Source organism: Neoarius graeffei, chromosome 9, assembly GCF_027579695.1.
Source record: "Neoarius graeffei isolate fNeoGra1 chromosome 9, fNeoGra1.pri, whole genome shotgun sequence".
NCBI lineage: Eukaryota > Metazoa > Chordata > Actinopteri > Siluriformes > Ariidae > Neoarius > Neoarius graeffei.
The window spans coordinates 43,852,852-43,924,940 of NC_083577.1; the positions used below are offsets into that span (position 1 = coordinate 43,852,852).

The window sequence follows — 72,089 nt, forward strand, 5'->3', positions numbered from 1 at the left end:
GTCCCTGAGGTTCTCAATACGGGCCGAAGGCGGCGATCCGTAGACGACGATTTTTTCCCGCCTCGTGAACATCAATTAGAAAGCAAATGGAATAAATTTTGGCAATCGTTGGTCCCACAATACGGTCTAACACAGGTATGGAACCAACTAGAAGTAACTCACTATCGTCTTGCTACCTTTGTTAATGCTACTAACGCCGCTATGGAAGGCATCCGCGTCGAACTAACGGCGCTGCGCTTAATGACAACCCAGAATCGAATGGCTTTAGACATACTTCTCGCTAAAGAGGGCGGTGTTTGTGCAATGATAGGCGACTCTTGCTGTACCTTCGTTCCTAATAAGGACGACGAAAGCTTCGGGGAGATTGCAAAACAATTAGGAAAGATGTGACAGGTAGCTCACGATTTACATATGGACGAGCAAGCTAGCTCGCCCTGGGGATGGGGGTGGTTGCACGTTTTGTTCGGAGGTCTGGCTCCTTATATCTCTATGATCATTCCTGTTGTGTTTATTGGCCTTCTGGTGTGCCTGTGTGGCCCGTTTCTTTTCCGTTGTTGCTTGGATCGTATATATAATATGATGATCTCGCACACAGGTTATGTCCCTGTGTCGGCCACGACTGGGGTGTGAATAATACTCTGGGCTTGCGTCAGAGTATTAAAGAGGGGATTGTAAGAATATAATCCTGAATACTCCTAAACCTACTCTTGTAAATGCGCGGCCCAAGGGTGACTGTCATTTAGTGTAGCAGTTTAGGGTTTACTTTAGGCCAGCTACAATACGTGCTGCTCTGTACATTTTGCACTTCCACATGTTCTGTTCCCATTTCATATCCTGATTTTGTATATGTTTTCGTGTGAAACATCCTGTTAAAACTGTGCATAACTCTTGTGACCTTGACTGTGTGCAAAGCACATTCTGTAATTTTCCACTGCTGACACTCCCTGCGAGGAGTGTATATAAACGCCCCGACGCAGCTGCGCGTTGGGCACGGCTGAGAATAAACCAGATTGATTTAACTCGTATGGTTTGCTCTCCTTTGTCCCAGGAGTACTCCTTTGGTAACGCATCTGAACAGCACACAGTGCAATCCTAACACACCTTTTTTTTTTTTCTCAGGCTAGGGATAGAAAGTTGCATACATAAAAAGAACACCCACTGATTCTGATCATTCACACCCAGTGTCAGGAAAGGCAAGGACTGCCCCTGGTTGTGAGGGCACACTCTAAAGCTGCCACCATTTGGGCTGAAGTAGCTGGAGCTTTCATATCCATGTCCCAAGCCTCCTTTCCTCCTTGAGGAGCTGTTAGTCAGCCGATGTCAGGGTAAAAGAGTGAAGGCCCGTCTCTTGTTAACAGGAGCACCAGGATTTGGGCCCATTCTTTGGCCCAGTTCTCCAACAGTGCAGTCTGCTCGAGAACAAAGACATTTTTTTATATGCAAAGTTTTGGATGAGCATTGTCGTATTTGTTCATGTACATACAGTATCTGGCTAAAGGTTTGTGGACACCTGACAGTCACACCCAAACAGGGCACATTGTAGCTCAGTTTTCTCTTTTGCTGGAGGCACATCTTTAATTGCTCTTATCTTTTCAGGGTCTGCGTGTATCCCTGCTGCAGATAGCTTGTCTCCCAGGTAAGTTATTTCACACACCCCAAACTGACATTTTTGTTCATTCAGCTTCAGTCCTGACTCTTTTGCCTTTGCCAACACTTTTCTTAGCCTCTCATCATGCTCAGACTTTGAATTTCCCCAAATGATAATGTCATCCAAAAACACACCTAACTCCCTCCATGCCATCAAACAGCTGCTGGATATTTCTGTGGAAAATCTCTGAAGGAGAGGCTATACCAAAGGGCATGCGGAGGAAACAGTGCCTACCAAAAGGCATGTTAAATGTGCACAATTTTGCACGCTCCTCATCTAGCTCAAGCCGGTGGAAGCCTGAAGATGTATCGAGTTTAGAGAAAAACTGTGCACCTGCCATTGCACTTGTAATGTCTAACTTCGTTGGTAGGTTAAAGTGCTCTCCCTTAATCCACTGATTCAGATCTTTTGGATCTAAGCATAGCCTTAAAGCACCATTTTTCTTCTCTATGGTAACAAGAGAATTAACCCATTCTGTAGGTTCTTCTACTTTTTTATTATGCCTTTGTCTATCAGAGACTGCAGTTCTTTTCTCAGTCTTTCCCTTATTGCTACTGGTACTCTCCTAGCTGCATGTATTACAGGCTCAGCACCTTTTAACTGTATTTTATACTTATTTGTTAAGCGACCAATCCCATGAAAGATATCTTTGTACTCTCTCATGATCTCTGCTGTGGAGCTTTTGTTTATGTGCTCCCCTGCACTGCTTCTGGGGGTCACTAGAGTGCTATCTATGACATGGACCCTTTTGATAAGCCCCAGCCTTTCACTTGCTTTCAGACCTAACAAGGGCTGTCTATCCTCCTCTACTAGGACAAACAGTGCACTAAAAGAGCGCCCCTCACTTGACAGAGTAGCCCTAAACACACCCTTTGATGGTATTGGCACATCGTTATATGCACTTAAGTTCATTTTCTTAGGTCTCACTTTGGGCTTTACCTTCAGTGTCTTGAAGTATTTCATGGGTAGGATATTAACATTTGCCCCTGAATCAATCTTCATTGGGACTGTTACATTATCCACTTCCAAGTTGGCTATCCATTCATCTTCATTGCCATCGTTGTCCATGAATGATACTGCCTCTACATACAGTACATTATCATCATCACTGTCGCTTGCCTCTTTTGTCTGTCTCACTACATGCACTTTTTTCTTTGTGAAACATGTCCTAGCAAAATGATTTTTATCTCCACATTTCCGATACTCTTTGCCATATGCTGGGCACTTGCTTGGAGCATGTGTACTTCCACACCTTTCACAGTCTTTACCATATTGTTTTGATTGCCTTTGTTCATGTTTTTGTTTCATTTTCTGTGACTGTGATTTTTCATATTTCTCCTTGTACTTTTGCACTGCATCAACAGATTTATCATCGTTTCACTGTCATTGTCAAAGGACTTTGGTTGCAGCTTTGTGCTTTCAGAAGCCCAGCAAATCCAAACTGCCTTTTCTAGAGTAAGGTCTGTTTCGTTTAATAAGAGTAGCCTTACTCTCTTGTCCTGCACACCCACAACAATTTGGTCTCTTATCATAGAATTGCATTAATAGGATCAACCCTGTAATCATTTTGTTTAACAGGAGCATTATCACTAAAATCACTATCATGTTTGAGGACTGTAGTACAAGAAGGGGTATCAGAAAAAAGTATCGGGCATTTCTTAACAAGACTTAAGTCACCCTGAGCTGACTGACAAGTAAACAAGTCTGGACTGAATATTTGACAGTTATTCAAAGTTCGGTAAATGAGCACAGGGAAAGCTAGTTCTACCCAAGCTGAGACTATCCATCTCAGGAGAATATTCAGATGGCGGCACTCTCATAGACTGCAGCTACATAAGAGACAACAGGAACTGAAGAGCAGACATTGGTGGTGCACTGAGAGATATAAGGCCTGAGCATATTCACAAGGCATACACAACTTACTTTCCTGATCAGAGGTTTTCATAACAATCCATGCCACTGAATCTGGACTCAATAACATAGCAGGGAACTAACATGGAGAGCTAAATCTGGAAATGACAGTAAAACCAAATAATCATTAACTGCTTGGATGCATGCACCACAGATTTTAAGCACTTAAAGCAATTGTGAGAGCTCATCAGCTGGCTGCACTTGTGCGCATTATTATAACTAGGGCTTGTACTATTGATATCGATCATGTTTAAATGCTGTACCGGTACCCTTTAACTAGTGATGGGCAGATGGAGTGTCCTGAAGCACCTGTGTCGGGAAAAGTCTCAACATGTAGCTATGTCATGTAACAACAACATCTAGTGGATAATAGCGGTAATAGTTTTTTTTTTTTTTTAAACCTAATATATGGATAAAAGCCCTACACGAGGAATTGACAAACTAATGAATGCGGCCATTGATGAAAGTGCTGAAATAAGGTTGTATGTTTCTCTTAGTTTAATTTTTAACTGAAAATATGGATATCTAACATGTTGATATTGTGCATATTAGAGGATAAAGAAATATTTCCATGTACACACACTGGTATGGGAATTTGGTGTTCTTTACAAATAATACTTCCTCCCTGTACTGGATGATATGATTTTAAAATATTCCCAAATAAGGGAACTGTTCTTTTCCTGGTCCGTTCCATTTCTTTACCATGACTACAGATGACAAAGGCAAATCTCACACTATTCTCTTGGCACTGATGCGTGAAGTCAGAAGAAACATTGCCTCCTTATATACCGCACTGATATCTCTGTCTCGTGACTGACAATCTGACAGTATTGGTCACGTCGTTCTCCTTAAACTGATACATGCTTCGACATGGGGCCTCGGCAGAAGTGCTCAACCCACCAGGGCATCAGTATCAGATGGACCATCATTAGCATTAACTTACTATGCAGAGGACTGAAAAGCCATTGTTCCTGGTAATACGTATTGTTTTTAAACCCTATTTCTTTTCAAAAAGAAAATCTTTCTTTGTTCAGAGGGTGAGACGTGTGTGGGTGAGGGTGCACATGGGGGCTGGTGTGTGTGTTCAGCGCCACTGAATAAAAAGGGAGAATTTATTTATTGGGGAGTCTCTGTTTTTAATTAATCGTTCATTAAATTTTGAGTTAGATGAAACCTGTGCCATTTTCAATAGTGGTCCACATGTAAAGTTTGGAATTGTTCTGGGGTTTCTGGGCCGTGTGTGGGAAATTCTATTTAAAGCCAGTTAGTGGTAAATGTAGGCCGCTGAGTCTGGTGATCATTTTGTAAATTGCGAATAAATTAGCAGAACAGTGTTATCCTGTAGGCCCCTGCTAGGCATTGTCTGGGAGTCAGGCCCATCTATGAGAGAGACACAGGAGGTCTTTAGACCAGAATTCTTGAGGGCCTATTTGGACACCAAGATGGGTGGTGGTGGGATTTCCTGCAAGTAAGCCTGTGTCAGTTTTATAATCTGAGGGGTCCAGATTGTCCATTGATGGATTGATATTTCACATGGCTAGATTGGATCCTACAATGTAAACATTTAGCTAAACTCTTTGTTCAAAGTAATTTAGACAATCAATACTCTTATTATTCATTGTGTATCCACTTTTTTTTTTAAATATCTTCAAATCTTGTCAAAATGTTCCCTTAGTAATGAATTTGAGATGGCAAGTGTAATGTGCCAAGTGAAATCATTGTTTCAACAATACTGAAGACTTTTCACCAACAGTGCAATAACTGCACCATCAATGTGGATATCACAAAAGGTGACAGTTACAACCTACTTTCATTGGGAATAAGGGTCAATTATTGTGGGATAAAGTAATCAAATCATTGAGCATTAATAAACTTAAAGGATCACTCATGTCAATGGAGACAATTATCTATCATATTTATCTATTTTATACAGCTGGGACTGCCATTCTTTTGCCTGTAGCAAACTCTCCTCGGTGAGATGGCTCAATATGTGGACTTTTGCTTTCAGATCAAGAGTGCACTGAATCTGATTTTTACTAGTAGAAGGTCCCTCCTCCTAGTTTTCTTTAATGACGTCGAAGATGCCATGAGGCTTGTGTCCATACAGTAATTCAAATGGGGAGAACCCCACAGAGGCTTGCAGGCCTTCTCGAACTGCAAATAAAAGGGATTCAAGCCATTTATCCCAATTCTGCATATCCCCATGATCAAACTTATAAGTCATGTTTTTAAAATGTTTGATTAAACCATTCAACCAGTCAGTCTGTCTACGAATAGCAAACACTGGTATGAATTGATTTATTCCCCAATAATTCATACAGTTCGTGAAGAGTGTGTGAAAAAAATGTAGTGCTTTGATCAGTCAATATCTCTTTCGGGATCCAGACTCTGGAGATAACACAGAAGAGTGCCTCCGCAACACTGCATGCAGAAATATTGTGTAGAGGCACTGTTTCCGGGTAGTGTGTTGCATAATGTATTAGGACTAATACAAAACCATGCTCTCACGCAGTCCTGTCTAATGGCCCAATGAGATCCATGCCAGTTCTTTCAAAGGATATCTCAATCAGAGGAAAAGGACATAATGACACTTTCAGGGTGGCTGGCAGATTCACCAGCTGACACTTGCAAAATGCTGCACCCCACCCGTGAACATGGCCACGAATGCCTGGCCAACAGAAACGGCCCATGAGACAGTTCAGTGTTTCATCCTGTCCTAATGTAGATGGTCCTGGGACCGGCTCCCCAACAAATGCCATGAACCATCAACAAGCACTTCCCTCACTTATGACAAACACTGGCCAGTTTGTCCCAAGAATTAGTGGATGGGTGAAGCAAGAACTAACCAATGCCACTATACTATGCTTTTCTTCCTGGAATTTAATTAGAATGGGCACCAGTGGATAATCAGTTTTGGGGGAAACCATGACCTAATGGTTAGAGAAGTGACTTTGGGACCAAAAAGTCACCAGGTCGATTCCCTGGACCAGAAGGAGTGGCTGAAGTGCCCTTGAGCAAGGCACCTAAACCCCAAGTGCTCCCCTGGCTACTATGTTGTATGTCACTCTGCATAAGAGCATCTGCTAAATGCCAGGAATGTAATGTGATGTAATGTAATCATAAACATCCCCATGCACACACCTCACTTTCACCAGTCGTGCATTTTCTCATGCCTTGCACTGAATTAGGCTATGATGGACCATGGTGGGGTTACTGACCAAGGCCTGATGTGTTCTCCCTTGAATACTCGCAGCAATACAGTATGTTTCTGGTCAATTGGGGAGGCCTGAGCCATGTCAGAAATCCAGATAATTTTCCCCAGGTCTGTGAGGGGACACTGATCCGAGAACTTACTGGCTTTCCCATCACACCTACAGACCTGCCTGGCCTTTACCCTGGTCTTGATGAGTATGGGGCAGGACAGAGGTTTGGGATCTGGTGGTTTTGGGGAAATTGGCCACTGTTTCCATGATGCAGGGACAGGGGAGGGCAGCAAAAAGCAGGAGAAGAATGAGAGAGAGAGAGAGAGAGGGAGCAGGGGCTAGCCTGCCCCAGAAACACCTCCAGCCGGATCACTTCTAGCTATTTCAGATGGTGGCACTGGACCCACTCTGCCATCCCTTCTAGCAGCTGAATGACGAACTGCTCCAGCACCACTCAGTTGATGATGTCATCAGCATCTTGCTCCAGCAGCCTCCTTCAGCAGGTGTCACAGAACTGTTGTGCTCACCGAGTGTCAGTGTGCAGAAACACTGATGATGCTGTTCCAGTGTGTGGCTGACCTGTTGCAAGATAGCCCACTTGAAGTCTGGGTACTCCACCATTTTGGTAATGGGGAGCTGTTGGGTGGCTTGCTGGGCTTCCACCAACATGAGCAGCGGTCATGTCAAAACCTCTCTCTTGCATGTGCTCTCTCTGTAAACTACAAGTCGTGGCACAGTCAATTTTTTTTTCTGCAAAAGAATGAAAGTGATACCACCTGCCAAAGGAAGGTACTGAAGGAGAAGGATTGAAATACCCTTTGCAAGGCTGCAAGGTACAGTAATACACAAAACTTAGACTTTGAATACTTAACATAGTTACATTACACCCTTTAATTTAGCTTTAATATTCTAATCGTTGTAAGTTTGTGACCATGGTGATATTTTGCAGGCTTTTTTCATTTTTAAATGTTTTCTTACAATTAATAAAATGAGGGAAAAGGAAAATAAACAACAACAAAAATCTAAATAAATGCATCCTCTCTTCTGTGCTTAGGCTTCAAGTCTTCTCGGTCTTGTGTGTGGTGTTAGAAAGAGAGAGAGAGAGAGAGAGAGAGAGAGAGAGAGATCTTCTTGAACCTATAGCTTATCAATAAGTTCTTCTTGAACCGAAGCTTTTCACAATAAATATGATTGCCAGTATTTTCAGCTGACTCCTGGAGTCTCGTAATTTCCTTCTCTAATGTTTCCATGGAATGAGTTATGTCTCTTGTGACACTGAAAGTATATTCTTGACATAATTGTATTATCTGCACTTTAGCTAAATCTGACCATTGCTGCAAAGACTGGAAAGAAGATTTTGTGGTCTTAATATCATGCCAAAAATATCTGAAAACATCCATAAAATGCTTATCAGAAAGTAAATTTGTATTAAAGTGCCAATAAGCACTTTTTTTTTGGCTTAATAGACCTTAAGGATTGAGAACAAAGGACTAAACTATGGTCTGAAAAACCAACTGGAATGATGGAACAGCCTCTAGAAAGGCTAAGCTGGTGTTTAAAACCATAAAATCTGTCCAGTCTTGCCAAAGACAAAAGATTGTTAGAAGAATGAACCCATGTGTACTGCATTTTTGTGCCAGGAAAATTCCTCCAAATATCAACGAGTTCATTTAAATTCCATAATCTGTGTGAGGGCATGTGAGGAATCATGTAGAGTCTATAAACCATACTTTCAGTACAGAAGTTTAAAAAAATAGCTGGCACATAAACACAAACACAAAAAAATACATTAAAAATGGCAGGGTTGTCCCGATCCGATATTAGGATCGGATCGGCCGCCGATATCAGCAAAAAATGCGCATCGGGATCGGATCGGCAGGCGCGGAAAAATTCCGATCCAGACTCCCGATCCATTTTTTTAAAAAAAAAGTCCGCTCCGGGTTTTCCAGCGCACCGATTTAGATAATCCATTCCAGTTTTTTGCTCTGGTTTCCCCAAAATCCGGTCCGCATTTTCCAGCACACCTTCAGCACCAGCATTAGCGTCTTACAATTTACCTCAGTGGCATCTTCTACATTATCACGGCGATGTAAATTTAGCAGTAGTTTCACGGTAAAGATGTCTGCTGTGTGGGATCATTTTACCCTAAAGGACGACAAAGACGAAGAGGTGGAGTGCAACATATGCCACAATAAAGTCAGGCGTGGTGGTAAAGCTGTAAGAAGTTTTAATACAACCAACTTAATAAAGCATTTAGCAAAATACCACCATAAAGAACACGAAGAGTATCTTAAAAAAACTGCAGACAAAAAGAAAGGTCCTACACAACTAACACTAGCAGATTGGGGAGTAGAAGGCATTTTTGTTTTTAAATAGTTTACAGTATTATTTGCACTGATTTTTAAAGCCTTGGTTTACACTTGTTCAAGAGAAGAGTACTGATGCTGAGTTAATAGACTATATTATAGATACAGATAAGGTTGTTTATGTGCTTTGCTTTTTTGATACAGTTTACAGTCTTATTTGCACTTTTTACTGACCACTGATGCCATTTCTGTTTTTTTATTTATAATGCTGTCTATTTTGTTTTTATCCCTGAATAAACAGGTCAGTTTCTTGTTATCAACCATTGTGTATTATTCAAACTCACCTAATTCAGCTGGCTAGCTGTTCTCAAGAGTACTAAAACCCTTTTCAACATGAGTCTGACAACTAGGTAAGGAAGGTAAATAACTTTGAACTTTAATACATGCTCGGATAGGCCGGTATCGTATCGGCCAGTATCGGTATCGGATCGGAAGTGAAAAAAAATATCGGTATCGGATCGGAAGTGCAAAAACCTGGATCGGGACATCTCTAAAAAATGGGTGGACTCTTAAAAGGCTTTAATAATTTCCTCAACCTGAAAAGACACTGGAATAAAATTTCTAGAAAATAATATGGCAACCCCACCACTATTTGATGTATTGTGACTCAACAACAAAAGACCATCAAATTCACTTGCCCAGTCTACTGCATTAGTCACGTCAGAATGTATTTCTTGAACAACTAGATAGAACTCGATGCCAACGGCATCGATGGGGATGCCTCCACCTGATAGACTACACGCCTTATTAAGTTGTGATTTGGGGATGGACATTTGACCTCACAGTAATCTTGACCTGGTGAAATTCTTTGTATCAGCCTTGGAGATATTGTGTTCACAAAGTTCTCGGACAGACATTTGACCTCACAGTGACCTTGACCTTAGACCTTTTGATTTCAAAATCTAATCAGTATCTTTGTCCCCAAATGCACAAATGGTGAAAGTGTGGTGAAATTCCTTTCATCTGCCTTGGAGATATTGTGTTCACAAGGTTTTCAGACAGACATTTGACCTCACAGTGACCTTGACCTTTTGATTTCAAAATCTAATCAGTATCTTTGTCCCCAAATGCACAAATGGTGAAAGTGTGGTGAAATTCCTTTCATCTGCCTTGGAGATATTGTGTTCACAAGGTTTTCAGACAGACATTTGACCTCACAGTGACCTTGACCTTTTGATTTCAAAATCTAATCAGTATCTTTGTCCCCAAATGCACAAATGGTGAAAGTGTGGTGAAATTCCTTTCATCTGCCTTGGAGATATTGTGTTCACAAAGTTCTCGGACAGACATTTGACCTCACAGTGACCTTGACCTTAGACCTTTTGATTTCAAAATCTAATCAGTATCTTTGTCCCCAAATGCACAAATGGTGAAAGTGTGGTGAAATTCCTTTCATCTGCCTTGGAGATATTGTGTTCACAAGGTTTTCAGACAGACATTTGACCTCACAGTGACCTTGACCTTTTGATTTCAAAATCTAATCAGTATCTTTGTCCCCAAATGCACAAATGGTGAAAGTGTGGTGAAATTCCTTTCATCTGCCTTGGAGATATTGTGTTCACAAAGTTCTCGGACAGACATTTGACCTCACAGTGATCTTGACCTTAGACCTTTTGATTTCAAAATCTAATCAGTATCTTTGTCCCCAAATGCACAAATGGTGAAAGTGTGGTGAAATTCCTTTCATCTGCCTTGGAGATATTGTGTTCACAAGGTTTTCAGACAGACATTTGACCTCACAGTGACCTTGACCTTAGACCTTTTGATCTCAAAATCTAATCAGTTCATGTTTGTCCCAAAGCGCACAAATGGTGAAAGTTTGGTGAAATTCCTTTCATTAGCCTTTGAGATATCGCGTTCACAAGGTTTCGGGAAGGACGCACGGACAGACGGACAACCCGAAAACAATGCCTCCTGCACCTTACGGTGGCGGAGGCATAAAAAACATCAAACTTCTTCTGTCTGATTAACTCAAACAGGTCAGCTCTCTTATTCCTTTTGCTGACTCCATTTAAATTTAAAGAAGCCACACACATTTCACCCATAATGAAAAAATATAAGAAAAAGAGCTGTATATAGACTGCCATCATGAAACACAGGAAATTAAGCGTCATCTTTATCACCACTGCTGTTCTGTAAATCATGAAGCTTGGTTAAAGTATTCTACAAATGGTAAATTTCATGTGCACTAAAACAACCCTCACTCATAAATGACTTTGTTGTTGCGATGAACTGTCCCCCATCAGGGAAATAGTCATCAATATGAACAATTCTAGCATGCTTAGTTTCTTTCAAGAACAACTTAAATCCCCAGTGGTGTAAGTGCAACAGGTGAATCCACTGTGCCGCAGGTTACAGGTCACACTGCAGTCAGAGAAATCACTCGCACTTTCAGCATCAGTTGCACTGAGATCAGGGAGCGCGTCTGAATTTTTAATTGTTCTATTTGTCCGAACCACTCATTTTCTCTTCAGAGGTGTTTTTAAAAAGTTTTCCTCCATTTCCTTTACATTTTTGCCTTGGAAAGCCTGATCACTATTATGAACTGAAAGGTTAATCAACAGAATGACTTCCATTTCCCTTTGAGAGTATGCTGTGCGCATTTTGGCTGTTGCTTCTTGCTGGAGGTTTTTCTCCCCCCTTCTTTCTTCCTTTCATTTTTCTTGTATGATTTGATGTTTGTTCTTTGTTTGATTGTTTTGTCCGTCGGCTGTGGCATAGCTCCAGACCTAATTTTGGGTGTCCGTTTCCTCAGGCCTTGGTCTGCCATGGGTGATGCGTGTTCTGTTCACAATGGATTGCAGGGAGTTCGTTGTTCTTTGTGAATAAATGTGTGGGATTTACCCCCATGCACCTTTTGGTGGTACTGTGGGCAGCTATGCCACTGGAGTAACATCCTGATCTCTTTTGGTGGACTTTTTTACTTATTTTTTATGCCTCCGCCACCATTATGTTTTCGGGTTGTCCGTCTGTCTGTGCGTGCATGCGTGCGTGCCGGAACCTTGTGAACGCGATATCTCAAAGGCTAATGAAAGGAATTTCACCAAACTTTCACCATTTGTGCGCTTTGGGACAAACATGAACTGATTAGATTTTGAGATCAAAAGGTCTAAGGTCAAGGTCACTGTGAGGTCAAATGTCTGTCCGCGTGCATCCGTCCCGAAACCTTGTGAACGCGATATCTCAAAGGCTAAGGAAAGGAATTTCACCAAACTTTCACCATTTCTGCATTTGGGGACAAAGATAAACTGATTAGATTTTGAGATCAAAAGGTCTCAGGTCAAGGTCACTGCGAGGTCAAATGTCTGTCCAAAAACCCTTGTGAACACAATATCTCCAAGGCTAATACAAGTAATTTCACCAGGTCAAGATTATTGTGAGGTCAAATGTCCATCCCCAAATCACAACTTAAGGCGTGTCGTCTACTGGGCGGAGGCATCCCCATCGACGCTGTTGGCATCGAGTTCTATCTAGTTTCCTTTTTGTTTTTGTAATTGTAAAGCGACCTTGGGTGTGAGCAAAGTGCGATATAAGTTAAACATTATTATTATTATTATTTTGTTGCTACTCTTTTGGGAATTAGCTGTAAGCTCAGGTTCAGCCTTGTCTCCCGCACCAGAACTTGTTCTCTCATTTTGCAGCTTTGTTACACTTACTTCTGATGTTCTCTGAGGTGTAATTATTTCGGATGTTTCTTCAGTACTGGGTGAAGCAGTTGCTATGTCACCAGCACTAGACACAGCGCCCCCAGCAGACTGCTCCTCCCTGAATTACTGCTGGACCTAATCGACAGTATCATTTTGTCCAGTTACATTTTCTAATATCTCCTGTTTTTCGGGACAAGCCCGTATAATATGCCTCATCTGACCACACCCAAAGCACCTCATCACACTTGTAATTGAATGAACACTTTATCTCATCTCATTATCTCTAGCCGCTTTATCCTGTTCTACAGGGTCGCAGGCAAGCTGGAGCCTATCCCAGCTGACTACGGGTGACAGGCGGGGTACACCCTGGACAAGTCGCCAGGTCATCACAGGGCCGACACATAGACACAGACAACCATTCACACTCACATTCACACCTATGGTCAATTTAGAGTCACCAGTTAACCTAACCTGCATGTCTTTGGACTGTGGGGGAAACCGGAGCACCCGGAGGAAACTCACGCGGACACGGGGAGAACATGCAAAGTCCACACAGAAAGGCCCTCGCCGGCCACGGGGCTCGAACCCAGATCTTCTTGCTGTGAGGCGACAGCGCTAACCACTACACCACCGTGCCACCCCTATTGAATGAACAACATAATTAAAAAGTTATCCACATTCAGGTTAAGCATAAGATCCAGATAATCTTGAGTGTCTTTCAGGATAATGTACACAAGTCACCGAAAAGACACTACATTCTTTAGAAGAAGTGATTTACTTGTGATCGGAATATTTTTGACTGGAGAAATTAATTCACTGTACTGTAACATGATAGGGTTTGTTCCAAAACCTCATCTGTGATAAATGGTGGTACATTTGACAGAGTAACATGCTTTGTCAGGGTGGAAAGAGGAAGGACAGGGAAAAAACAACCGCCAATCACAACCCCATTTTCAACTAACTCCTTCGTCATTTCGGCCTTCTTCAAAAACAAAACAATGGCATTGTTCACGTGGGCCATCGATAAAATATCATGGCTTACAATTTCCCTAAACAGCCAAACTATAATCGTCAACACTAGCATTTGATGCTATTTTAACAGCGTGACACTGTGGAAGTTGTTCCAACGACTCCCTGCCTGGGACAGCCATAGTCCCAGAATAATCAGACCCTCCAGGATTTCACGATGTTGCGATTTGCAACTTCAACGCAAATTCAACCAATTCCCGCGAATTCAGGGCGGTGTTGCAATTATATCCAATCACCGCAACTTTCCCGCAAATTTGACCAATCGTTGGCGTCGTCTTGAGGTGACGTCGACAAACTACCTTCCACCTTACTTCCAGTGTTGCCAGATTGGGCGGTTTCAAGTGCATTTTGGCGGGTTTTGAACATATTTTGGGCTGGAAAACATCAGCAGTATCTGGCAACACTGCTGACTTCCGTGTATACGTTCAAGAGAAGCAGCATGTGCGAGTCAGTGTTTATGTAGGCTTAAATTCTGTTACTGAAAGTGTGTTATGTTTACAGTGAAGGACTGTGTGCACTTTATTTTTTTACTTAATACAAGAAATTAATGGATGACAACATTTTTGCCAAAATGGTATTTTATTTTCCATTGTTTAGGCAGCTTCAGCATCATACTGTGAGATTCTGTTCAAATTGTTTTTTTTTCTTCTATGAAGCCTGAGCCATTTATTTTATTAGTTTATAATTATTGTTTAATTTAGTCTTCAGGAGAGACTGCCTTCACACAGTACTAGTATTAATAGGTTTTTTTTATTTTCTTACATGAAAGCTGAGGCATTTATATTATATTTTAAGGTAACTTCATGTTGTGCTGTGAGGTTCTATGCACTTTAACTTTTGAACCAACAGGTGCATTTGGATAAGTAAAGCCTATTTTTCTGCATTTTTGTAGTCCTGGTAATCTTTTATATTGGTAAAGTTGTTTATAGGACCATTTCTCAGTGTCTGGTTTTTTTTAATCAATAGTTTTTCAGTAATAATTTAATATTTAACATACTCAATTTTAATCACAAAAAGAGAATCACAATTTCTCGCAACTTTCACTTCCTCCCGCAATGTAATCGCAACAAAAACCTAAAAAACACCGCAATTTTCATCGCAATTTTTTTGGAAAACCCCCCGCAACATCAGACATTTTAGCCCGCAACAATCTCAAAGGCCTGCGAAATCCTGGGGGGACTGAATAATGCTGGGAGTTGATGCCCTGGGAAACTACTCCAACTATCCCAGCCTTAGTGCTAACTTCACTAAAACAAATAAAGCAAATATTCAAAACTAAGAATGGAGCATTTAATCTTAAAAGTGCATATCCTGGACCAATTTAATTTTTTTTTTTTTTAAATATGAGAGTAGGTCCCTTTACACACTCATCCAGAAGGATAATTTTGCACAAGGCCATCTGTCTACAGCAGAAAAAAAAAAGTGTCTGGAAAAATCCCAAGAGAGTCTGGAGCCAGATTCGTGACGTCATCTGCGGAACCACCAGCAGGCTGCGAGAGCTTGCACGGTTTCAGTGCACAGCCTGTGTAGACCAAGTTTAGCAGCTAGCGAGTTTGCATTGAAATATGGAATTGTCAGCTTCAGCTTCTAAACCCATGGATTCATGTATCAGTGCTCATCCATCTATTGTTACATAAATCATATTTTTTCGAATTACTATTATGTATTTATATATTTCTTCATTTAGAAGAGTACTGGCTACTGTAGGAGAAAGATTTCATAAGCTACACACATGGAATCGGCTAAGCAGGGTTGTATATACATTTAATGTGTTTGACAGGTTCCAAGATATCAAGCCCTGGCACTCATGTCCCTTGATACATGTGAAGTAAAATGTAAAGAAAATGTGACCTTGGGCGCTGTGTGAGATGGCTGCCTCTCCAGTAGCTCTGTAGTTTTTAGCTCTTTAAACCTCTTTTTTTTTCCCCACCTTTTTACTTTTCTGCTTTTCTTACTAAGACTGTGTTTTTCTTCATATCCCATGGATATTTTTAACTTTAACATGCAACCAGGAGCCAGCTTTCTCGCTTATTCGAGAGAGGAGTTGCTGGCCCTGAAAACAATGGGACGAGCCGGGATACGACACCCCATCCCGGCCGAGCTGAGGAGGAAACCCAGGGGCTGCAAAGCCGGGGCTAAGCTAAAGGCTAGGCTAGCAGGCAACCGGCGGTGCTACAAACCATCAATTCCCTCCGTTATCATGGGGAATGTGAACTCACTGCCGAATAAGGTTGACGAGCTATCCGCACTGAACAACCAGCGGATTTACCGGGAGAGCAGCTTATTTATTTTTACGGAGACATGGCAACACACCTTGTACCGCATGCTAACGTGGACCTGCGGGGATTCACTGCTGTGAGAGCCAACAGAGACACTAAAGCATACGGGAAAGGCAAAGGTAGGGGACCCATCATTTACGTGAACAACCGCTGGTGTAACCTGGGACATACCTCCATAAAGACAGTCTTATGTTGCCCGGACTTGGAGCTGCTAGCATCACCATCTGTGTTTACATCCCTCCGAGGGCAGATGCAGCCGCTGCATGTGAGGGGATTCACTCTGTCACAGCAAGGCTGCAGACACAGCACCCTGAGGCATTTATCATCATTTCTGGGGACTTTAAACACACTACTTTGGACTCTAATTTGGGTGCTTTTTGCCAGGCTGTGGACTGTATCTTTTTAATTTCCCTGAGGGAACCCTCCCAAAGGGATCAATAAAGTTCTATCTAATCTAATCTAATCTAGCGTATTATCGCCCAGCGCTTTCATGTTGTTTACTTTTGTGTGCATCAATAAATAACATTATCCGTGTACCACACAAACACAGGAACACCTAATTTAGAGTATAGTCTCTCTTATTTCTTACCTTGGCAACAGTTAACTTGTGAATCGCCGATTTTCTTGGTCTTTTTCTCGGCTCTGCTTTGGTCCTCGGCTTCCGGGTGCCTCGCACGAAGCGCTCCCATTTCTCTCATTGTCCGGTCTTTTGGGAAACGATGAGCACTAATCCCATCAAGATTGGTGTTGCTACACCCTCCTACGATACATCTGTTAACCATTTTAATAATTATGTGATAACGTTGAAGAAATGTGCAGAAAACCACCAGGTCGTTTTCTCATAAACAAACCAGCGCTGATGTAGGATTCAGAAGGAGGCATCCCGCACGTGACGTCACGAAAATCAATGTTTGCCGGGAAATCGAAATGCCATGTTTTTTCGGAGGCGGACCAATTCGCCTCAAATGGCTTGATTTCAACTGAATTTTTCTGACACTGCGCAAGGTAAAAAAAAATTGCACAAAATGCAAAACGTGACAGATATTTGACCAAAGTTTAATATAAAATAGGAGAATTACATTGATCTTGCTCCTGAATTTACCCAGAAAAGTTAGAAAAAAGGACACTCTGACCTGGTGCAGCAGCCAATCACAGTTCCACACTCACAATGCTCCGGCTCCGCCCACTTACTCAGCACAGGCATGTGTGCGCACGCACACATACAGAGAAAGAGAGGGAGAAAGGAGGAGTGTGTTTTTCCAAGAATTATCCTCGTTTTATCCACATTAAAAGTGATTAAAATGAGAATTTTTTCCAAGCAACAATTAAATGTACCCAACAAATTAGAGCTGGGTGATATGGCCTAAAAAAATCTTTGATTTTTTTCACAAAAAATCCGATTTTCGATTTTAATCGATTTTTCCCCCTACTAAAAATCAAACTACAGATGATAAAGAAATGGTTCAAAACAAGTTTTACCTTTATTTTGTTTTCACTTAAATTTCCCCTTTGGGGTTAAAGTGCAACCAGAAACCAAAAAGAAGCCAAAAAAACAAGCTTGTAGATAACAGACCATGCCATTGTAAACAGTGAGAACATATAGTAACTTTTTTATAAAGCTTTCTCCAACATAGCTTAGTTTCAAACTGGCACTGACACAATGCCCCCTCAAAAAAAAAAGTTATTTACCAGCTGGTAGGTCTGTATCATGAAATACCGTGACCGAGGTCTTGAAAGTACTGGGCCGAGGCCAAGGTATTTCACCATACGGACCGACCTTAAGCTGGTAAATAATATATTTATTTTTTTCTTTACCTTAAGACAGTTACCTGTTTACGCCACAGGGTGTCATTGTTCACATGTAGGTTTTTTTTTTTTTTTTGGAATTTGCTCCGTGTGGGACGCCATGGTTTTTTTTTTTAGTGTTTATTTGCCTTTGCACTGAAAGGTAAATGTGTTCACGGCGCCCCGCATTATATTCAAGTATTATGTTAAACTATGCCTTTTTGATGCTTTGTTCATGCTTACTGGGCAGGCACATGTCCGACTAAAGTCCGCTGTTGGTGGGAGTGTTATTAACCTTTTTTTTTTTTGCTGTTTGACGTCTTGGTGGGATGTGGATAGGAGTGTGGCGAGTATGCTAGTGTGGGCTGTGTGGGAAGGAGCGTTAGGGATTTTTTTTTTTGGTTGATTGTGAGCTTCATGTGGGAATGTATGTTTTGTGTTGGGGGTTTATTTCTTGCAGAGGTGTTTATTTTCCTTTTGTGATACGTGTTATTTCTCTTTTGATGCTGATTATTGTTTGAGTAGGAGATTTATTTATTTATGAGAGTGTTTACCTGCCTTTGCCCTGAAAGGTGCCATGAAGTTGAGTGTTACGGTGAGAATAAAGAAAGGGCAAGGTCTCAGCCACAATCCGAACTCCTGCGTCTGGTGTCTCCTCCTCTCCGCACGACACTCCACTACAACTACATTCAAAAGCAAATCACAACGCAGTCCAGGGGAGGTGCGGAGGGTCTGGCAGCGGACGTGCCGAGGCAGTGGGTTACATCTTTGGTGCAAGTGACCCGGATTGTGACACTCTGAGACCGAAGACTGAGGACGACTGAGACTGGCAGTGCTCTACAACCCAAACGACACTGGACGCCCGGTCTGCATTATCATCAGTGAGTGAGCTGTGCACCCAGCTTCAGCTCAATCAACATCCCGATAAACTGTGTTTGAAGAAACCGGCTTGTCATAAGGGACAGTTGCTTTCCTGCTATATTTCTGCTTTTGGAGACTGCAGTGGAAGAATGTCCACCTTCAACAGTGTATCCTTCCAAATATCGAGTGGGACATTAAAGTACTTGCAGTGTCTTAATTTTTTATTTTTGTGTGAAAAAAAGTAGTCATAGTAAGACAAAGCTGGTGTGTGATTCTTTGATAGAAATTTCATTTACTAACGATATTCAGACTGGTATTACTATTCTTGAAGTTTAAGAAAGTTGTGTACAGACAAATGGTGGTTAATTCATGTTTGTTGTAAGTTATGGTTAAAACTTGATAATTGTGTTGCACGTATTTCATGATACTATCATATGACATATAATAATTTCACATACACAGTCTCACAGGCGGCACGGTGGTGTAGTGGTTAGCGCTGTCGCCTCACAGCAAGAAGGTCCGGGTTCGAGCCCCATGGGCGGCGAAGGGCCTTTCTGTGCGGAGTTTGCATGTTCTCCCCGTGTCCGCGTGGGTTTCCTCCAGGTGCTCCGGTTTCCCCCACAGTCCAAAGACATGCAGGTTAGGTTAACTGGTGCCTCTAAATTGACCGTAGGTGTGAACGTGAGTGTGAATGGTTGTCTGTGTCTATGTGTCGGCCCTGTGATGACCTGGCGACTTGTCCAGGGTGTGCCCCACCTTTCGCCCGTAGTCAGCTGGGATAGGCTCCAGCTTGCCTGCGACCCTATAGAAGGATAAAGCGGCTAAAGATAATGAGACAGTCTCACATGCAACATTAACATACTGAAGTAACCTCGCAGTATACATATTCAGGCCCAGCTCGTGTGTATTGAGAAACAAAAGAAAATTGTGGAGTGGTTACACAGATTCCCCATTAAGGCTGGAGGCACCCTCTGCTGCAGCCTCCAACATTCAGTCCTCCCATGGCCCTGCAACAAGCCCCTATCATGGCATAGATGGAACTCAAATCCACCCTTTGAGCGATGGGGCAAAGGCGGACCCTGGCATGGTGAGCCCACAGCACTACGTAAAAGACCCCCACGGGCACCCTCCAGGGCCTGAAGTAGGCACACAGCTAATCCCACCACCCCCAGTGCTGTCATCTTATTGGATTAATCTTGCCAAAGCACCCACCTTTCAAGGCTTTGGAGCTACAATGCAGACCCCCTTACCCAGGTTTGATGTCACGCCAGCCACAGGACCGAGACGTCAGATAAACAGGTCAGATTACAGCTTGCCAAGTGCCATGTCTCCAATGGATGTTCCTGTACCCCAGCCAGCCGTGCAGACTGTTACGGGCTCTGCTATCCCACCTCAAGCTAATCCCTATGGGTCCCAAGCCTCCCTACCTCTTCCCAGCCCCCCACATCCCATCCAACCAGAAGTGCAGGTTGTGCCACAGCCCTCCATGAAGCACCCAGCTGCCTTTCACTACCCCACCCAGCCCATTAAGCCTAGCTCTCAAAGTTACACTGGCCAGGGCTCTACCTTAACTTTTGAAACCACTTGTCCTGTCGGGCAAGTTGAAAGGAAATTTACTTGTCCGAATGTGAAGTTGACTTGTCCGAAGAAACATTTGAGAAAAAAACAAAACAAAACACAAAAACTATTTGTAACCCAACAATCTTTATGGCATTTGTTTCCGAATTCACAACATATACATAATATCTATGAATCAAAAGTAATCAATACTTGATATACTGAGGCAAAAGTTCAAAAATATAGTAAAACAGACTGATTGATACCATAATTCACCAATTATGATGAAGTTCAGAAGCAATATATTCCAATAGAGTAGAAATTATGAACATAAAATTTTAAGAACAAAATAACTATACTATGAGATCCAGAAACACTAACCATTATATACACACACAGATCAGTACTCTGCAGTTCAGTAACAAATATCACAAAGTAACATCATAAAATTTATGACTTAATGAGATATCACTAGTTTGGACAAGAGAAACAAATAACAACAATGCTACAAATAAACACAACTGATAACAAAATTGATTAATACTGTAAATCACTATTATACACTGAAATCTAGTTATCAAATGACAAGATAATATATCTTATGAAAACCTCCACACCTCTATTGACTCACAGATGAATGGATACAAATAAAGTTTCTATTCATCTTCATCTATCAACCCTTGAGTTCTGCTCCATCAATTGGACTCCATCAATCATTAATTTATTTATGAGAAATTGAAAACCAGAAAATTAAAATTATATATATTTTCATTTTTAAATTATTAATTTTGAATATATATCCTCCACTGTGTTGTCTAATTATTCAGTGTGGCTCCTGTATGGTATTTAAATGGTCAAAAAAAGATAATTTCAAATAATCCATAATTATATCTAAATTATAGAGCCTTATGTTTCAAATCCCTAAACTCCCATTCCCAATTAGTTAATTAATACAGCCGTAACCTAATTAGCAGCCATTTGACAGCTTGGTATTTCATAGATAACTTTCCCCACTCCTACTTCACTCCCTGTCAATCCACATTCCCCGCCAGCACACACTTGGCTATATAACGAACACCATTAACAACAATTCAAAGATTTGGAAATTACCACATACTCAACGTAAATATACAGTTGAATAATGATCCCGCCAACAGAAATGTCAACAAATCCACGTGTATGACAATTAAAACCAATCATAAACGACCGTTTACTTTTCAGCTCAAATACACGAAGCAGTATTGGCCGGTTTCGCAAGTGGAATATTGCGCACATTGCTCTTTCCGAATAGAAACATCCAGCGATTCATCAAAACAATATGTCGAATGAGATGCTTCAGAAATCATGTGAATCTCATCTCATCATCTCTAGCCGCTTTATCCTTCTACAGGGTCGCAGGCAAGCTGGAGCCTATCCCAGCTGACTATGGGCAAAAGGCGGGGTACACCCTGGACAAGTTGCCAGGTCATCACAGGGCTGACACATAGACACAGACAACCATTCACACTCACATTCACACCTATGGTCAATTTAGAGTCACCAGTTAACCTAACCTGCATGTCTTTGGACTGTGGGGGAAACCGGAGCACCCGGAGGAAACCCACGTGGACATTGCGGACTGTGGAAGAAAATCAAAGAGGAGGCAGGCCTTTTCCTGATCGTGACAGTAAACTCACCCGGCAGTTTCTGAGAGGACTTAATGAGGAGGAGGTGTATGCAAGGATTGTGCCAATAAAACCCAGGCTCTTAAGCTTCAGAGAGCTGCAAGTTGAACTATGAAATCTAGCAAGAGAGACTAAAAAGTTACAGTCACAACACAAATCAAAGAAAACATATGTACAAGTGCATGTTGCCTCTGAGAGCAGTGCAAATGTGAAGACAGAGAGAACAAAACCTGCCTCAGAGTTATCAGAGCTGACAGAGATGGTCCAAAAGTTAACCCGAGCCAACAGGAACACATGGCTAAGTTGTCTCACCTTGAAGCAAGAATCACTGCTCCAGTCCCCATCCCTCCCCCAAGACCCCAACCACCTCCAGTGAACCCCATCCCCAGGGCGAGTGTCACATGCTACCGGTGTGGGAAGCAGGGACACATGGCCCATGTCTGCAGAGAAGTCGTCCCCAATCCCAACCCAGCATGGGCTCAGCAACCTCAACCAGTGAGCCCTGCAGAGGTGAACATGCCTCAGTCACCTCGGCCTTTAAACGCCTAGAGCCCATGGCAGCCGGGGAAACCATGGGTGAGCAGCAAGGTCCCCTACTGCAAGAAAAAGAGACCAGTGATGGAGTAAAGGGCCCCCCCTTAGTGGGTCCCAGGAATGAGGGGGAGGTGGAAGTCAATGGAATAAAGTGCAGGGCCCTCATCGACTCTGGCTCCCAAGTAACAACTATTACTTACACATACTGGCGTAACCACCCCATCCTTCGAGAGCAAAAGCTACAGTCCTCTAAAGTACCCATAGCAGGCGTTGGAGGCCAAAATGTGCCCTACCATGGTGTCCTGTGCATTGAACTGAAGGTACTGGTAAAAGAGTGCAAGACCGTACCAGCTTTTGTCGTTCCAGATTCTGAATATCGCTCCACAGTCCCTCTGCTTGTAGGGACCAATGTCACTTGTGCTGTCAAAAGCCATCTCCAAGCAACCCATGGCCAGCAGTTTCTCCACCAAGTCAAAGAAAGCCATCCAGAGTGGTACACATCTCTACTGGAAGTTAGACACCAAACAGAGTGAAAGGGATGACATGGTGGGCAACTGTTGTGTATACCGGCCGTAAGATCTGTATCCCTGGAGGAAAAGAGATGGACTTAATGTGCAAGATTAAAGCAGGCCCACAAAGAAAGATTTACACAGTCCTGATTGAAGGCCACCCCTCCCTGCAGCTCCCTCAGAACCTTTTGGTTGCCAAAGTGCTTGCTGATGTGAAAAAAGGCTGTGCCCCTGCCAGAGTAATGAACCTGTCCCAGCGTGCTATTACAATCAAACCACATACACACCTGGCCAATGGTTACCTGGTGGACAAATGTTGTGGAGTTTCCTGATAAAAAGCAGGGAGACAGTGAAAATGAAGGGGACAATGAGGCCTATCTGAGCTTCGATCAGGTGGAAGCGGGCTGTGCGGTGGATCTTAGTGAAGCGGCGGTGGAGAATGAACACCAACGCTCCCTCCTTAAAGAGCTGGTGGAGAGGAATGCAGGTGTGTTCTCACAACATCCCACAGATTATGGCCACACAAAGACTGTGCAGCATGAAATCCCCCTGGTTGACTCTAAGCCCTTTTGGCTTCCATATCGCAAGATCCCCCCCCTTCCCAGTGGCAGGATGTCAGACGATTGTTGAGGGAGATGGTGGATGCAGGAGTCATTCGGCCTAGTAAGAGCCCATATGCATCACCTGTAGTGATCATAACTAAGAAAGATGGGTCACTAAGGCTGTGCATCGATTATAGGAAGCTCAACTCTTACAGTACCAGAGACGCATTCCCTCTGCCATGGATAGAGAAGGCCCTGGGTCAAGCAAAGTACTTCTCCACCCTTGACCTCACATCTGGATATTGGCATGTGGAAGTAGCAGAGCAGGACAGGCACAAGACGGCGTTCGGTACTCCCATGGGGCTGTTTGAGGCCAACAGAATGCTGTTCAGGCTACAGAACACTCCGGCCACCTTTCAGAGACTCATGACCTGCTGCTTTGGTGATTTCAACTTCACTCATCTCCTGATTTATCTTGATGACCTCATTTTCTCCTCCAAAACCTTTGATGAGCATCTAGAGAGGTTGCAGCTGGTGTTTGATCGGCTTCGGGAGCATGGCTTGAAGTTAAAGCCCTCCAAGTGCTGGCTGGTGAGAAAAGAAGTGCAGTATTTGGGTCACTTGGTGTTTGCGGAGGGCATCAGAACGGACCCAGAGAAAATCAGCAGGGTCAAGGAGTGGGCGCGGACTACCAACTGGAGAGAAGTGTTGCAGTTTTTGGGATTTGCGGGATACTACAGGCGGTATGTGCAGGGCTACTCCACAGAGACTCGGATTGTTTTGCAGGTCAAGGGGTCCACAGGGCCCCTCCTGGGAAAAAACAAGGGCCCATTTCTACAATGGGGGCCCCAGTGATTATCCTTCAGTTGAAGCGAACCTAGTGAGCGAAGCAAGCCCAATGAACAGCTGGGGCAGCCCAGGGGCTTTTTTTCTTCTCAATTCTGTTTTTTTTTTGGTATTAGAAGCCATATGAAGCAATGTAGATGACAAAAATCAATGCTTCAACCAAATATATTGAGATATTGTTTAATCAGTGGCAATATTTTGGAATTCAACCACAGGCCACTATATATCACATCTATATTGTCTCCTCCTTGTAAGTTATAGCACAAGAATGGGTTTGTTTTTTGCATGCTGTGACGGTCTAATTCTGCTTGTCTCTAATCATCTCTACTTCTAATTTCAGAGAATCAGATGGGATGCTGAATCTTCAATCTTGGGTTCAAATTCAGGCTATGAAGTTTGAAAATTAATAATGTCTGATACTAATGATACAACAGTTGATTAAATCATCAGAATCAGGATGTGTGTAATAGTGGTTGCTGTTGTAGTAGTTGGTGTTGCAGTAGTAGTTGTTGTAAATCTCGTATGACTAATTACCTTGGGTATCAGGGGTATCAGTTTTTTTCAGGTGAATGTACTCTTTCTGCCAAAGAATGACAAAATGTAGATGTATTTTTCTTTTTTTTCTTATCCATGTTTTCTTGTCTCTTTCGAATATTCGTGCATAGACCGTAAGACGCCACCTAGCGAAAGACTTGGATCAGGTTTTACTCGATTGGGACGCTACAAACGGGGCGGCGTAAATACACGAACGGGTCCGACGTATATTCAATATGGCAGCGGTCAAAACAAATTCATCCGATGCTGAAATCTGTTGAATATCCAGATAATTATGTTGGAAGTTGCATATTTGTGCAAGATTTTCAATATTGAGACCATGAAGTCAAGTAATACGCCACGAAAAGTTCCAAATAGGGTATAAAATGCTCGCGTCCATATTGGCCTTGCCCCTCTCGACAATGCGTTCATTATTCGAAATAGTGCATCTTAGACGCGGGCGCACCAACAATCTGAGTCTCTGACTTCACCTTAGCTGCCCCCTTGTACCGCCTCACTTCTGGTGACCCCAGGAAGAAGAAAATAGGTGGAAAGAAAAGTGCAGGTCCTGACCCACCTTTCTTGTGGACTAATGAGTGTGAAGAGGCATTCCAGTCCCTAAAAGTAAAGCTGATGACTGCTCCTGTACTGGGCTACCCAGACTACAACCTCCCGTTCCTCCTTCAGAATGACGCTTCTGAGAGGGGGCTTGGCGCTGTTTTGGCACAGGTGCAGGATGGGGCTGAGAGGGTCATAGCCTACGCCAGCAGAGGCTTGAGTCCAGCAGAGACGAGGTATCCTGCACACAAAGTTGAGTTCCTTGCTCTAAAGTGAGCGGTGACAGATAAGTTCTATGACCATCTCTACGGACGCAAGTCCTCTGTTCAAACAGATAGCAACCCCCTTAAGTATGTGATGACCACAGCAAAGCTGGATGCTTCAGGCCAGCAGTGGGTGTCGCGGCTGTCTGCATTCGACTTCAACATCCAATACAGACGGGGTCAGAGTAACTCAAACGCCGATGCGCTCTCTCATTTGTCCAACCAGGAAGTTACCCAGATCCTACAAACATGCCCTCAGTGGGTGACCAGTGAGCAGTGGGAGACACAAAGCATGCCACAACCAGAAAGCCCTCCAGGTGAAGGTGCTGCTGCCTCCACAGAGCCTGTACCAGCCAACTCCCAGAATCAAATGATCCCTATGGGGATGTGGGGACAGAGTCACTCCCAGCCATGACAAGGCAGGAGATTTGTGCAGCGCAGAAGGAAGACCCTGTCATTGGCCCAGTCTTGCACTTCAGGAGCCGGAACCAAAAGCCATGCCGCAGCGAGAGGGTCGTAGATGGTGGGCAAGTGTGCCTTCTCTTAAAGGAGTGGAAGAGGTTAACGGTAAAGGATGGAATCATATACCGCTGCATTCAAGACTGTCAGAGGGGGACAGTGGAGCAGCTTCTACTGCCAGAGAGTCTCCGCACATCAGTCAAAACTGCTCTTCATGATTACTCGGGGCACTTGGGATTTGAGGACATTGCAGACGGTAAGAGAGATTTTACTGGCCAAGAATGTTCCAGGAAATCAAGGCATGGTGTGAGCAGTGTGAGAGGTGCTGTCTCAAAGACTCCTACTGCAGGCTTCAGAGCTCCCCTAGAGAAATCTAAATGTGGTATTGAAAATGTGCTAATTGTGACAGACCACTTCTCCCGCTACGCACAAGCCAACCCCAGCAAAGACCAAAAAGCCCACACAGTGGCTAAGGTGGTATGGAGAAACTTCTTCTGCAGGTTTGGTCTCCCAGCAAAATTGCATGCAGACCAAGGGCGCAATTTTGAAAGTGCTGTTGTGAGAGAGCTGTGCAAGTGTACTGGCATCACTAAGGCCCACACCATACCACCCCCAGGGTAACGGGACCACCGAAAGGTTCAACAGGACCCTGTTAAACATGCTGGGGACGTTAGAGCCTCACTTGAAGCCCCACTGGCATGAGCATTTGGATGCCATGACACATGCATACAACTGCACACGGCATGAGTCGACTGGGTTTACACCACATTACCTGATGTTCGGTAGACATCCCCGACTGCCAGTGGACCTGATCTTTAGGCTCCCCACCAAGAATGATCCATGCGGGTACAGTGATTATGTCCAAACTCTCCACGACTGTCTGTCACAGGCTTACGCCGAGGCTAACCAGATGCTAAGGAGCAGCAGAAGAAGTACTATGACAAAAAAGCAAAAAGAGTCGTCTTCAGTCCAGGGGATAGTGTCTCGATCAAAATTTGTCATGTGGAAGGGTGGCAGAAACTGGGAGACAGGTGGGAGTCTCGTCCATACATTGTGGTGAAAAAGCAACCTGACATACCCGTGTATGTGGTGCAACCAGAAGATGGAGGGACAGAAAGAGTGATTCACTGCAACCTCCTGACACAATGTATGTTTCTCCCAGTTGAGCAGGTTGGAGGAGCAGTAAGAGAGGAAGCTGAGCTGAATTTGGATGAGAGAAATGCAGGCACTGAGTCGGATACAGCTGAGGACTGGATGATAGAGGATGCAGAGGAAAATGTAGAGAGAACACAAACTGAGAGAACAAGCAGGCACAATGAACACACGAGCACAGAGGACTGGGTACTGGAGGATACAAAGGAAAATGTGGAGAGGACATTTCCTGAGACAACAAACAGACAGGATGAACACACAAGCACAGTGGACATGGAGGCTGGACAAATGAGTGATGGAGGGGAGACAAATGGAGCTGCGGTTGGTGACAACACACCTCAGGGTCCCAGTTCCCCTAGGAGAAACCCACCAAGGAATCGACGTCTCCCAAAGAAACTATGCTATGAGTCACAAGTCATAAAGTCGGAGAGTGACCAGGAGAAGATAAGAAGAGGATGGAAGTTGTGGCAGAGGGTTAAAGCAAGACGAGCTGCAGGTCATGTGTAATGCAGAAGTTGTAGTACACACCTGAGTGGCAGTTACATACACACAGTCAGGACACAACCCAATCGTTTATTCACCACACATTTATCATCTTTATTGAAGTTTTCAGTGTTTGAGCTCCACATATGCTAAGTGGGTGGTCTTAGTTGTGTTTATATTTACATGTTTGGTTTGGTCTGATGGCTGGGACACCATCAGTTAACAAAGGGGCGGATGTAAGACAGTTACCTGTTTATGCCACAGGGTGTCACTGTGGCACTGTTCACGTCTTTTTTTTTTGGAATTTGCTCCGTGTGGGACGCCATGTTTTTTTTTGTTTTAATGTTTACCTGCCTTTGCTCTGAAAGGTAAGCGTGGGCACGGCACCCCACGTCATATTCAAGTATTATGTTAAAAACTATGCCTTTTTGTTGCTTTGTTCATGCTTATTGGTCAGGCACATGTCCGACTAAAATCCGCTGTTGGTGGGAGTGTTATTAGCGTTTTTTTTTTTTTTTTGGCTGTTTGACGTCTTGGTAGGATGTGGATAGGAGTGTGGCGAGCATGCTAGTGTGGGCTGTGTGAGAAGGAGCATTAGGGTTGTTTTTTTGGTTGATTGTGAGCTTCATGTGGGAATGTATGTTTTGTGTTGGGGGTTTATTTCTTGCAGAGATGTTTATTTTCATTTTGTGATGTGTTATTTCTCTTTTGATGCTGATTATTGTTTGAGTAGGAGATTTATTTGAGTGTGTTTACCTGCCTTTGCCCTGAAAGGTGCCATGAAGTTGAGTGTTACGGTGAGAATAAAGAAAGGGCAAGGTCTCAGCCATAATCCGAACTCCTGCGTCTGGTGTCTCCTTCTCTCCGCACGACACTCCACTACAACTACATTCAAAAGCAAAATCACAACGCAGAGTCCAGGGGAGGTGCAGAGGGTCTGGCAGCGGACGTGCCGAGGCAATGGGTTACATTACCAAGTTCTAACAGAAAACGAGAGGGCCCGAAGCCGCCATTTTGAATCCTCATTCACGGCTGTAATGCAAATTGCTTCCTCCTCGGTATACAAGTGCACTTCCATGGCAGGAAAAAAAAACTACATTTTGCTGCCTATGTAGTCCCCTATTAATACAAATAGGAGCCATTCAGGATTCAGCCACGTTTTTCCTCGGTGTTAGCAAATTACAGGTTTTAGCTTTCTCCTGAAATGTTTTCTTTTATTTCTTCTTCCTCAGGGTAGTAAAACTCGCTTTCGCTGTGAAGACTGTCGTTATCACTATTAATGCTATTCTCCTGAGAAATGCTGGCAAAAATTTATAAGATGTTTGATAATCTTGTAAAAAAAATAAATAAATAAATAAATAAATTGTTTTTTTTGTTGTTGTGAACAGGCAAGGCAAGTTTATTTATATAGCACATTTCATACACAATGGCAGTTCAATGTGCTTTACAGAAGCAAAAACAGAAACAGTAAACAATAGAGAAATAAAATTACATAAAATAATTTTATTTTTAATCTAAATTAATTAAAAGAATTAAAAGAAAATAAGAATTAAACAATAGTAGAAATAAAATAATAAAATGCCAAAAAGAAAAAAGAAACCAGTGGAATAAAATAGAATAAAATTAATGTAAATTTAAAACATACAGAGAAAGTAAAGATTATAAACAATGTAAAAAATATTAATTATTTAACAGAAAGCATCTGAGAACAGCTTGGTCTTTAACCTAGATTTGAAGCTGCCAACAGCAGGAGCATTTTTAATGTCCTCTGGCAGTTGGTTCCATAGATGTACTGCATAGTAGCTAAAAGCTGCTTCACCACACTTTGTTTTAACAACTGGTTTTAATAGTAAATTTTTCTGTTGCGATCTGGTAGAGCTGATTGGGTTAGGCCGCTGCAACATATCAGAGAGGTAATTGGGCCCTGTACCATTTAGATATTTATACACCAGCAGCAATACTTTAAAGTCAATTCTGTAGCTTACTGGAAGCCAGTAAGCGAGTCGCCAGAGGTCCGTAACCGGGGTCCGTACCATAGGATACAGACCTGCTTGCCAGCCAATCAGAGCGCACGATTTGGACCGCGAAAAAAATATAAATAATAATAAAATTGTGTCCTTTTCAATAAAACTGACAAAATAGGGGGAAAAAAATCCCACCTTTTACACTGTATGTATGGGCACCATGTCTTTTGCAATAAACATCACAATAGCATTAGGATTGCTTTCCACCGGGCCCCATTCTTATCATCAGGCACACAGTTCGAAAATGTGTCTGGGACGGTTGCTTGCTGTGGATGGTGCGCTCGTGCTGCGGCTGTTTTCATTCCGCTGGGAACAGCACTTCTCCCGCTCCGCTGCAGGTTTCTGTTTAAGGTGTTGGAATAAATTCGTCGTGCTGCTTCCTTTGGAAGCAACCGTTTTCAAACACACCTTACAACGAGGACTTGTTTGGTCTTTGTCCGACGCCGCAAAACCGAACCAATTCCAGATCATGGAGAAAGTTACCACTTTCTTGGGCACAAGTTGCGGCTTTCCCCCAATCACTGCCATGTTGTTTGTCTGTGTCTATGGCAAGCGGGCGGGAGGAGGGCGATAGTGTCAATGCCCGATCCGTCCCTGCTGTCCGATCCGTTCTGCACATGCGCAGAGGGGAGCGTTGGTGGCGAATGTTAAAACTCAGAGAAAACCTATTTTCATAAAAACACATCGTCCTTAATTGTAAATTCGAATTAATCGATAAAATTGATTTATCGCCCAACTCTACAACAAATCAAGCAAAATGTTAATTACTACCCTAATGGGTTTTAGGAAACTTGCTGATAAACCAGGAAAATGCCTAGACTCTAGGAAGCCCATACCATATTCAGGTGCATCAATAGAGATTGCTCTTTTACAAAAAAATTAATAAAAGAATAAAAAATAAACCAGAATGTATGATTTTCTACAAATATAGATTTTTTGAATGTATTCATTTATGTAGTCATAAATTAATACATTCAGATCACACACTTGTTAAACACAGGACCAAAATTTTACACATTTGCTGAAATTAATTGTTTTTACTTCAACTGGATCATAATGTTATGAGAATTTCATTCATTCATCTCATCTCTAGCTGCTTTATCCTTCTACAGGGTCGCAGGCAAGCTGGAGCCTATCCCAGCTGACTACGGGCGAAAGGCGGGGTACACCCTGGACAAGTTGCCAGGTCATCACAGGGCTGACACAGACAACCATTCACACTCACATTCACACCTACGGTCAATTTAGAGTCGTTATGAGAATTTATCCTACAAATTACTTTCAAAAGTCAATGTTAATTTATTGCCATTAGTTTCACAAAAAAAAAAATCAAAATCACACTATATTTTCCCAACTGGACAGATATAGGTGAGGATCAGATCAATCATGTTTTTGATGATGGAATGGGGTGGGTGTATGTCATGTGGGAGGTGGTGGGCCAGCGTCATCTCCCAGGCATCCAGCAGTTGCACACGGAGTCCTCTGAACATGGCACGTAGCACAACATCCCTCTGCAGAGAGAACCAGTCACTGTTGAACAGGCTGCTCTCTGAGTAAATTTCCTGTAGATTGGCAGTACGGATCACCACCAATGTAGCTGGCTCACGGTTCAGCAGCCGTACCACAGCCCTGCGGATGTGTCGGAGGCGCCGTATATATATCTCAACAGGGTAGGTGCTGAAGTGAGACCACACACTCACAAGAACAACTGTGTCTGGCCCACCCTGGATCTTGTCTAGCTCATTTGCTACATAGCGCAGCTGAGAGGAAGGCACTGTGCCGAAGCGGATAGGCGGCCCATGGCAGCGGTAACTTACCAGAATATTGTTCCTCTTGTCCTCAGCCATGAATGGCCCTGTTTTTTTCGGACGATAAGGAATTACCTGTTGGAGGTCTGTAGAACACGGAAAATGGGCATCATGTGAGAAAAATTGATAAAACATGAATGAGTGAGCAATTTAGCTGAAAAATAAAAGTAATGCACAAAATAAATGAGAGGTTGCTCAAAAAGAGATCATCAGTAGTCCAATGACTTGCTCTTACTAGGAACAGCAGAGAGATATTCAAACCACTGCCGTACAGTGGAGTCTCCAAACATGTAGACAGCCTTCCCTCTAAGACAATGTGTTATGGCTGAAGAATCATTAAACTGCTGAATAACTGCACCATTCAAAGGCGTCCAGGTATCATGCAAGTAGTAGCCAGCAGGAATGTAACTATTTTTTACTTTGGCTTGTCCTTTGAGGGAGAAAAATTAACATTGTTCATCATAACATAATATACTGTTTGCCTTTGTTTTTTCAGAACTCACTACAGGTCCTCATTTGTCAATAGTATTTGTGCGCAAAACCCCGTGTATAAGTATTTTACAATGATGTGAGGGATTGATCAAAGTTTGTTTCAATTTGATTTCATGGTCATGGTTAGCCCATAAAGTTGGAGACTTTTTTAAGTACTGTTTGAAGCAATGCCTACATTTTGTTATGGAGGAAAAGTTAATTATATTTAGAGCTGTGTATATAAGTAGTGTGCGTCCTTCATGTTTCTTCTTTTTTTTTCAGCTGCTCCCATTAAGAGTTGCCACGGTGGATCTGTTCTGCATATTTGATTTGGCATAGGTTTTACACCAGATGCCCTTCCTGATGCAACTCTCCCCAATCTATCCAGGCTTGGGACCAGCACCAAGTATCCACTAGCTCTGGGGTGCCATGGTAACGGCCCGCGGGCCGGATACGGCTCGATTGGTCATCACATCCGGCCCGGTGGTTCATGAGACTTTTTTTTTTTAATAATAAATTAAAAAAAATCGAATGTTGTGGGTTTTTTCGTAATGATTTTAAATCTAATGTTTCAATTTGATTCCATTTTCGTGTAATCCATCGGTTCGTTTTTAGCTGCTCTCTGCAGCACGCGCAGGTGCAATGACCCGGATTTAATGTAGAGTAGGCTAGTTGTTGCTCGTTCACAAGCAACAACAGTCTAAAAAGAGAAAAGTTGATTCTGAGGGTCGCATCTTTCAGGAAAAATGGAGAGAGAAATACTTTTTCTGGGAAGTAGGGGGAAAACCTGTTTGTCCTATTTGTTCGCAACAAGTGGCTGTACCGAAGGAATACAATGTCAAAAGACATTACGAGACCCACGCCGACAAATACAGCCAATTCACCGGGCAACGCAGGACTGAAAAGCTAAATGAGCTTGCCTCAAACCTTCAAAAACAGCAAGCAGCTTTCTCAAAGTCTCGAGAGACACATGAAGGTTCGTTTTAATATCATACATCATCTCCAGTTCTCCTTTAATGTTAAATGCGGCTGTTTTCAAAGAGGGGTGTCTCAATATCTTTGTTGTACATTTTATTTCATGTTAGGGGCAGTGAAGGCGAGCTACATCATCGCCTGGGAGAGCGCAAAAGTGTCCAAGCCATTTTCGGAGGGTACATTCGTCAAGGATAAATACGCATCTGTTGGAATCCAATCTTTCTATCAGTCATTGCCACCAGAGTACCCAATTATCACGGCCTTTGCCGGTAAAATACAATGTATTTTCGGGACAACATATTTATGTGAACAGGCATTTTCAGTAATGAATATTAATAAATCGAAACCGCGTAGTCGTCTGACCCATGGACATCTCAACGATGTCATGAAAATAGCAACTGCCCAGAGTCTGTCCCCCAATGTCGACAAGCTGGTAAAAAGTAAAAGACTTCTGGCTTCCACATGTAAAATGTAGCTGGTATTTCTCCCCCATGTAACCTTGTGCTGTGTGCTTGAGGGGGAATAAACAGGATGGGTGTGGGAAATATATGTGGGACTTGACCAGCAAAGTTAATGTGCCATCTGTAGTTTGTTTTATTGGTATGTTCAGTCATATTTGGCTCTTTTAAACTAATGCTACTGGATATTTAGTCACTTGACCTATTGGTGGAATTATTTACCCTGGCACTTCTTTCTTTTGACTTGTTTAGGCCTACTTGCCAATCGTTTTAATTGGCCTAATTAGGCCTATGCATTGACATGTTTTTGATGTGCAAGATCAATAAATCTGATCCAAGTCATTTACAGTTTACACTTGTGTTATGTGTCTTAGTCCATTTCTGTAGCATTTTTTTTTTTATAAATGTAGGCTACTTGCATGCTTAGACTGTTACATTTTCAGAGGGTAAATTGCTTTTGTCTGCCATGTTATTGTGTGCCTCATTTTGAGGCTATAGCTTTACAATTCCTTTTGGGCATATAGGCCTTCAAAAATCATATAAAATAATGTCCTTTTGTTGAGTTAGTGTCTGGTCTTTTCAGGCCAAAAGTGTAATTCGGCCCCCAAGGTCCCACTTGAAAAAAATCTGGCCCCCTTACCAATTTCACCCTGGCACCCCTGCACTAGCTTGTGCAACCCCAATGGCTGGGTATTTTACCTAATCTGCATATCTTTGAACTGTGGGGAAAACCAGAGCACTCGGAGGAAACCCATGCAGACACGGGGAGAACATGCACACTTCACACAGGAAGGCCCCTGTTGGCCGAAAGGTTCAAACACAGAACCTTCTTGTGGTGAGGTGACAGTGCTAACCACTGCACCACTGTGCTGCCCCACTACTCTGAGGTTAACAAGATTTTATTTGAGTACAGGTGTCCAAGACTCAAGACGATGGCAAGCATTCAGAGACATTTCAAATATGAGCCAGTATGTTGCTGCAGCTTATAAAATACAGTTGATCTATCCCCTCTTATTGTATAGCATTTTATTTTTATATTGTGTCCAATGGTTCAGTGGGTAGAGTTGATGAGCTCAGGTTTATGATTGTATGGAGTTCTGCATGTTCTCTTTGCATCCAAGTAGATGTACTAAGGTTTCTCTTGTGTCCTTCCTCTTCCGGTACGCGGATTAATTACTTGAAATTCGGTGCAAATGACATCAACACAGTGTGTCCATTGTGCTCTGCAATGGACTTGCATACAATCCATGGTTTATTGCCGCCTTGCACCCAGTGTTCTTGTAATAGGCTACAGATTCATCGCAGCTCTGACCAGACAAAAGTGGCAACACAAGATAAATGAATGAATAAATATAGCCTGCACTGAAAGTGCATTATGTGGACAACTTTATATAGTCACGAGATACGAAGACGAGATCATGAAATTATCATGTGTGCATATGACGTAGGCCATTTTATTGCAGGTATTCAAATTTTTATCAATAAACTATTTTTTTACAAGACCTTTATGCGCAATAAATAATTGTGAATCTTTTGTACAGCAATGATAAATGAGGGCCTTGGTTTCCTCTTTGTAGATTAAAGGAAAATGCATAAAAAATTTTCAAATATTTTCACAGTAAAACACAAATGAAGTAGCTACATTTTCAGTGAGCCAGGTTGCAAGGATTCACATCGGCTTAAATACATTTAAAAACTATTCACTAGGCTGCAGCATATATTTTCAAATGTTTTCATAAATAACTTCAGATTTCATAACTATTTGCAAAAAAAAAAATCTAAAAGAACAATGTAGGGCTGAAATTTAAAACACTGAATGAACTATAATATAAAACTTACCTTCTTCTGTAGGTAATACAATCACTTTGTCCATCACTGATGCAGGTATAGGAATTTTGATATTTACATCACTGAAAAAAAATGTAGAAATGCATAACTATCCTCAAAACACTGTTTAGTAGCTACTGAACAATTTGATCTTGTTTTTTTGCTTCATAGCATTATATCTTCTTAAACTGTGATAGGTGACCAGTTGAACAGCAGGTTGCAATTTTTTTCCTTTCAACTGTTCGTGGCAGCAGACTGTTAACACAGTTAGCTGAAATCCAAGAGCCTTTTTTCTCTGACTACACCTGCAAATCAATTTATTGAAGGATATTTAGTCATGACTACAGACAAAAATGCTAAATTAACAGTGAGAAGGAGCAACTTCAAAAGAACTGGAAACAAGAATGCTTTTTCATCAACAGCCATAGCAAATGCATGTGCCTTGTACGTCAAGAGACTGTTGCAGTTAAGTAATTTACTATAATGAGACATTACGAAAGAAATGATCAATGATAAACACACACACAGGTGCTGGTCATATAATTAGAATATCATGAAAAAGTTGATTTATTTCAGTAATTCCATTCAAAAAGTGAAACTTGTATATTATATTCATTCATTCATTACACACAAACTGATATATTTCAAGTGTTTATTTCTTTTAATTTTGATGATTATAACTAACAACTAATGAAAACCCCTAATTCAGTATCTCAGAAAATTAGAATACTGTGAAAAGGTTCAATATTGAAGACACCTGGTGCCACACTCTAATCAGCTAATTAACTCAAAACACCTGCAAAGGCCTTTAAATGGTCTCTCAGTCTAGTTCTGTAGGCTACACAATCATGGGGAAGACTGCTGACTTGACAGTTGTCCAGAAGACGACCATTGACACCTTGCACAAGGAGGGCAAGACACAAAAGGTCATTGCTAAAGAGGCTGGCTGTTCACAGATCTCTGTGTCCAAGCACATTAATAGAGAGGCGAAGGGAAGGAAAAGATGTGGTAGAAAAAAAAGTTTACAAGCAATAGGGATAACCCTCCCTGGAGAGGATTGTGAAACAAAACCCATTCAAAAATGTGGGGGAGATTCACAAAGAGTGGACTGCACCTGGAGTCAGTGCTTCAAGAACCACCACGCACAGACGTATGCAAGACATGGGTTTCAGCTGTTGCATTCCTTGTGTCAAGCCACTCTTGATCAAGAGACAGCGTCAGAAGCGTCTCGCCTGGGCTAAAGACAAAAAGGACTGGACTGCTGCTGAGTGGTCCGAAGTTATGTTCTCTGATGAAAGTAAATTTTGCATTTCCTATGGAAATCAAGGTCCCAGAGTCTGGAGGAAGAGAGGAGAGGCACAGAATCCACGTTGCTTGAGGTCCAGTGTAAAGTTTCCACAGTCAGTGATGGTTTGGGGTGCCATGTCATCTGCTGGTGTTGGTCCAATGTGTTTTCTGAGGTCCAAGGTCAACGCAGCCATCTACCAGGAAAGTTTTAGAGCACTTCATGTTTCCTGCTGCTGACCAACTTTATGGAGATGCAGATTTCATTTTCCAACAGGACTTGGCACCTGCACACAGTGCCAAAGCTACCAGTACCTGGTTAAAGGACCATGGTATCCCTGTTCTTAATTGGCCAGCAAACTCGCCTGACCTTAACCCCATAGAAAATCTATGGGGTATTGTGAAGAGGAAGATGCGATACGCCAGACCCAACAATGCAGAAGAGCTGAAGGCCACTATCAGAGCAACCTGGGCTCTCATAACATCTGAGCAGTGCCACAGACTGATCGACTCCATGCCACGCCACATTGCTGCAGTAATTCGGGCAAAAGGAGCCCAAACTAAGTATTGAGTGCTGTACATGCTCATACTTTATGTTCATACTTTTCAGTTGGCCAACATTTCTAAAAATCCTTTTTTTGTATTGGTCTTAAGTAAAATTCTAATTTTCTGAGATACTGAATTTGGGATTTTCATTAGTTGTCAGTTATAATTATCAACATCTCATCTCATTATCTCTAGCCGCTTTATCCTTCTACAGGGTCGCAGGCAAGCTGGAGCCTATCCCAGCTGACTACGGGCGAAAGGCGGGGTACACCCTGGACAAGTCGCCAGGTCATCACAGGGCTGACACATAGACACAGACAACCATTCACACTCACACCTACGGTCAATTTAGAGTCACCAGTTAACCTAACCTGCATGTCTTTGGACTGTGGGGGAAACCGGAGCACCCGGAGGAAACCCACGCGGACACGGGGAGAACATGCAAACTCCACACAGAAAGGGCCTCGCCGGCCCCAGGGCTCAAACCCAGGACCTTCTTGCTGTGAGGCGACAGCGCTAACCACTACACCACCGTGCCGCCCATATATATATATATATATATATATATATATATATATATATATATATAAAAACAAAAATCAGTTGCTGTGAGGGCAGAGAAATCTTCCTGACCAGACATTTTATTTTAATCAAACTGAGCTTGGAAATTCTCTTGTGAGTTCTTGAAAGAGTCCTTAAAATGGTTTTGCAACCAAGTATCAAAAATAACTAAATTTCATGATAGTTTATCCCTTTTGGACCATTAAATAGTGGGGGACCACATAAAACTTGATGAATCTCCTACAGGATTCTCCCAATTTGGATGTGTACACACATACAAGAAGCAGTTATCTAAAAAGATTTGCCCAAATAGACACCAGCTACCACCTCACCTCTGGAAGAACTGGGCTTCATATTTACTTAGGAGATTAGTCTTGTAGCCCCCTTTATAGTGATTTATTCGTGTGTCACATCCAAGCTTTTCAGGTTTGTAGCAGTACCAGGGTTCTCCAGTTAAAGGGTCAGTGTAGTTGCAGAGTGGATTCTGGTTGAGCGGCAGACACAGGTTGCACACAGTGGTCTCTGAGAGGTTACCAGAGATGAACAGGCTTTTAAAAAACACTCTGTCAGGTTGCTCCTCCTGCAATCTCTTAAGCACCACCACAGCCTCACTTGGGTGCACCATGGTGATTTCCACCCACGCTACACCAGCCCACAGCAGTGGGAACAGCACTGTATAGGTACCATCTTGGTGGTCATGCACTTTCCCTGCAACACCAGCACCCAGCTCAGGTGAATGCAGCCGGGCTATCAGGAAATCTCCTCCATGATTCTTCGGCAGGCCCAAGAAGTCCTGCACATAGACAGTGACCAGAAGCTGACCACCTAGTTGTTGTGTTGACGAGCCCTGAATCACAAAGTAACTTTTGGCAGGGTCGCTGCTGAGCTCTACAGGAAGGCCTTGCACCAAGGGACCTGGCCATGCCATGGAGTTGAGCAGATCTCTCTCTTCCTTGGCCTCTTCTACCGTGGGCTCCTGGCCAAAGCGTGCACAGTAAGTGTTTATGTCCAGCGGCCTCAAGATTTCAGGAGGCTTAAAGACTGTGTGGACACTCCTCTGTATTTGATGGACTTCAAAAATTCGCTGATCAAATACTACAGTCTAAAAAAAAAAAAAAAGGGGAGAAAAAAAAGAACATTTTTTTTCAGTCCAGCACACAGAGCAGTCATCACAAATCTGAGATCTTCTTTGCTCTAATTGTAGGCTGCAAATTTTTAATAATCAACTTTATATAAATTATTTTTAAATACAGGTTAGTACCACTGATAATGATGATTTACTTGGGTATGGAATAGTGCATCTCAAAAAATTAGAATATCATCAAAAAAAAGTTCTTTTTTTGATATATGCAATTCATAAAGGTCAACTTTCATATATTCTCTATTCATTACATGTAAATTGTAATATTTCAAGGATTTTTTGTTTATTCTGATGATTAAGGCTCATTTATCAATTTGGCATATCACTACTGTGACGTGGCTGCTCTGACGGCTCCAGCCATCAAAGTTTCGAAGGAAAAATTACAGTAGTGCTTTCCTATTGGCTTCTACTGGATTATTATAGACTGGTTTACTCGTCTCAACCATTCACACACATTCACACCTATGGGCAATTTAGAGTACCCAGTTAATCTAACTGCATGTCTTTGGATGGTGGAGGAAACCGGAGCACCTGGAGGAAATCCATGCAGACAGAGGAAATCCATGCAGACAGGGGAAGAGCATGCAAACTCCATAGAGAAAGACCCCTGTTGGCTGTAAGGTTCAAACCTGGAATCTTCTTACTGTGAGGTGACAGTGCTAACCACTGCAATACCATCGATGATGTCTAATAGCTCATGAAAATCAGAAATCCAGCATCTCAAATTATTACAATTTTCCAAAGACCAATCGAAAAAAAGGATTTACAATACAGAAAAATATCCAACATCTGAAAAATATGTTCATTTATACATTCAATACTTTGTTGGGGCTCCTTTACCATGGATTACTGCATCAATGCAGCATGGCATGGATGCAATCAGCCTGTGGCTCTGCTGAGGCATTACTGAAGCCCAGGTTTCTTTGATTCTCTCTGGGGTTCAGGTCAGGCGAGTTGGCTAGCCAATCAAGCACAGTAATATCATGGTCAGCAAACCATTTGGTAGTAGTTTTGGCACTGTGGGAAGGAGCTAAGTCTTGCTTGAAAAGGAAATTGGCATGTTCATAAAGCCTGCCAGCAGATGGAAGCATGAAATGCTCTAAAATTTCCTAGTAGATGTTGCGTTGACTTTGGACTTAATAAAACACAGTGGACCAATACCTAAAGAAGACATGGCACCCCATATCATCACAGACTGTGGAAACTTCACACTGGACTTCCAACACCTTGGATTCTGTGCCTCTTCACTCTTCCTCCAGACTCTAGGACCTTGATTTCCAAATGCATTGCAAAATTTACTTTCATCCGAAAAGAGGACTTTGGACCACTGAGCAACAGTCCAGTTCCTTTTCTCTTTAGCCTAGGTAAGATGCTTTTGACTTGATATTAGGTAAGTGGCTTGATATTAGGAATGTGACAGTTGTAGCCCCTTTCCTGAAGATGTCTGTGCGAGGTGGCTGTTGATGCACCGACATCAGCCTCAGTCCACTCTTTGTGAAGCTTTCCCCAAGTTCTTGAATCGACTTTTCTTTCCAATTTTCTCAAGGCTGCAGTCATCCCTGTTGCTTGTGCACCTTTTCCAGCCAGCCTTTTCAGCAATGACCTTCTTAGGCTGATGATTGTCTTCTGGACAAGTCAGCAGTCTTCCCCATGATTGTGGTTGCGTGTACTGAACTAGATTTTGAGGTACACTGTATTTATACTGTTTTACTCAAACTCAAAATGAAATATTCTAATATGTTGAGATACTGGATTTCTGATTTTCATAAGCTATAATCATCAAAATGAAAACAAAAAAGGCTTGAAATATTTCACTTTATGTATAATGACTACAGAACATAGGAAAATTAACATTTTTGAATTAAATGATGAAAAAAATTAACATTTTCACAATATTCAAATTTTTGAGATGCACTAATACAGGGGTTTTCAAAGTGTGGGAGAGTCATCCCCCCCCCCGCCCCAGAGAGCAAATAAACAACAGCGCCCCCCACAATTTTTGTTGTTGCTATACTTAATGTTCCATTCATATTTTTAAAAAAATGGTTGTTGTCCACATTTTTTTCTTTTACACATTTTAAACATCTGTGCTTTTCTTTTTAAAACATCTTGTTTTACACATTTTAAACATCTCATAGCATCGTTAGCTAGCACCTCTTGGCAGACAACACATTGTGGCAGTGGAGCATCTTCAGATCCAGTCCATGAAAATCCAAACTTTAAATAATCGTGGTCATACTTCCTTCTTTTTTCAGTCCCCCCAGGATTCCGCGGGCCTTTTTTGTGATTGTTGCAGGCTAAAATGTCTGATGTTGCGGGGGGTTCCAAAAAATTGCGATGAAAGTTGCGGTGTTTTTTAGGTTTTTGTTGCGATTACATTGCGGGAGGAAGTGAAAGTTGCGAGAAATTGTTGCGATTTTCTCTTTTTGTGATTAAAATTGAGTGATATGTTAAATATTAAGTTATTACCAAAAAACTATTGATTAAAAAAACAAAAAGACACTGAGAAATGGTCCTATAAACAACTTTACCAATATAAAAGATTACCAGGACTACAAAAATGCAGAAAAATAGGCTTTACTTATCCAATTGCACCTGTTGGTTCAAAATCTAAAGTGCATAGAACCTCACAGCACAACATGAAGTTACCTTAAAATATAATATAAATGCCTCAGCTTTCATGTAAGAAAAAACACTTTTAATACTAGTACTGTGTGCAGGCAGTCTCTCCTGAAGACTAAATTAAACAATAATTATAAACTAATAAAATAAATGGTTCAGGCTTCATAGAAGAAAAAAAAACAACAATTTGAACAGAATCTCAGAGTATGATGCTGAAGCTGCCTAAACAATGGAAAATAAAATACCATTTTGGCAAAAATGTTGGCATCCATTAATTTCTTGTATTAAATAAAAAATAATGTAAAGTGCACACAGTCCTTCACTGTAAACATAACACTTTCAGTAACAGAATTTAAGCCTATATAAACACTGACTCGCACATCATGCAATGTTGCCAGATACTGCTGACGTTTTCCAGTCCAAAATATGTTCAAAACCCGCCAAAATGCACTTAAAACCGCCCAATCTGGCAACACTGTGCGCATGCTGCTTCTCTTGAATGTATACACGGAAGTAAGGCGGAAGGTAGTTTGTCGACGTCACCTCAAGACGACGCCAATAATTGGTCAAATTTGCGGGAAAGCTGCGGTGATTGGATATAATTGCAACACCGCCCTGAATTTGTGGGGATTGGTTGAATTTGCGTTGAAGTTGCAAATCACAACATCGGGAAATCCTGGAGGGTCTGGTTTTTTGCTTGGCCCAGACTCTGTCTCCTCACTCACTGTAGCTTTAGGTACTAAAAATCGATCCATTTTGTCTCTGGCAAAGGCTAGCTGAAGTTCACTAAATGTCCGCAATAGTAACTTATTCTGGTTCATGTTTCCTCATGTTGCGCCCCCCCAAAGAACTCTGGCGCCCCCCAGGGGAGGCACGCCCCACACTTTGAAAAGCCCTGCACTAATATATTTAATATGGTTAACTATGATGCTAGCATTAAAAATCTGTAAAAAACCAAACCAAAAAAAAAATGTATTTCAGAATGCTTTGCTAAATAACTGTGATATCTTGGTCACGAAAAATGCATCAGAATGCTTTGCTAAATAACTGTGATATCTTGGTCACAAAAAATGCAATATGTAAGGCCAGGGTGATGTGCTATGGCCTGTTGCAGTCTTACCACCTTGAAGTGCATTATTATTTTTGTATAACAGCATGGAAGGAAGTGCATCATTCTACTTGTACAACAGTGATTGTAATTTTATTGTATAATACAATTTATACAGCAGTTACTTCTGGTTCACCAAATTGATTGGTCAAGTGGCATTCCAAGAGCACTGATATTTAGTATAACACTGCTACTTTTCCACCATGCCAATCCAACATATCCTATTATTTTCAATTGTATTTATTAAATTTTATATCATGCACAGAAGGCTAAAGTTGTGCCCACAACTTAATGAATATATTAAACCACAACATACTACAACCCCAAATCAGAAAAAGTTGGGATGGTATGGAAAATGCAAATTAAAATAGAGAAAGCAATTTTTTTCTGAATTTACTTTGATTTATAGTTCTTTGCTGACAGTATGAACCCAAGATACTTCATGTTTTGTGTGGTCAACTTCCTTTCATTTGCTAATATGCATCCATTCCTGTGTGTCAGGCCTGCAACATGTTCCAAAAAAAAAAAAAAATGACGGGGACAAATTAGAGTTAGTAATGAGGTAAAACAATTAAATAATAAATGTGATTTGAAACAGGTGATGTCAACAGGTGATTGTAATCATGATTTGGTACAAAAGCAGTATCCAGGAAAGGCCTAGTCTTTGAGGAGCAAAGGTGGGTAGGGGATCTCCAGTTTGTCAACAAATCTGTAAGAAAATTATTAAAATGATTAAATATAATGTTCCTCAAAGAAAAATAGGAAGGGATTTGAATATTTCACCCTCTATGTTGCATAATATTAAATTATTCAAGTAATCTGGAGGAATTTTGGTGTATAAAGGGCAAGGGCACAAGCCGAAGTTAAACACCCATGATCCCTCATACAGCACTGCATCAAGAACAGTCATCCTTCTATCGCCGATATAACCACATGCGCTCAGGATTACTTTGGCAAACCTTTGTCAAGCACTACAATATGGAGTTACATCCACAAATGCCAGTTAAAACTTTACTGTGCACAAAGGTAGCCTTATGTTTGCTATATCCAAAAGCACCATCAATTTCTCTAGGGCTATGAGGCATCTGGGATGGTCCATCACACAGTGGAAATGTGTATTGTAGTCAGGCAAATCAGTATTCCAGGTCTTTTTTGGAAGAAATGGATGCTGTGTAATCTGGATCAAAGACGAAAAGGACCATCCAGACTGTTACCAGCAACAAGTCCAAAAGCCGGGGTCTGTTATGGTATGGGGTTGTGTCAGTAGCCTTGGCAAAGGTAACTTATAATTCTTTGAAAGGCAGCATTAATACAGAAAATTACATTGAGATTTTGAAAGAGCATATGCTGCCTTCAAGCCAACATCTTTTCCAGGGATATTTCAACAAGACAAAGCAAAAACCACATTCTGCACACGCAAAGGCATGACTATGGAAGAGGGTGCCTGTCTCCTCTGTCCCCAAAAGAGAATGTTTGGTGAATTTTTAAATGAAAAATATGACAATGACAACCCTGTACTGTTCAAGTCAAGTTTGTTTGTATAGCGCTTTTAACAGATGTTGTCCCAAAGCAGCTTTACAGAATCTGAATGACCCAAGACATGAGCCAATTTTATCCTCAATCTATCCCCAATGAGCAAGCCTGTGGCGACGGTGGCAAGGAAAAACTCCCTCAGATGACATGAGGAAGAAACCTCAAGAGGAACCAGACCCAAAAAGGAACCCATCCTCACCTGGACAACGACAGACAACATGACAGTTTTAACATGAAGTCAGTTTCGTTGATGTTATAACTCTTCATGAATGGAAACTTGAGTGCAAAACTGTTCATGACAACTGCAGTCCTAAAGTTAGCAAGTCAACTGTAGTCCTCAGCCATAAAAGCATTACTGAAAGTGTCCAGAGCGTCTTCCAAGTGTGATTTTCAACTGTCCATATGGGGCCATCCTCCACAGGAGTGATGTGATGAGACTCCAACCAGACATAGGGCATCAGGATGGATCAGGCAGGTCCGAGGAGCAGAAGAGGTCAGCATCTCGATCTCAGGATTGACAGGTAACTCAGAGCGACAGATTTGGAGGAAGAGAGAGAAAACAACACTGTTGCACTCTTTAAAACCTGTTTGCATGAAGACCCTGGTGCAAATCCTACACAGGATCCTGTAGGATCCTGTAAGATCCTGTAGGATCCTATAGGATCTTATTTAGGAATGGGATCCTGAATAGGATCCTACATAGGAACATGATCCTATTTAAGATCCTGAATAGGATCCTATGTAGAAATAGGATCCTGCACAGGATTACATTCCTATTTAAGATCCTAAGTAGAAATAGGATCCTATATAAGATCCTGTGCAGAATCCTAAATAGGATCCTAGAAGCAGCCAAAATCTTGGAAGTGATAGGATCTTGAACATGATCCTGTATAAGATCTTGAAAAAGTATCAGGATCCTGTAAAAGATCCTAAGTAGGATCCTGAATAAGATCCTAGTTCATATGCTTCAGGATCCTAAGTAGGATCTTGTAGGATCTTAAACAAGATTTTGAGTGGGATCCTGAATAAGATCCTAACTCAAATGCTTCAGGATCCTGAGTATGATCTTGTAGGATCTTAAACAAGATCTTGAGTAGGATCCCGAATGAGATCCTAACTCGAATGCTTCAGGATCCTGAGTAGGATCTTGTAGGATCTTAAACAAGATCTTGAACAGGATCCTGAATAAGATCCTAACTCAATTGCAGCAGGATCCTGTGTAGGATCTTAAACAAGATCTTGAACAGGATCCTAACTGGATACCAATAGGATCCTGGGTATGTTCTTGTAGAATCTTAACAAGATCCTAAGTAGGATCCTGAATAAGATCTTAACTGGATACCAACAGGATCCTGAGTAGGAACTTGTAGGATCTTAAACAAGACCTTGAACAGAATCCTAAATAAGATCCTAACTCAATTGCAGCAGGATCCTGTGTAGGATCTTGTAGGATCTTAAACAAGATCTTGAACAGGATCCTAACTGGATACCAATAGGATCCTGGGTATGTTCTTGTAGGATCTTAACAAGATCCTAAGTAGGATCCTGAATAAGATCTTAACTGGATACCAACAGGATCCTGAGTAGGATCTTGTAGGATCTTAAACAAGACCTTGAACAGAATCCTAAATAAGATCCTAACTCAATTGCAGCAGGATCCTGTGTAGGATCTTGTAGGATCTTAAACAAGATCTTGAACAGGATCCTAACTGGATACCAATAGGATCCTGGGTATGTTCTTGTAGGATCTTAACAAGATCCTAAGTAGGATCCTGAATAAGATCTTAACTGGATACCAACAGGATCCTGAGTAGGATCTTGTAGGATCTTAAACAAGACCTTGAACAGAATCCTGAATAAGATCCTAACTCAATTGCAGCAGGATCCTGTGTAGGATCTTGTAGGATCTTAAACAAGATCTTGAACAGGATCCTAACTGGATACCAACAGGATCCTGGGTATGTTATTGTAGGATCTTAACAAGATCCTAAGTAGGATCCTGAATAAGATCCTAACTGGATACCAACAGGATCCTGAGTAGGTTCTTGCCGAACGAATTCCCAATACTCTGATTCAGCAAATTCAGGGTAGCATGGAAACAAGGCTTGCTAGCCCTAAATTCTTGAATAGATAGTGCATTTAAAGTTTTTTTGCGAGGTTTTTTTAAACTTAAATAAATATCCTTCTGTACAAGAGCAGAAGAGGGCTCACACATACTATATGTGATTTAGGGTTTAAATATAGCTAAATATGATTACCTTTATTTCAACAAACCATAATAATGTGAATATGGAAGACAATTTTAACTATTCCATGATAATATTTCAGAGTTACAGTTTTCATGAGTTTGCTTGAATAAAGTTATAAAGAGCAGTGTTCCATATTTATTCAACTATGAAACCTAGTACAATCAACAGCATGTTTGGTTGAAAAATAACCTTCATAATAATGTGATTCATCTAAAAGCCCTGGTGCAAATCCTGGCCAGGATCCCAGCAGGATCTTACCAGGATCCTAACCAGGATCTTGTACAGGATCTGAAATATAATCCTAAAGGATCTTGTCCAAGATCCTACAGGATCCTGTACAAGATCCTGTAGGATCCTGTAGGATATTGTATGATCCTGTTCAAGATCCTGTAGGATGTTGTAGGATCCTGTACAGGATCCTGTAGGATATTGTAGGATCCTGTACAAGATCCTGTAGGATATTGTAGGATCCTTCACAAAATCCTGTAGGATCTTACCAGGATCCTATAGGATCCTGTACAAGATCCTGGTTAGGATCCTACAGGATCCTGTACAAGATCCTGGTTAGGATCCTACAGGATCCTGTACAAGATCCTACAGGATCCTGTTCAAGATCCTGTAGGATCCTGTTCAAGATCCTGTAGGATCCTATAGGATCCTACAGGATCTTGTACAGGATCCTGTAGGATCTTGGACAAGATCCTTTAGGATTATATTTCAGATCCTGTACAAGATCCTGGTTAGGATCCTGGTAAGATCCTGGTAGGATCCTGGCCAGGATTTGCACCAGGGGAATGGGACAAAATAACACCTGAATTGTTTCAGCACTTGGTGTCAGTCCCTAAAAATCTTTTAAGTATTGTGAGAAGGAATGGCAGTTTTATAAAGTGGCAATTGCTTTACCATCCCAAATTTTTTTGAAATGTGTTGCAAGAATCAAAATTGAAAAATGTGTCGATTTTGAAAAAAAAAATTAAAAAAATATATGAGGTAAAACATCAAATATTGTGCTAGTGTATTACTTTGGGTGCAATGCAGGTCAAAGATTACTCACAAATCATTGTTTTCGGTTTTAATGTCAACATACTGTCCCAACTTGTTCTGATTTGGGGTTGTAAATGAAGGTCATGAAATCACAAGCTGTGTGAGTACACTGCTATTTTGAGTTACTGGATTTATAAGATAATGTTGATTTCTTTTTTTTTAAGGTGTTGCACTCTCTTGTAAAGAAAACATGCCCACAATTTTATAAAGAAGCTGCCTGATCACTCATCAACTGTGCTTATCGCTCACATTAAGTAAGTGTTGAACATGCTATACTCACCTCCCTAAACATGCAGATAATGGTCAGTAAAAATCCTGATAGTACCAACAAAATAAATATCAGCAGCAATCTGGATACGTGTCCAACCATGACTGGGTGTCATACAGTGGCTGTTGACCATCAGCAAATTTCACTCAGGACAGCTTGAACAAACTGACAGTGAGAAATGACATGAAACACCATACTTATTCTATTTCAAACTGTTTATCATCATTAGTACCGAAATATTTTACTAATTATTATTATTATTATTATTATTATTATTATTCACTGGCGGCACGGTAGTGCAGTGGTTAGCACTATCACTTTGCTGCAAGAAGGTTCTTGGTTTGAACTCAGTGGCTGATTGGGGGCATTTTTGTGTAGATTTTGCATGTTCTCCCCATGTCTACTCCAGTTTGCCCCACAGTCCAAAGACATGCAATTAGGTTAAGCGGCTAAATTGCCCAAATGGTGTGAATGGTTGATTGTCTGGGAAGCTGCAACAGGCCTACGTAGCAAGCTGACAGTCAGCAAAGTATGCTCTCAATAGATGCAGACAGCCTTGTAAGAGGCTGGCAACTGACAGGCCAGTAGAGGCTTTGCATCGTCATGTGACCCCCATAGCAATGGTAACTACATCGCCATGACAGGGGGCACGCTTGCAGTGCTTCATTCAGACGAGTTAATTGTTATTGATCGGTATGGGAAGGTTTTGCTGCATTTTTGGATGTATAAATCATTTTGAACGAAACAAAGACATCAGATTTTTTAATTTACCAAAAGCAATTCATCATCGGGGGAAAACTATAGAGAGTTCTAAACGTAGAAGGGTCACTCGTTTCACACCTATGGTCAACTTAGAACCACCCATTAACCTAACCTGCATATCTTTGGACTGTGGGGGAAACCGGAGCACCAGGAGGAAACCCATGCAAACACGAGGAGAACATGCAAACTCCACACAGAAAGGCCCCTGTCGGCCACTGGACTTGAACCCAGAATCTTCTTGCTGTGAGGTGACAGTGCTAACCACTACACCACCGTGCCACCCGGGCATCAGGATTAAATAAATAAGACAAACCTTTCACCGTGAGTCAAAATTCTGAAAGTTCTTTAAAAAAAAAAACAGGAGTTCCTCAGTTCTCTGGAACAATATTATGACACATCATGAGCAGATTTCATTTCTTTTTAGCCTTGAGCACATGGCAGTACAGATTCCATATTTCCACCCATGTTTGTACTTTGTAGTTAAATACTGCACATTAAAATCTGGACTGCCACAGATGAATAGGACAATACATAAAACAGTTTTAAAGACAGATGGCCTATAGGTTGGTTTATGTCAGAACTGAACTGAAGAACTAATACTTAATGCAGTTTAATGTAAATATTTATGTTTATTAGGCTACAAATCTGGCTACACAACAGAGTGTAGAGCCACCATAAATGGGTTCCATCTGTCGCAACACCTCCAAATGATCATTGTTTCATTTTAGATCTTACCAGGTGATTATTATAATTTGCTAGTCTATGAATAAAATGTTAAAGGTCATCAGTGTTTAATTGTTATGACACCAATTGTTTTTGAATAATAGCAGCTTGTTCAGGATACTGAGCCACTTCTCCCATAGGAGAACTTCTAGTCTCTTCCCCAAGACCCCACAGCCGTTGGGCATTTTCACCTGAAGATTGGAATCTCCACAGCCTTAGCCATCTCATGGGCGGCCACAAAAGATGAAAATATCAGGCATATTGTGTTCAAAACTTGCATGTATTATAATCTTGCACAACGATGTCTTCCGTTTTTGTTAGCAAAAGTTTTCTTGTGAACTAGGTGAGCGTGCATGCAGAGTTGGAAAATTCAAGAGAAAATAGCAGTCACATGCTTTCAAAATGTAGTGGCCTGTATGTAAACAAAATAAATTACTTAGATTCTGGGAAAGGTGAGCTGGACCCATTAAATTGGGTTTCTAAATAGTCAGTAGGCCAGTTTATCTCCATTCTCACTATCCCCAAGTGTGTTTTTTTTTTGTCCATTGCTACTTGATCACTTTATATTTGACCACTTAAATCTTACTTTAGTGCATTACTTTGTCTTGTGTATGACCAATTTCCATCTCCACTTTCATTCCCCACTCATGTATACTTTGTTTATTGTATTCTTATTATACATAATTTATTCTATATGATCAACCTGATCACATATCTTTAACAAACAAGCAGGTAACTTATTATTGCTGGCCTAGTCAGCAGTTTTTCATCTACAGGCTGAAACAGAGAAATAAAATTACTCACCGGCTCAATCACCCTTGCAAAACCAGTTTGTTGAACCTTTTGAGTAGATTTCAAATGTTTCCCTATTCAGTACAACTGAGCAGTAGCATACTGTATATATACACACACTTTATGCAATATGCAGATACAAAGTCAGAAAGATCAACAATTAAAGTAATGGGCTCCTGAGTGGCATACAAAAAGGTTTACTCTATCACTGGGAGTTTGAATTCTGACGATGCCACACAAAAAAAAGTCTGCTCTCCTCCCACAGTCCACCTGAAAACCTGCTTCCTTCTAGCTCAGCAATGAGGAAGTCACATCACTTTAATATGACTCACAACAATCAAGTCAAGAGACAGCTATTCAGGCCCTCCAGGATTTCGCGATGTTGCGATTTGCAACTTCAACGCAAATTCAACCAATCCCCGCGAATTCAGGGTGGTGTTGCAATTATATCCAATCACCGCAACTTTCCCGCAAATCTGACCAATCGTTGGTGACGTCGACAAACTACCTTCCGCCTTAATTCCGTGTCAAGAGAAGCAGCATGTGCTGTGCGAGTTAGTGTTTATGTAGGCTTAAGTTCTGTTGCTGAAAGTGCGTTATGTTTACAGTGAAGGACTGTGTGCACTTTACATTACTTTTTTACTTAATACAAGAAATTAATGGATGACAACATTTTTGCCAAAATGGTATTTTATTTTCCATTGTTTAGGCAGCTTCAGCATCATACTGTGGGATTCTGTTCAAACTGTTTTTTTTTTCTATGAAGCCTGAGCCATTTATTTTATTAGTTTATAATTATTGTTTAATTTAGTCTTCAGGAGAGACTGCCTGCACACAGTACTAGTATTAATAGTTTTTTTTTTTCTTACATGAAAGCTGAGGCATTTATATTATATTTTAAGGTAACTTCATGTTGTGCTGTGAGGTTCTATGCACTTTAACTTTTGAACCAACAGGTGCATTTGGACAAGTAAAGCCTATTTTTCCCACTCGGGAAGGTGCTGCTCTCATTTCCTGCAGCATAGGTCATAGTCTCAGAACAGGCCTAGTTAATTCCTGACAATCCAGAGCCAAGGCCAGGGAGCAGACGAACAGGCTAAACCGACTGTCTGCTAGCTGCACAGAGTCGTCACTCAGGGCCCACTACATCGAGACTGTGTCTGTTCCCCGAGCTCAACAAAAAGGTAGAAATTTTCAGAGAGTTTGTTCCAGTAACCTAATCAATATAAAATTAGATCATACTGACTGTACAGCTGCTGCCAGCACCTTTGATCTAAAGGTGGGGCTATTAAATATTAGATCTCTTACATCTAAAGCGCTAATGGTTAATGAACTCATTACTGATCAGGAGTTTAATGTACTGTGTTTAACAGAAACATGGATTAAGCCAAATGAATATATAGCATTAAATGAAGCGAGTCCTCCTGGATACAGTTATACACACCAGCCTCGTCTAACTGGCAGAGGAGGAGGCGTCGCGGTTATTTATAACGATTATCTAGATGTAACACAAAAACCTGGTTATAAATTTAATACATTTGAAGTTCTTCATACTCATATAATGTATGTAGCCTCGAAAAATAAGTCTACCCAGCTAATTCCATTGCTTATTATTTACAGGCCCCCAGGGCCATATTCTGAGTTTCTTTCTGAATTTGCAGATTTTATCTCAGATCTGGTTATTTCCTTAGACAAAGCTTTAGTTGTCGGAGATTTTAATATTCATTTCGATAACCCAGAAGACCCTTTAAAAACAGCGTTTGTGTCCATCTTAGATTCAGTCGGGATTAAGCAGAATGTCATAGGACCGACCCATAATGGTGGTCACACCCTCGATCTAATACTAACATTCAGATTAAACGTAGACAATATAGTCATACTTCCACAGTCTGAAGTTCTCAGATCATTGTCTCATCTCATTCAAAATATGTCTGAGTAATAATATATGCACCTCACCACGCTACTGTATTAAACGTACTTTCATGTCAACTACTGCACAGAGCTTTATAAATGATCTCCCAGAGCTGTCAACTTTGATTGGGTCACTGTCAGCCCCTGCAGAACTTGATCAGGCAACTGAATGCTTAGAGTCAACATTCCGCCATACTTTAGATAATGTAGCTCCTCTAAAAAGGAAAATGGTCAGAGACAAAAAATTAGCACCCTGGTATAATGATGACACTCGCACATTAAAACAGACCACTCGAAAATTGGAACGTAAATGGCGTCAAACAAAATTGGTAGTGTTCAAATTAGCTTGGAAGGAGAGCTTCCTGAAGTATAGAAAAGCTCTTAGTGCTGCGAGATCAACATATTTCTCCTCCCTAATAGAAGATAACAAAAATAATCCTAGATTCCTATTTAATACTGTAGCAGAATTAACCAGGAATAAGTCCACTATCAACACATGCACACCTGCAGTATGTAGTAGCAACGACTTCATGAATTTTTCACATCACACACATCACATTATCTCTAGCCGCTTTATCCTTCTACAGGGTCGCAGGCAAGCTGGAGCCTATCCCAGCTGACTACGGGCGAAAGGCGGGGTACACCCTGGACAAGTCGCCAGGTCATCACAGGGCTGACACATAGACACAGACAACCATTCACACTCACATTCACACCTACGGTCAATTTAGAGTCACCAGTTAACCTAACCTGCATGTCTTTGGACTGTGGGGGAAACCGGAGCACCCGGAGGAAACCCACGCGGACACGGGGAGAACATGCAAACTCCACACAGAAAGGCCCTCGCCGGCCCCGGGGCTCGAACCCAGGACCTTCTTGCTGTGAGGCGACAGCGCTAACCACTACACCACTGTGCCGCCCTTCATGAATTTTTTTAATGACAAAATTGAGAATATCCGACAAAAAATTCAAACTACTAATTTAAGGTTAGACAATGAAAGTGACCTTGTAGTTAACAATATAACTGTATCAGATCATCAGTTAGAATGTTTTACTCCCCTAAAAGAAACTGAATTACTTTCATTAATCTCTACATCAAAAGCCTCAACTTGTGTACTAGATCCCTTACCGACACATCTATTCAAACAGATAATGCCTGGAGTAATTGAACCGCTTCTAAAAATAATAAATTCTTCTCTTATGATTGGCTATGTACCCAAATCCTTTAAACTAGCAGTTATCAAACCCCTGATTAAAAAATCTGACCTTGATCCCTGTCAGCTGTCCAATTATCGGCCAATATCAAACCTCTCCTTTATCTCCAAGATCCTTGAAAAAGCTGTGGCAATGCAATTATGCTCATATTTACATAGGAATAACATCCATGAAATGTATCAGTCAGGATTTAGACCTGTAAGATTGTATGTGTGTTCTCGTGCATAGCTGAACTTATGACCTGTTCACATCCTGGTAAACGTGCATAGCCGCGAGAACATACTTTTTTGCTTTTCTCTGTACCTTCTAGTTTCACTGAAACCACATTCCTGGACCCTCCTGTTCTAGGGGGTGTACATTCTGCTCTTTCATGTATAATAAAACAACTCCTTATTTGGTGAGTTCACCTTGTGCCCTCGGGCCTCTACTTATCTTGTCACGCAAGCTTCTTATGTATATAAACCCTGCTTTTTCTATGTATCACTGAGCAGTGCACGAATAAACCAGACTGATTCAATTCGTGTGGTTCGTTCCCTCCCTGCTCCAGAGCGCTCTTACGTCAACGCATCTGAACTGAGACAGACACAGGTTCTAACAATTTGGTGACCCCGACGTGATGCTCTCAATCAGGTAAGACATGTTTGATTGACTACCTGGTTGGCAGTAGTTTCGTAGTGTCCTACGGAGGACAGTTTTCCCTGGTTCGAGTCCAGGAAGAGCGCGCTATACAAATTTGTACTATATTTGTTGTCTGTTCCTCTTCAGATCCGTTTGTTGTCATTGTACGATGGGAAGCTCGTTCCCTAAGCCTGCGCCAGGGGAAACCCCGGCCGAATGGATGACTAGGTGCGGTTTTGCTTATTATGTTTCTCCCTGGCTCGATAATTTGGCAGGTTGGACTGAGGCCAACCCTCAAATTCCTTCCTATCCTCGTCAAGGTACATTCGATCCTGGTTATCTTGCATCGGCCCATCGCATGATTTATGAGGGATTAGGGGACCCCGGCTGGGATCGCCCGTATATGCGGGATGGATATGCCAAATGGTATGATATGAAGAAGATTTGGGATAATTTTAAACAGGCTTATACTCCCCGTTCAGTCCTGAAATCCATCCCGAAGCCTCGGGCTGCACCCGTCACCAAGGAAACGGAGGAGGCGGCGCTAGGAAAATCCAAATCTCATTCTGCTCCTCCAGCCTCGTTAGATAGTAAACCTCCACCTTATAGTAAGGCTGGAAAAATTACTGGTAAATCGTCGTCATCTGTAAAAACGATTCCTAAAATTTATCCGTCCCTGGCTGCTGTGTCTGCGTGCCCCCCCCCCACGGTTGACAGAGGGCAGCGTCCCGGGGGAATAAAGGGTGCGCCTGCATCAGCCAAGAACGGCAAAGACGAAGAAAGTAGTGACGATACCGATGATGACACCGATGACGATGATGATTGGGATAATCCTGACGATGTGGGACCAGACGCCGGCTCGCGTCCTTACCCGCCACAAAATGCTGCTTGTGTATGGGTCGCAAAGCGCAGTGGTATTGATATAACTCCCCCGTCCCCGTCGGCTCTTAAGGACATCATCTCACTTCTTCCGTCACCCGACAAGCCTCTGCTCTTCGTTGATCAGTTAATTAATGTTTCTCGTAACTGTCAGCTAACGGGAGCTGATTACCGGTTTATTCTGCAGAATAAATTAGGAGGCGCATACGATGAGACGGCCCTGTTAGAAAACGTACAGGTCCTCCGCCCCGTCAACGATATTGCTGTTAATGTTAAGGAGGAATTGCCTCCGGTAGGGGAAAACGGTCGCCCTCGCCAGCGCACCGTGTCTACCTTCTTTTGGAAAGACACGCCGGACGCGCTGCAGCAGCTTCGCGAGCAGTTGACGCGATACCTGCTCGCCTTAAAACAAGCAAATAGAGACCTGTCACAGGTCACTAATTGCAAACAGGAGCGTTCTGAGCTGACGTCGGCTTTCTGGAAGCGCTTTGGGGAAGTTTGGCAACATTTGGGAGGTCTTGAACTTGATTTGGCAAACCCGAACCCAATGTTCTTGTCCACCTTTCTGTCTAATTGTCGCCCCGAAATACAGAGCGTATTAAAACATCACTGGAGTGACCGGAATAATCTGGTCCTCCGTCAGGCCGGGGAGCGGGTGCGCACGCTGGAGAGCGATGGTCTTTTAGACTGTAAAACGAATAAAGCATGTTTATCCGTCGTGCCGGGCGGACGAGCGGAGGGACGACAGGAGAGGGGTCGCCGAACGGGACCGCGCGGCGGGGGAGGGAGGAGAAATGGAAAGTGCCACTATTGTGGAAAAGAGGGGCACTGGATAAGAGAATGTCATGCGAAACAGCGAGATGAGCAGGAACGTGAGAAACTCGTCATGCGCGCCGGTTCAAGCCCCACAGGGCAGAGAGATCCTGCCCGCCCATAGGGCTGCCCTCAGAGCGATGAAACCCCGACCGTTGCTATGTTAAATCTTTTATTCAGCTCCCCTCTTAACGAAGATCTTCCCACTATTGTTTTATGCCTGGCAGGGACTGAATATCCTTTTTTACTCGACACCGGGGCTACCATGTCCTCAGTGGGGAGGGAATATGCGGGTCCTTTATCTACACGGTCTGTAAGCTCTGTGGGAATAGAAGGGGTTCTTTTCCATTCCAGTTGCACGCCCCCCCTTTCTGTTACTTGTGCCCTTGATCCTTTACTGAAGTTTTCTCACTCCTTTGTTTGCATGCCTGATTGCCCTTTTAACCTGCTTGGACGGGATCTCATGAGCCTCCTAGGGCTTTCTATTTCTTTCAGTGGTTCACACATGGTTGTTGACGCACCAGACGACACTTCGTCGGCTGCTCTTGCCCTCACCTCCCTTTCTCTTCCTCATAATCTTCTTAATGCTGCTTGTGCCGTTACCCACCTCACACCCTCTCTTTCTGACCTTCCAGCTTCTCTTTGGGCGGAACATAAGGACGAGGTGGGCTTTGTTAACTGTACCCCTTACGAGGCGGTCATTAAACACTCTTCGCCAGTATATGTAAAACAGTACCCCCTTTCCCCAGCTAAACTGTCTGGCATTGATGATGTTCTGTGTTCTCTCCTAGAGCAAGGTGTGGTTGTTCCCTGTGTCAGCCCTTATAACACCCCAGTGAATCCGGTGCAGAAGCCCAACGGCACGTGGCGTTTCACCCAGGATTTGCGTAAGATTAATGAGTTAATTATCCCAGTCGCCCCATTAGTTCCAGACGTTCCCTCTCTTATGGCCTCGATTCCGTGTGAACATGCTTTTTTCTCTGTAATTGATCTCTGTTCTGCCTTTTTCAGCGTCCCTGTGGGCCACGACACGCAGCCCCTGTTCGCTTTTACGCACAGGGGAAAGCAGTACACATGGACCAGGTTACCCCAAGGATATGTCGATTCCCCCGCGGTTTTTACAGCCGTAGTGAGGGACGCCTTGGCCGGTTTGTGCCTCCCCTCGGGCTCCTCCGTGCTCCAGTACGCGGATGATCTTCTGGTAACGGCGGAGGACGAGGACATTTGCGCTACAGCTACACTTGCTCTCCTCTCCCTTCTGGCGCAAGAAGGTTTCAAGGTCTCACGAACTAAGCTTCAGTTCTGCCTCCCCACTGTTCGATATCTGGGTCACGATCTCTCCCAGGGCTCCCGCAGGCTCAGCCCCGAGCGTGTGCAGGTCATCCTAGACACTCAGGTGCCTGCCACGAAACACGCCCTCATGGCTTTTCTGGGACTTATCAATTACTGCCGCCAGTGGATTCCTGACTGTTCCACCTATGACAAGTGTCTGCGCTCTGCAATTCTGCACTCGGACCCTTTGACTCAGCCCTTGGTGTGGTCTGATGAAATGCTGACGGCCTTCAGGGCCCTGAAGCAGGCTTTATGCTCGGCCCCTGCTCTCGGACTTCCGAATTACCGTTTGCCGTTTCATTTATATGTGTGCAACCAGCAGGGAACTGCGTCTGGGGTTTTGGCGCAGGAGCACGGGGGGGGTATGCGGCCTTGTGCGTTCCTCTCTAAAACTCTTGATTCTGTGGCACAGGGTCTCCCTGCTTGCCTCAGGGCGGTGGCTGCATGTGCTGTCATGGTCACGGACGCTGAACGGCTGGTTTTGTCTCACCCGCTCGTTCTCCACACCTCACATGATGTAGTGCACGTTTTAAAGAACCTCAGTACCCAGCATTTATCTGCGCAGCGTCGCTCTGGATACGAGTCTATTCTTTTGGCCACCGAAAACCTTACTGTTAAGCCCTCCTCCTCCTTTGATTCTCTCGCGCACGCGCTTCAGCGCCTCCTCAATTCACAGGATGATTCTCTTCCTTCTGAAACACACGACTGCATTTCTAGCATTCTTTTCGAGACAAGTATCCGCCCCGACTTACGCTCCACCCCGTTACTTTCAGGTGATTCGCTGTTTGTGGACGGCTCGTGCTCACGCCCCTCTGACGGCGTTTTCGTGTGTGGTTATTCTGTGTGCCGCCTTCCTGATGAAACTGTTGAAGCTTTTTCTCTTCCTTTCTCCTCGGCTCAGGCTGCTGAACTATACGCTCTAACCCGTGCATGTGTTATCGCCCAGGACACAGACGTCACTATCTACACTGATTCACGCTACGCTTTCGGCGTTGCTCATGACTTTGGTCGGATTTGGGCTTCGCGTGGGTTCACCACTGCAGACGGTAAGCCCATTTCTCATTCTTCGCTTGTTACTGATCTTATTACAGCGTGTCTTCTCCCGCGCTCTTTAGCCATTGTTAAGACTCGTGCTCATTGTATTGGGGACTCTTTTGAGATCAGGGGAAACTCTCTCGCCGATCGCATTGCCAAAGCCGCGGCTGCCTCCGGTGTTTTTCCGCCTTCGCTTACTCTCTCCCTGGTCTCATCCAGCCGTATGATTAGTGCCGTTCTTCCGGACATTGACTTGATCTCCCTCCAGGCCTCCGCTTCGGCCTCAGACAACCATTTCTGGGACTCATGCGGCGCGCAGCCGTCTGACGGCGTTCGGATCGATGCTCAGGGCCGTCTTTGTTTACCTCGTCACTGTACTCCCTTTCTCGTCCGCGAGTTTCATGGTCCCACTCACCGCGGCCGAAGAGGGGTAGTGGAGGATTTATCCAAAATATTTTGCATCGACAAAATACACACCGATGTACATCACATTCTAGACAGATGTTTAACGTGCGCCCAGAATAATCCATCTAAACCAGGCGCGGTACATCAGCACCTTCCCATACCTGACACGCCGTTCCAGGAATGGCAGATTGACTTTACTCACATGCCAAAACAGGGCCCCTTTAAGTATCTCTTGGTCATGGTCGACAAATTTTCACGATGGGTGGAGGCTTTCCCTTGCGGGAAAGAAGACGCTCGCACGGCGGTAAACAAATTGACGCAAGAAATCATTCCGCGTTATGGTCTCCCGGTAGGGATAGACTCTGACAAAGGTACGCCGTTCACCTCTAAGGTGACACAAGAACTGTGTAAAGACTTAAAGATCCATTGGCGTTTCCACATCCCGTACCATCCACAATCCTCCGGCATTGTGGAGCGCGCAAACAGAACAATCAAGGGTAAGCTGCGTAAAGCCATGCAAGAAGCTGGTACTAAAAATTGGGTACAAGTTTTGCCTTTAGTTCTCGCTGACATGCGAATGACCGCTCAAGTGGCCCTCGACAACCTGTCTCCGTACGAGCTCGTGATGGGCCGGCCTTTTCCTACACCCTGGCGCAGAGGTATGCAGGCTATAGGAACGAGTGATCTTGATGTACATCTCAGTGAGTACGCCGTGGGTCTCATGCGGGTGTTGGATGAGTACTGGACGAGACTAAATTCCAAAAAGCCTCCCATTCCTGAGGCACCCACTCACCCCTTTGAGGTAGGGGATAAAGTGTTGGTAAAGAAATTCGCTAAATTAGGCACTCCTCTAGAGGAACCACCCTACAGTGAACCCACGGATGTGCTCGCTGTAACTCGAACGGCTGTACTAACTGACCTTTTTCCACAGTGGATTCATGCCAGTCGAATAAAGAAGGCTCCAATGTAATAGAAATCTATATTGTTGATGCTTAACAGGTTTTTGTGTTTCAGAAAGTTGCTGTGACAATAGCTGACGGCCTTTTCAGGGATCCCCTTTCCAGCATCCGGAGTGATCCGGTTTCGGCTGATCTACAAAGAGGGGATGGTCGGTGCGTCCCGCAGACTTCTGAACTGAGGAATCTGGAAGACACGTGAGCCTGGGCTACCTTCAATCATCTACATCCTGTGGACACAGAAAGAACAAAGTCAGTGACCAGTATGACTTTCCTTCTGGTATTGGTCTTGGTGCTTGGAGCAGGGAATCCCGCTCAAGCCAGCCACGAGGACAACGTTTTTTGGCGATTTGCCAACTGGACTGCTAAGCAACATACTAATGAATCATGTTATGTCTGTCATTTAATGCCCGTAAGCTCAGTGTCCACGTCTCTTACACCCCTATGTCTGTCAATACATTAGAGTTTAAACTGTAGTTATACTCTGTAAACAAAGTATAAAAGAGGGGATTGTAAGATTGTATGTGTGTTCTCGTGCATAGCTGAACTTATGACCTGTTCACATCCTGGTAAACGTGCATAGCCGCGAGAACATACTTTTTTGCTTTTCTCTGTACCTTCTAGTTTCACTGAAACCACATTCCTGGACCCTCCTGTTCTAGGGGGTGTACATTCTGCTCTTTCATGTATAATAAAACAACTCCTTATTTGGTGAGTTCACCTTGTGCCCTCGGGCCTCTACTTATCTTGTCACGCAAGCTTCTTATGTATATAAACCCTGCTTTTTCTATGTATCACTGAGCAGTGCACGAATAAACCAGACTGATTCAATTCGTGTGGTTCGTTCCCTCCCTGCTCCAGAGCGCTCTTACGTCAACGCATCTGAACTGAGACAGACACAGGTTCTAACAAGACCTCATCATAGCACAGAGACAGCACTGGTTAAAGTAGTAAATGACCTACTGTTGGCGTCTGATCAGGGCTGTGTCTCGCTACTTGTGTTGCTGGACCTTAGTGCAGCATTTGATACCATTGATCATTCCATTCTTCTGGATAGACTAGAAAATGTTGTGGGAGTTAAGGGAATGGCCCTCTCCTGGCTCAGGTCTTATCTAACTGATCGTTATCAGTATGTTGATATAAATGGTGATATTTCTAGACGTACCGAGGTAAAGTTTGGTGTTCCACAAGGTTCTGTCTTGGGTCCACTGCTTTTTTCTCTATACATGTTACCTCTGGGCGATATTATTCGTAAACATTGTATTAGTTTCCACTGTTATGCTGATGACACACAGTTGTATGTCTCTGCAAAACCTGATGAGAGACACCAGCTTAATAGAATTGAGGAATGTGTTAAGGACATTAGACACTGGATGCTTATTAATTTCCTTCTGCTTAACTCTGACAAGACTGAAGTACTTGTGCTAGGACCACATACAGCTAGAAGTAAGTTTTCTGATTACACAGTGACTCTGGATGGCCTTTCTGTTTCTTCACGTGCAGCAGTAAAAGACCTCGGAGTGATTATTGACCCCAGTCTTTCATTCGAAACTCACATTGATAACATCACCCGGATAGCTTTTTTTCATCTCAGAAATATTGCAAAGATAAGAAATTTAATGTCATTGCATGATGCAGAAAAACTAGTCCATGCTTTTGTTACCTCCAGGTTGGATTATTGTAATGCCTTACTGTATGGATGTTCCAATAAGTGCATAAACAAGCTCCAGTTAGTTCAAAATGCAGCAGCAAGAGTCCTTACTAGAACTAGAAAATATGACCACATCACGCCTGTCTTATCCACACTGCACTGGCTCCCAATCAAATTTCGTATTGATTATAAAATACTACTATTGACCTTTAAAGCACTAAATGGTCTCGCACCACAGTACCTGAGTGAACTTCTGCTCCTCTATGACCCGCCACGCCTACTTAGATCAAAAGGTGCAGGCTATCTGCTGGTACCTCGTATAGTGAAGGCTACATCAGGGGGCAGAGCCTTTTCTTACAAAACCCCACTGTTATGGAACAGCCTTCCAAGTAATGTTCGGGAATCAGACACAGTCTCAGCATTTAAGTCTAGGCTGAAAACATATCTGTTTAGTCAAGCCTTTTGTTAATGGTGTTTATGAGGTAAAGGAGTAGATCTGGAGGGTCCTCAGACATAGAGTGTTTTGGTAAACTGGGATGTATGGATGCTGTCAGTCCCCACTCGCTTGCTCACTCGAGTTTGTTGACGGTGTAGTGGCTGGCTGCTTTATGTCCCGGGGCTCCCTCATGCCTGTGTTACCTTCTGGCTCTCTCCTTTTAGTTATGCTGTCATAGTTAGTTGCCAGAGTCCCTGCTTGTACTCGGTGCAATATGTATACTGTTCCTACTTATTCAGGTGACATTGGGCATACCTAACCACCTGTGTTTTCTTTCCCTCCCCCCTACCCCAAATCTGTCCCTCTGAGTTACATGGAGTCAACAGGAAATCTTTTGGTGGAGACGGTGGAGACCTCGACTGGCTATCGTAGCCTGCAGGGAATCAGCCGTCAGACATTCTGTCGCATGTCCCAGACCCGGTGAAATGTAACTGAATTGTCTTGGCCAGCCCTAAGGGTCCCATCTGCATCTCATCAGTGCTGAGGAGTGTGCTCCCATCACCTAATCAAGCATCCAGCCAGAGCAGGTCATGATATATTTTACCATATTAACATGCCATTGTGTGTTATGCCTGATGTAAAGATTCTCGTCTGTGCGAGCCTACCACACAGATTTAATACTTGTCATTTTTAGGGCATACCTAACAACGTGTTTTCTTTCTCTCTCTCTTCCCCCCCATCTGTCCCTCTGAGTTACATGTTGATCCTGGGATTGAGATGCTGGCCTCTTCTGCCCCTCGGACCTGCTTGATCCATCCTGGTGCCCTGTGTCTGGTCGGAGTTTTATCGCCCCACTCCTGTGCAGGACGGCCCCATGAGGACAGTTGAGGGTTATACCTGTTAAAACTGTTAATATTATAGTCAGGCTGTCTGTTGTTGCCCAAATGAGGATGGGTTCCCTTTTGAGTCTGGTTCCTCTCGAGGTTTCTTCCTCATGTCGTCTGAGGGAGTTTTTCCTTGCCACCGTCGCCACAGGCTTGCTCATTGGGGATAGATTAGGGATAAAATTAGCTCATGTTTTAAGTCGTTCAAATTCTGTAAAGCTGCTTTGCGACAATGTTTATTGTTAAAAGTGCTGTACAAATAAACTTGATTTGATTTTTTCTGCATTTTTGTAGTCCTGGTAATCTTTTATATTGGTAAAGTTGTTTATAGGACCATTTCTCAGTGTCTTTGTTTTTTAATCAATAGTTTTTCAGTAATAACTTAATATTTAACATATCACTCAATTTTAATCACAAAAAGAGAAAATCGCAACAATTTCTCGCAACTTTCACTTCCTCCCTCAATGTAATCGCAACAAAAACCTAAAAAACACTGCAACTTTCATTGCAATTTTTTGGAAAAAAACCCCGCAACATCAGACATTTTAGCCCGAAACAATCACAAAAAAGGCCCGCGGAATCCTGGGGGGACTGGCTAATGGACAAGAATTCAAACAGTTCATAGTTAATAGGAGATAAAAAACAGACATTGTGTACATTCAAGAGACCTGGTTAAAGGGCACATCTTGGTAAATTCAGGAGCAAGATCAATGTAATTCTCCTATTTTATATTAAACTTTGTCATCTGTCACATTTTGCATTTTGTGCAATTTTTTACCTTGTGCAATACCAGAAAAATTCAGTTGAAATCAAGCCATTTGAGGTGAATTGGTCTGCCTCTGAAAAAACTTGTCATTTGGATTTCCCGGCAAACATTGATTTTTGTGACGTCACATGCGGGATGCCTCCCTCTGAACCCTACGTCAGCGCTGGTTTGTTTATGAAGAAACGACTTGGTGGTTTTCTGCAAATTTCTTCAACGTTATCATGTAAATATAGCTGCAAGCAGCAATGCGGGGCCAAGCAGGGTGACCCAGCCTAAGTTGCCATGGCAACAGAAAGAACTCACCAGGCAGACGGTCATAGGCACACACAGGAAGTGTTTACAAGCAGAAATGTACCTCCAACCAGATGGTTAGAGGCATACACGGCTTCACCGTCAAATTCGATTGACTGTGATGGCTGAAATTACTTCAAGTGTACTAGGTGTGTGTGTGTGTGTGTGTGTGTGCTAAAAGACTGCTGAGATATGAGCTCAATGATATATGAGCCAAAACACATTTTGGAAAGTTATAGCGCCCCCTAATGGCCAATGTGCACCAAATGTGGTATGGGCCCTTTTGGAGGGGTGGGGCATAATCCCACCAAGTTTGGTTAAGAAAGGTCAAAGGGCCGCCGAGATATGAGCACACTTCCTGTTTCGCATCTGCACAGCCAAATTTGATTGGCTGCCACGGCCAAACGCTTATGAAATTCAAAAAACTGGGTAAGTTTTATGTGCAGATTAGTCCAAAGTTGCCATGTACCAAGTTTGGAAGGAATTGGCCAAAAATTGAAGGAGGAGAAGCATTTTAATTGATTTTCACAAAATTCAAAATGGCGGAAAATATACAAGGCGGAATATGACAGTATAGGGTGCGTTGGATTCGTGTTGACCCACGGATCCCAGAGATACTTAGATTTTGACGATCAGAAGTCCGGATCAAAAGTAACAAGCAGAAATGTACCTGTAAGTTTGACCTGTTGGTGGCGCTAGAGAGTATGAGGTAGTGAGCTGAAATTTGCTGACAAGAACCTTGATGAAGCCTAGAATCAGTGTGCCAAATTTGAAAACCTCTAGTCAGACGGTTCTATGGGTTGCCATAGAATTTCATTGATTTTAACAAAATTCAAAATGGCGGAAAATCCTCAAGTCAGAATATGACGTCATAGGGTGCGATAGATTCGACTTGACGCAAGGATTCCAGAGGCAGTGGAATTTTGTTTCTACCCAAAAGGCATCATGAGATATGAGCCAAAAGTCATTTTTCCTACTTATAGCGCCCCCTAGCAGCCAATTTGTTCAAAATTTTTTGTGGGCCTTTTTGGAGGGGTGGGGCATAATGCCACCAAGTTTCGTTAAGATACTCCAAAGGGCGGCCGAGATATGAGCACACTTCCTGTTTGGCGTCTGCGCAGCCAATTTTGATTGGCTGCCACGGCCAAATGCTTATGAAATTCTAAAAACCGGGTAAGTTTCTTATGCAGCTTAGTCCACAGTTGCCATTTACCAAGTTTGGGAGAAATTGGTCCAAAATTGAGGGAGGAGAAGCATTTTAATTGATTTTCACAAAATTCAAAATGGCGGGAAAAGTATATGGGCGGAAAATGACGTCATGGGGTGCTTTGGATTCGTCTTGACCCAAGGATTCCAGGGATACCAAGATTTTGAAAATCGGACTTACGGTTCAAAAGTTACAACCAGAAACGTACCTGCAACTTTGACCTGCTGGTGGCGCTAGAGGGTTTGGGGTGGGGACCTAAAAATTGTTGTGGGGAATGCAGAGACTGTCTCAAATGTGTGTGCCAAATTTGAGCATTTTCCTATGTGTGGCTCTATGGGCTGCCATTGACTTCCCATAGGAGAAGAAAGATGAATAATAAATATAGCTGCAAGCAGCAATGCGGGGCCAAGCAGTGTGACCCAGCCTAAGTTGCCATGGCAACAGAAAGAACTGACCAGGCAGACGGTCATAGGCACGCACAGGAAGTGTTTACAAGCAGAAATGTACCTCCAACCAGATGGTTAGAGGCATGCACGGCTTCACCGTCAAATTCGATTGACTGTGATGGCTGAAATTACTTCAAGTGTACTAGGTGTGTGTGTGTGTGTGTGTGTGTGTGTGTGTGTGTGTGCTAAAAGACTGCTGAGATATGAGCTCAATTATATATGAGCCAAAACACATTTTGGAAAGTTATAGCGCCCCCTAATGGCCAAAGTGCACCAAATGTGGTATGGGCACTTATGGAGGGGTGGGGCATAATCCCACCAAGTTTGGTTAAGAAAGATCAAAGGGCTGCCGAGAAATGAGCACACGTCCTGTTTCGCATCTGCACATCCAAGTTTGATTGGCAGCCACGGCCAAACGCTTAGGAAATTCGAAAAACCGGGTAAGTTTTTTGTGCAGCTTAGTGCAACGTTGCCATCTACCAAGTTTGGAAGGAATTGGTCAAAAATTGAGGGAGGAGAAGCATTTTAATTGATTTTCACATCATTCAAAATGGCGGAAAATATACAAGGCGGAATATGACGGCATAGGATGCGTTGGATTCGTTTTGACCCAAGGATTCCAGCGATACACAGATTTTGACGATCAGACATACGGTTCAAAAGTAACAAGCAGAAATGTACATGCAACTTTGGCCTGTTGTTGGCGCTAGAGAGTTTGAGGTGGTGAGTTGAAATTTGCTGACAAGAACCTTGAGCCAGCCTAGAATCAGTGTGCCAAATTTGAAAACCTGTCGTCAGACGGTTCTATGGGTTTCCATAGAATTTCATTGATTTTAACAAAATTCAAAATGGCGGAAAATCCTCAAGGCAGAATATGACGTCATAGGGTCCGATAGATTCGTCTTGACCCAAGGATTCCATAGGCAGTGGAATTTTGTTTCTAGCCAAAACGCATCATGAGATATGAGCCAAAAGACTTTTTTCCTAGTTATAGCGCCCCCTAGCAGCCAATTTGTTCCAAATTCTTTGGGTTCCTTCATGGAGGGGTGGGGCATAAACCCACCAAGTTTCGTTAAGATACGCCAAAGGGCGGCCGAAATATGAGCACACTTCCTGTTTGGCGTCTGCGCCTCCAATTTTGATTGGCTGCCACGGCCAAACGCTTATGAAATTCTAAAAACCGGGTAAGTTTCTTGTGGAGCTTAGTCCAAAGTTGCCATCTACCAAGTTTGGGAGAAATTGGTCCAAAATTGAGGGAGGAGAAGCATTTTAATTGATTTTCACAAAATTCAAAATGGCGGGAAAACTATATGGGCGGAAAATGACGTCATGGGGTGCTTTGGATTCGTCTTGACCCAAGGATTCCAGGGATACCAAGTTTTTGAAAATCGGACCAACGGTTCAAAAGTTACAAGCAGAAATGTACCTGCAACTTTGACCTGCTGGTGGCGCTAGAGGGTTGGGGGTGGGGACCTAAAAATTGTTGTGGGGAATGCTGAGACTGTCTAGAATGTGTGTGCCAAATTTGAGCATTTTCCTATGTGTGGTTCTATGGGCTGCCATTGACATCCCATAGGAGAAGAAAGTTGAATAATAATAATAATAATAATAATAATAAGAAAACCGACAAACTCATTAGGGGCCTTCGCCAGCTTCGCTGCTTGGCCCCTAAATATAGCTGCAAGCAGCAATGCGGGGCCAAGCAGGGTGACCCAGCCTAAGTTGCCATGGCAACAGAAAGAACTGACCAGGCAGACGGTCATAGGCACGCACAGGAAGTGTTTACAAGCAGAAATGTACCTCCAACCAGATGGTTAGAGGCATGCACGGCTTCACCGTCAAATTCGATTGACTGTGATGGCTGAAATTACTTCAAGTGTACTAGGTGTGTGTGTGTGTGTGTGTGTGTGTGCTAAAAGACTGCTGAGATATGAGCTCAATTATATATGAGCCAAAACACATTTTGGAAAGTTATAGCGCCCCCTAATGGCCAAAGTGCACCAAATGTGGTATGGGCACTTATGGAGGGGTGGGGCATAATCCCACCAAGTTTGGTTAAGAAAGATCAAAGGGCTGCCGAGAAATGAGCACACGTCCTGTTTCGCGTCTGCACATCCAAGTTTGATTGGCAGCCACGGCCAAACGCTTATGAAATTCGAAAAACCGGGTAAGTTTTTTGTGCAGCTTAGTGCAACGTTGCCATCTACCAAGTTTGGAAGGAATTGGTCAAAAATTGAGGGAGGAGAAGCATTTTAATTGATTTTCACATAATTCAAAATGGCGGAAAATATACAAGGCGGAATATGACGACATAGGATGCGTTGGATTCGTTTTGACCCAAGGATTCCAGCGATACACAGATTTTGACGATCAGACATACGGTTCAAAAGTAACAAGCAGAAATGTACATGCAACTTTGGCCTGTTGTTGGCGCTAGAGAGTTTGAGGTGGTGAGTTGAAATTTGCTGACAAGAACCTTGAGCCAGCCTAGAATCAGTGTGCCAAATTTGAAAACCTGTCGTCAGACGGTTCTATGGGTTTCCATAGAATTTCAATGATTTTAACAAAATTCAAAATGGCGGAAAATCCTCAAGGCAGAATATGACGTCATAGGGTCCGATAGATTCGTCTTGACCCAAGGATTCCATAGGCAGTGGAATTTTGTTTCTAGCCAAAACGCATCATGAGATATGAGCCAAAAGACTTTTTTCCTAGTTATAGCGCCCCCTAGCAGCCAATTTGTTCCAAATTCTTTGGGGTCCTTCAGGGAGGGGTGGGGCATAAAGCCACCAAGTTTCGTTAAGATACGCCAAAGGGCGGCCGAAATATGAGCACACTTCCTGTTTGGCGTCTGCGCCTCCAATTTTGATTGGCTGCCACGGCCAAACGCTTATGAAATTCTAAAAACCGGGTAAGTTTCTTGTGGAGCTTAGTCCAAAGTTGCCATCTACCAAGTTTGGCAGAAATTGGTCCAAAATTGAGGGAGGAGAAGCATTTTAATTGATTTTCACAAAATTCAAAATGGCGGGAAAACTATATGGGCGGAAAATGACGTCATGGGGTGCTTTGGATTCGTCTTGACCCAAGGATTCCAGGGATACCAAGTTTTTGAAAATCGGACCAACGGTTCAAAAGTTACAAGCAGAAATGTACCTGCAACTTTGACCTGCTGGTGGCGCTAGAGGGTTCGGGGTGGGGACCTAAAAATTGTTGTGGGGAATGCTGAGACTGTCTAGAATGTGTGTGCCAAATTTGAGCATTTTCCTATGTGTGGTTCTATTGGCTGCCATTGACATCCCATAGGAGAAGAAAGTTGAATAATAATAATAATAATAATAATAATAAGAAAACCGACAAACTCATTAGGGGCCTTCGCCAGCTTCGCTGCTTGGCCCCTAATAACTATAAGAAAACCTACAAACACATTAGGGGCCTTCGCCAGCTTCGCTGCTTGGCCCCTAATTATTAAAATGGTTAACAGATGTATCGTAGGAGGGTGTAGCAACACCAATCTTGATGGGATTAATATTCATCGTTTTCCAAAAGACCAGACAATGAGAGAGAAATGGGAGCGCTTGGTCTACACAGGCTGTGCACTGAGACTGCACAAAGTTCGCGTAGCCTGCTCACGCGTCCTCTACACAGGCTGTGCACTGAGACTGCGCAAAGCTCGCACAGCCTGCTGGCGGTTCCGCAGGTGACGTCACGATTCTGGCTCCAGACTCCCTTGGGATTTTTCCAGCCGCGTTTTGTTATTTTATTTTTTTCTGCTTTAGACAGATGGCCTTGTGCAAAATTACCCTTCTGGATGAGTGTGTAAAGGGACATACCTTCATATAAAAAAAATGAAATTGGTACAGGATATGCACTTTAAAACCACAATTGTATTTTGTTTTATATGGTTATTTAGCAGTGAGGCAACAGAGGATGTGGAGGGAAGATAGGGAGGGAGAGAAGGAGGATGTGTCACCTTTGTAAAGCAAGGCATTCCTTATATAATTCCAGGAATAGGAAGTATACAAGAGTATGTAGTAGTGAAATTGTGGGCTGATAGGAAAGAATTGGTGATTGTGAATTATTATAATCCATGCAAAAAACTAGAATTATGTAAACTTGATGAACAAGAAGGACAAAATGCAAATGCTGTTGTTTAATGAGGTGATTTTAATGGGCCCAACACATTGTGGGGGAATGATAGAACAGACACTAATGGTCAAGTAATCGAATTTTTAGATGATAAGAATTTAGTGTGCTTAAATCATGGGAGTAACACTACAATAGATGTTAATACAAGGAAAGAGTCGGTTCTTGAGCTTTCACTGGTATCAAGTTTCATTGCTACAATATGTGATTGGAAAGTATATCACAAAGGAATTATAGGGAGTGACCATTACCCAGTTTGGTGCAAGATAAATATTACTACCTCACTGACTATGGAAAGAGCAGGTGGAAAATTGATCCTTGAGAAAGCTAATTGAGAGAAATTTCTGGAAAAAGTGAGAGATATCTCAAAGAAGTTAACAAAGGAATGAACATGGATACACGACTGCAAAATAAAACAAGGCATAATATTGGCTGCATTAGAATCCATTCCTAAAAGTAAAGGCAGAATAAAGAAGAAAGTAGTGCCATGGTGGAGTGACCAGTGTAAAGAAGTAGTGAGGAAGAGAAATAAGGCATTTAAGCAACTTAAAAGAACTCATAATTATCAACACATGATTCAGTACAAACAAGATCAGGTGGTCGTAAGGAAGATGATAAGACAGACAAAAAGGATGCACTGGAGAAAGTACTGTGATACACTTGGAAACAAAACTCAGATAAGAGGAATGTGGGGGATGATAAGAAAGATGGGAGGGGACAGGAGGGAATGGAACTACCTGGTTCTGATAGATGTAAATGAGACTGCAGTAACAAATGAAGAAAAGGCAGAGTTGTTGGCTAACACTTGTGTCAAGGCTCATCGCTCGAATAATCTGTCTGAAAAAGGAAGGAGGGGCAGAGAGAGAGAACAAAATCAGAAAACATAGAGGCTTTATATAAGAAACGTATTAATGATAGTGGGCAAAATGCCCCTTTAAGCATGGGAGAATTAAGGAAGGCACTAGATAAAACAGGAAAGTCTGCACCAGGTAAAGATGAAATATGTTACAGCATGTTAAAACATCTAACTGTAGAAAGTCTGGAGAAGCTACTGACGCTCTATAACAAAGTGTGGGAAGAGGGAAGAATGCCAAGGAGCTGGAAAGAAGCTACAATTATTCTGATAAAGAAATCCTGCAAAGATGCTAGCAAGCCTGGAAATTACAGACCAAGCCTTTGACCTCGCATATTTGTAAACTCATGGAACGCATGATAAATGAGAGGTTAATGTATGCCTTGAAATATTTAATGTTTTGCAAAAGTATTCATCCCCCTTGGTGTTTGTCCTGTTTTGTCGCATTACAAGCTGGAATTAAAATGGATTTCTGGGGGGTTAGCACCATTTGATTTGCACAACATGCCTATCACTTTAAAGCTGCATTTTTTTTATTGCGACACAAATAATTAAGATGAAGAAACAGAAATCTGGAGTGTACATAGGTATCCACCCCCTTTTTGAAACATAGGTACATAGGTATTCACCCCCTTTTTGAAACCCCTAAATAAGAGCTGGTCCAAACAATTCACTTCATAAGTCACATTATTAATTAATTAAGATCCACTTGTATGCAATCAAAGTGTCACATGATCTGTCTCATGATGTTTGTATAAATCAACCTGTTCTGGAAGGACCCTGACTCTGCAACGCAACTAAGCAAGCAACATGAAAACCAAGGAGCATTCCAAATATGTCAGAGACAAAGTTGTAGAGAAGTATAGATCAGGGTTGGGTTCTAAAAAAAAATCCCAAACTTTGAATATTCCACGGATATCCCACCTTTGAATATCCCACAAATATCCCACCATTAAATCCATTATAGCAAAATGGAAAGAATATGACACCACTACAAACCTGACAAGGCCACCCACCAATACTCACAGACCGGGCAAGGAGGGCATTAATCAGAAATGCAACAAAGACACCAAAGACTGAAGGAGCTGCAAAGATCCACAGCAGAGATGGGAATATCTGTCCATAGGATCACTTTAAGCCATACACTCCACAGAGTGGGGCCAGAAAAAAGCCATTTGTTAAAGAAAAAAAAAGAAGAAGAAAACATATTTGGAGTTTGCCCAATAATATATGGTAGACTCCCCAAACACCAAACACATGGAAGAAGATTCTCTGATCAGATGAGACTAAAACTGAACTTTTTGGCCATCATGAGAAATGCCATTTGTGGCGCAAACCCAACACTTCCCAACATCCTGAGAAGACCATTCCTACAGTGAAGCATGGTGGTGGCAGCATCATGCTGTGAGGATGTTTTTCATCTCCAGGGACAGGAAAGCTGGTCAGGACTGAAGGAAAGATGGATGACACTAAATACAAGGCAATTCTGGAGGAAAACCTGTTTGAGTCAGCCAGAGGTTTGAGACTGGGACAAAGGTTCACATTCCAGCACGACAATGACCTTAAACATACTGCTAAAGCTACACTGGAGTGGTTTAAAGGGAAACATTTAAATGTCTTGGAATGTCCTAATCAAAACCCAGACCTCAATCCAATTGAGAATCTGTGGCATAATTTGAAGATTGCTGTACGCCAACACAACCCATCTAACTTGAAGGAGTTGGAGCAGTTTTGCCTTGAAAAATGGGCAAAAATCCCAGTGGCTAGATGTGCTAAGCTAATAGAGACTTACAGCTGTAATTACAGCAAAAGGTGGCTCTGCAAAGTATTGACTTTGGGGGGGTTGAATACCTATGCACAGTCCAGATTTTTGTTTTTTCATCTTAATTATTGTTTGTGTCACATTAAAAAAAACAATTTGCACCTTTAAAGTGGTAATGTTGTGTAAATCAAAATGGTGCTAACCCCCCCCCCCCCCCCCCCATCCATTTTTATTCCAGCATGTAATGCAACAAAACAGGACAAAGACTAAGGGGGATGAATACTTTTGCAAGACACTGTAGTGGTATAGTGGTGACATAAAGCGGATTCAGGAAAGGTAAGAATACTATGGATCAAATACTGTGCCTAGAGGATGAAATAAAGAAAGCTCAATGTTATGTATGGGTTTAATGGGACCTATATCATTTCATATTATTGTGCATTGATAGTGATTGTGTAAT

The 72,089-nt window shown here is 42.5% G+C and overlaps 1 protein-coding gene and 1 long non-coding RNA gene across 5 annotated transcripts; one reads left to right on the plus strand and one right to left on the minus strand.

Moving 5' to 3' along the window:
* Positions 1-28,132: 28,132 nt before the first annotated feature.
* Positions 28,133-33,908, plus strand: LOC132891706 (uncharacterized). Its single transcript, XR_009655353.1, has 3 exons — positions 28,133-28,198; positions 32,416-33,109; positions 33,219-33,908. It is a non-coding gene; the product is annotated as an uncharacterized LOC132891706 (long non-coding RNA).
* Positions 29,280-50,314, minus strand: LOC132891704 (NXPE family member 3-like). 4 transcript variants are annotated; one of them, XM_060929565.1, is made up of 7 exons: positions 50,039-50,314; positions 48,825-48,854; positions 47,762-47,914; positions 38,117-38,886; positions 35,406-35,476; positions 31,898-32,092; positions 29,281-31,748 (listed from the first exon to the last, which is right to left on the minus strand). In XM_060929565.1, the coding sequence occupies exons 3-7, from the start codon at positions 47,849-47,851 to the stop codon at positions 31,195-31,197; spliced, it is 1,680 nt and encodes a 559-aa protein (XP_060785548.1). In that variant the 5' UTR covers positions 47,852-47,914; positions 48,825-48,854; positions 50,039-50,314; the 3' UTR covers positions 29,281-31,194. The 4 variants fall into 4 exon arrangements, with proteins under 4 accessions (XP_060785549.1, XP_060785548.1, XP_060785546.1 ...); XM_060929563.1 differs by having other exon boundaries at positions 48,825-48,887; XM_060929566.1 differs by lacking the exon at positions 31,898-32,092 and having other exon boundaries at positions 29,280-31,748; positions 48,825-48,887.
* Between the last annotated feature and the right edge of the window lie 21,775 nt (positions 50,315-72,089).

What these genes read in the sequence shown, in the direction of transcription:
- LOC132891704 (XM_060929564.1), bottom strand. Translation starts at nt 47,851, where the DNA reads ATGGTTGGACACGTATCCAGATTGCTGCTGATATTTATTTTGTTGGTA. An exon ending in GAAGCCCAGTTCTTCCAGAG is followed by an intron (nt 35,477 to 38,116) that starts GTGAGGTGGTAG and finishes ATTTTTTTTCAG; the next exon opens with TGATGTAAATATCAAAATTC. An exon ending in ATATCTCTCTGCTGTTCCTA is followed by an intron (nt 31,749 to 31,897) that starts GTAAGAGCAAGT and finishes CGTGTTCTACAG; the next exon opens with ACCTCCAACAGGTAATTCCT.